Raw genomic sequence first — 52,005 nt, forward strand, 5'->3', positions numbered from 1 at the left:
TCTCCATAGTGGCTGTACCAATTTACATTCCCACCAACAGTGTAGGAGGGTTCCTTTTTCTCCACACCCTCTCCAGCATTTATTATTTGTAGACTTTTTTAAAAATTGAAATATAGTTGATTTACAATGTACTATTTTAACTTATGCAAGAAAGGTATACCTAGAAGTTGCATTTGAGTTAGTTGAATGCTCACATTATACGATTCAGTGACAGAAGAACACCATGAAATATACATTATTATCTCCAGTCTATAGATGGAGAGATGGGAGTTCAGTCAGGTTAAGAGACTTGCCCAAAGTGACCAGCTTGTAAGTGCTGGAACCAGGATTCAGACTTAGGTCTGTGTGCTTCTGAAACCTGTGATCTTTTCATTTTTATGACACTGCCACAGGCCAGTTCATCTTTTAGCATTCCCCTGAAGGGTAAAGTGCAGAAATGCTCCAGAAGGTCTTGGGCTACTGTTATTTCAAACATCCAGTTAAAACAATATACTATAAACTGGGTGAGATAAAAAATTAGATTAGAGGCATATCCTATCAGTAGAGTTGGGGACCAAAAATGGCTAACAAGGCTCCAGGCAAGGATAAGAGGTGGAGATAGAGTGTGCTAGGAATGACATATCCAACCTGAACCTTTATCACTGTAGGTTAAATATCTTTCATAGTTTCCTTCCTCATGCAGTTCCCTTTACATTTTCACTTTAAAATAGAAAGTCAGTTTTCCAGAGGGAACAGACTTGCCCAAATAGAGGACCAAATCTCAAAAAAGGCCTCCCTACTCACCTGGACTTCTGAAATACTCCCTACTCACCTGCAGCTAGGAGGGGGTCACAGGAGACAAGGAGTACCCCAGAAGTAGTCCGTCCCAATGACAGGTTAGGCATTACTAGGAGGCCAGAATGGTGCTAAACACTTTGCATACATTGTCTTATTTAATCCCTTCAAGCCCATGTAGTGGGTGCTACTAGTATCTCTATTCTACAAAGTGGGAAACTGAGTTTGGTGCTTTGCCCAAAGTCACTAGTTGCTCTCAGTACCAGGATAGAGTTGAGTGCTTACTATGTGCCAGGCGCTGTTCTAGGCATCTTATATGTAGCGACTCCTTAAATCCTCATAACAACCTTATGAAATAGGTGTCATAATTATGCCATTTTACAGATGTGAGTGTTAAATAACTTCTTAACTCACCAAGGAGTTAAATAACTCACTCAACACAAACAGGGAGTTAGTGGTGAGCCCAGGAAAGGAATTCAGGAAAATCTCTGGTCTCAACCCTTAGCCTTTCACCTTTCCGACTGCTGGCCCCCAGCCCTGGAGTTTCTGATTCCGTAGGTTTCGGGGCAGTACCTGTGAATTTCCATTTCTGCAAGTTACCAGGTGATGTTGCTAGTCTGGGAAGCATGCTTTGAGAACCACTGCTCTAGAGCTAGCTCTCTTAATCACTGCGCAACAAATCCCACTGGCCACCAAAGTCCCTGTGTGTGTGTGTGTGTGTGTAATTCCTCTTGAGAAGCATTTGCAAAAAATATATATATATTTAAAATAATTCCTAGAACTTCTCCCTATGGAGATTTCTTTTCCAATAAGCTTTGTGCTAGTAAATTCAAAAGAGCACACAAGTGTGTCCTTTAACCAAGAGCGTTCGGCGATGGAGCGCCTTCTAATGCTTGTGTCCTCCGCCGAATCCGAGCGCGGAGGCGACCACGTGCGCGGAGACACAGCGGCCAGGTCCCAGGTTCTCAGAAGCCCGTCTCGGTCCCAGGGCAAGGACAACAAAATGACCTGACCACGGGACAGCCCGACCCCAAACGGCCCAGCACCTCCTTGGTGGCCGCCGGCCGGCTCCTCCAGGCTTATTTACATTTTCTTGCTCTTCCTCTGTCCACTACGGAACAATCTCACACTTTACATCTACCCTCGGGAGCTGAGTCGAACTCGGCGAAGTTCTTCTCCAAGGGCAAGGGGAAGGGCAGCGAAGCGGGAGAGGTCTTTACGAGCGCAGGGTGGGGGGGCAGGAGCGGGGGGGGGAGGCGGAGGGCGCCCCCTCCCCGGGTCTCCGCGGCCCTCTGGGGCGCCGGGCGGGCGGGGCGGGGGGAGGCGGGGAGCGCCCCCAGGCACGGGGCCCGGCCGCAGCCATCTTGCCCGCGAGCCGCACCTCGCAGGTCGGGCGGGCGGGCAAGCGAGCGAGCGGGCGGGGCGGTTAGGGGCACCGCCCCGCGGCCCCGCCCCGCCCGGGACTCTCGGGAGCGCGGGCCGCGGGCGCACTGCACCGACGCACAAACAGCGGGGAGCGTAGCCGTCTTCTGCAGGAGCCGCGGGTGAGCCAGCCGCGCGGTCCGGGGTCGGCGGGCTGAGGGGCCGGGACGGGGGGTTCGCGCCGCGCGCTCCGCGGAGGGGACAGTGGCCGGAACTCGACGACAGGTGCGGCGGGGCGGCCGGCGCGCGAGCCCAGGACCGGTGGTCCCGACGGGAGCCGGGCTCGCTCCGCCGCCGGCTCCCGGGGTCTCGGGCCGGCGGAGTCCCGAGCACGCGGTTCTCCCTGAGGCCCAAACACACGGCAGGTGAAGCTGAACCTGGCCGCGTGGCCGCTCCGGCTGCTCCGCCACCTTCCTCTTTCTGCTCTGCCCCCTCGGGTCCCTCTCCCAAATGCCAGCGAAGCCCGGGCTGCGTGGGTGCGCCCCCTCCCTCCTCGCCCAGCCGGGCGGCCCTCGCCGCTCCCGGGCGGGGACAATTTTCAAAAAGTGTTTCTCAAAGGTTTGACGGTTGCGGTTTCAGCCCTGGGGCAAACGGTTGCTTCACAAAGTGAAACTTGCAGTCTTCTGGGCTCCAGGCTGGCTTCCCGGAAGCCCCGAGGAGTACCTCGGGGGACCGGCGCCCCGGCGCCCCCCGGCCCGGTCCCCTCCCGGTAGCCCAGGCCCAGCGGCCCCGTGCCTCCTCGCCGCCGGCTTCCCCGCCAGTCCCCGCCTGCCTGCGCGCCCTGAGCCGAGGTCCCCTCCCCGCCGCCCAGGCTCCGCGCTCCCCGCCCCGCCCACCCGGCCCCCTCCCCGCCGGGTGCCCGCCCCTCGCCCCGCGGTCCCCCGCAGCCCCTCCGCGCAGGGCCCGCCCGCCCGCCCGCCCGCCCGGCCCGCCCGCCTGCCCGGCCCGCCGTAATTGCAGGTTGGGCGGTGACTCATCCCGGCGCCCGCCCGGCCGGTTCTTAAGCAGCAGCGCGGGGTGGGCGCCGAGTCTCGGGGCGGCGGCGGGAGCAGGAGGAAGGCTGCTGGGCGCTCTAAAGGGGTTTCCTCTGCCTCTAGGTCGGGAAAACCGTTTCAGCTGCTGCTGGAGAGTGTGTTTCTAGGAGACTGAGAAAGACCCATCAGGAACCGAAAATGCCGAAACCAGTAAGTAACCCAGTTTCTGGGCGGAGTCGGATGCTTCGGGCATTATTTTCAAGTGGAGTTACCTGGGCGAGGTGTTGGGGCCGTTTTTTTTGTAGAATAGAGCTCTTTTGTAAACGGACGAGAGGGCAGGAGTAGGGAATTGTCTCCTCTTTGTTATTAGTTGGTCCTTTGTGGAACTCCTGGAGAAAACAAGATTATGGTGCTTTTCTCTCTACAGTCGTGTTTGCGAGCCACCCGCCCCGCCCCCAGTGGTTTGGGTCTTTTATAAAAATTAGAATCTCCTTTTACGTGGTTTCGGTCTGTTTAAAACCTGTATTCTAATGCAACTTGGAAGTTTCTTAAAAAGAAAAGTCGTCTAAATCAAAGGGCGAGTCAGGTGGCTTCCGACGGAGCACGCCAACTCCCTTCGAGGGTCTGGAGCCAGCTGCACCCCAGCTCTTCCTTTGGCGCTTTAAAGGGCATCCGGCAGAGAAGACGCTGTCCTTCTGGGGGCAGCTTCGTTCCAGTGCATTTTACGACAGGCCTGTGAAGCTGTGCTCTGTTAACCCGGGAATGTGCTGGTGGCAGCAGGATTCCTATCTGAAAGAGGTTTAGTAATGAATTTGAATTGCAGATGAAGGAAATAGCCCTGGAGTTTGATTCGGAGGCTCCTGGGCTCTAGTCCTGCACTGCCGGTGCACATCGTAAACGTCAGCTGACTGGAGCGCTGCTGTGCCCCCCACCTCTGTCCCCCTGCATCTGATTATGTTGCCATCTCGGGTAGATTGTGGCCAGGCTGGGCTTTTATAAGGCTTTCATTTAAGTTGTGGGAACGAGGCAGGTTCTTTGTGACCAGCATTTCTTAGAAAGTTGTATCTGTTCTGCCAGCTTTAACACAGGTGAACTGGTGGCTAGATATTGGGGAGAAGATTTTGGAGTTTTGAATCACGGTGGAGAGAATATCTGGATTCATGAAAAATTGCAATAAAAGATACATGTGGAATTTATTTCTTGTTTTTCAAACGAGTTGGTTCTGTAGTCAGTGCTTATGTGTTTTTTCTACCGTTAAATTTTAGATTCTCTAAAAGGAGTTCTTTATTAATAAAGTTTTACTTTACTGTTAGGTTAAATAAATTACTATGTTAATATGCTAAAAGATTCAGAAGCCAATTGAGCTTTTGCCTAGGTTACATCATCAAGATGATTCATTCGTGATGCAGAAAATTTTTTTCCTACACAGAATTCTTTTCATTTACAATTTGCAGTTGGCATGTGACGTTCAGGGTTTACAATCCCTGTGATATAAAACAGACCTAAGCACAGCGTCTTACTCAGGGCACAGTCCTGTGCTGTGTTACACAGAGCGGTGATCAGGAGAGATTACCTTTCCTGGTGTAGTTTTCTTTATTTCATTAAAAGAAAAGATGCAGAGTTCAGCTTTTAAAATATCACTTAGAAAAAAGTCAGTAAACCTGTTTCCTGTCACTATTTTTCTTTCTCATAAGGATTTGTAATTTCTTTTATTCTTTTTGTCCTTTTTTTTTTTTTTTGGTAGTAAAATTTACATTAACATACAGTTTACCATCTTAATTATTTTTAAGTTACGGTTCAGTGGCATTAAGTACATTCACATTGTTGTGCACCCATCGCCACCATCCATCTCCAGAACTTCTTCATCTTTCCAAACAAACTCTGTACACATTAAACACTAACTTCCCATTTCCCCCTCCCTCCAGCCCCTGGCAGCCACCCCTCTACTTTCTGTCTCTGTGAGTTTGACTCCTCTAGGTGCCTCATATAAGTGAGACTACACAGTATTTGTCTTCTTGTGGCTGGCTCATTTCACTTAGCATGATGTCCTCAAGATTCATCCATGTTGTGCTGTGTGTCAGAATGCTCTTCCTTTTTAAGGCTCTCTTTTTATTTCTTAGGGCAGGTGTGTTCTCATTTCATTTGGCTTTGAAGTTCCTTTATGATGGATCGGAAAGTTGGAAAATGTTCTTCCGACAAAGTGAAGATAGTTGTTGAACTGTTAAGGAAGGATAGTAGCCATCCTTAACTTGTAACGTCTTTGTATGTTAGGGTCCCAATAACCAGAGTAAGATTTTGAAAGACTGTATTTTGTATATTTACAGTTATTTCCAGGTGGTATTGTGAGGTCCCCTTTTATGTGAGCCACAGCTGTTTTCCATTGGAAATTTCTACCTGCCTCCTTTTTGGTGGGGGAGGGTCTTGGAGATTTTGCCTTGTAAAATGAATACACTTAAGTCTTTCTCCATGTGAATTCTATGAGGACCACTCCAGAGATCACTAAGAGCTTACTGGCTGATAGGCACTTCTAAGGATGTTATAGAGTATCCAGTTTTTGTTACTGTTGTTTTTTGCTCCCTCCTAGATGTTAAAGCTGAAGCATCCAATAACAAGCTCTATAGATGTGTCCTTTGAACAAATGGTTATTGATTCCTATTATTCAAGCCCAGATTAAGAATTTTGTTAGGTGGCTTCCCATGATGATTTTTAACAACAGGATTGAAGGCAAACCATAAAGATGGCTACGTCTGCATAGTCACGGTTTGAGTCTCCTCCAGACCTCTTGAATTCGTCAGGCAAAGTATTGTTGATTGGTATGTCTGAACAGAGTCAGTGGATGACTCTATTTGTAAAACAAGTATATAAATGAAGTAATATTTACTTGCTGTGTTTTCTCTTAATACTGCTTCTGCGATCACCACTTGTTAAAGACATTGCACATCCACACATTCAGTGAGCATCTGTTGCCCCGGCGCCAGGCACAGGGTATCGCACAGACGGTTGCAACGGATCTTGTCTTTGGGGAGCTTGCAGTCTGGGACCCAAGCCCAGACACAGGCAAACACTGGAATGGGAGCTGGAAAACCCGCTGGGAGCCATCCAGGAAGGAAAGAGGCTTAGGTAAAGTGTGACACAGCTGAGAGGAAAGCCACCGGTGCAGAGATGGGCAGGCAGACTGAGAAGTCTTGCTCGATCCCCCGGGGCGGGTCCCCCCGGCGCTCCAGGGCTGTGGTCCATTGCTTTTCCCAGCTGCTCTGGGCTCTACTCTTGTGTGACGGGTAGACTTTCAAGGAGGATGGTTTGAGGTCCAGAAGGCACCACGCTTTCTGCCCAGCTGGCCGGTTTGGCCTGGTGCGTCCCTGTCATCTGGGGAGGGGCATGGGCTTTGTGCCCAGGGCTCTGGCTCAGGAAGCAGCCATCGTGCCCACGGTTCAGCTGAGGGTGCCCAGCGGGCTCCTTCCCCCTTCCTTCTTCCTTTCCCCCATACTCGCTTTCTTCATTGTGACAGAGAGGAGGCATGGGGCGTCAGGAAAGAAAACCACTGCAGTCAAGCTTAGGGATGAAAAGGGTGTTGTGCTCAAGGCCAAGCTCTCTTAAAGCTGTTTTCTGAGAAGTTTATCCTGAACTGCCTTTAACTGGCACCCGTGGATGCCTTAGCTGTTCATTCCTAGAGTGTCGATATGGAAATTTCTAATGTAAAAGTAAATTTTCTCCCTTCAGTAGGAAAACTCTGAAAGTGTGTTCAAAATTCTGCCCTATGCCAAAATCTTAAGATAATTTCTGAGATGACCTTGTCTCTTGAGAATACGTATTCTCTTTCACTAAATATTTTAACACGGTCAGAATTCACTGAATATCCTAATGCTTCCCCCCGCCCCATTGAGGAGCACATATGGGATCTGTTTTCCCCGTGCCCCTCCTTCACCGCACGCAGATGGTGAGTTAGGCAGCTAAGGTTTTCCCATGTGGCGGTAAGGAGCGCTGGCTGGGGTTAGTCATTTGTCGTCACACTGGAAGGCACAGCGAGTGTGTCTGTACGTTCACGCGTTCATTCAGCAGACGTTTACTGCATTACTATGCTGGGTGTTGAGGCTGCCGAGGTGAGCAGACACAGAAACAGTCCCTGTCGTCATGGATTTACAGCCTGGTGAGAGGGACAGACTGTAGTCGTAGAATAACTTGAATATGCGATGGCGTGTGCGTAGGGGGAGTGCTCATCGGGGGTCAGGAACGCACCCCGACGCACGTAGTGACTGCTGAGCGATGTGAAGAGTGAAGAGGCGTCCTCCAGGTGAAGGGGGGAGACAGGGGACATACCTTGCAGCAAGACGGGAAATGGCTACATGGGGGCTTAACTCGGGGAAGCGCTGAAGGGTTTTGACTGGAAGGAGGTGACCTGATCAGTTCAGCCTTTTGGAAGGTCACTGCAGCTGCCGTACCCGCATCAGCAGGAGGTGCTGGGCTGTGGGAGGTGGTGGCAGCCTGGACCAGGGCGGGGCTGCGGGTGGAGAGAAGCACATGTGTCTGGGAGGTGAACTTGATAGGACTCGGTGATAGATTGGACGTGCAGGGGCAGAGCGCGAGGCTGCCTTCTGGTGCCTGGCTTGCATAAGTGTTTGGATGGTGGTGCCATTCACGAGATAAGGAACCTGGAAAAGGATGGGGTGTGGGAGGGGAGGTTGAGGGTTTGGTTTGTACATGTTGTTAATAAATTTGTGACTGTGATTGATGAAAGAACTCCTCACCTTCTTTCATTATTGTAACCGCTGCCGCCTGCCAGAATATATACAAATACCAGACTTATTAAACGATAGTATTTTTAAATCCACATAGACTAAAAGTGATCCAGCAGGTTTCTTATGTTCCTCCTGAGTGTATGTACACACTATAGACACACATAGTTCAAAGTTAGCATTACTTTACTACAGGGTTCCCACATTCGGGTTACGCGATTATCTGGAGACGTGAAGCTTCCTGGTCCCTCACAGGACTGCTGAATCCCCATCTCTAGGGCTGCGAGGACTGGATGTCTGTGCTTTAGGTCCCCAGACGGTTCTGATGCACCCCAGAGTTTGGGCACTGATGATTTCATAGGAAAAGGACAGTTTTTATATATTTCTCTCTCTCGATGGGGTTGATGCTGGTGGTCGTGCGTGGGCAGCGAAGCCCAGTGCGGTTCCGGAGCCTCCCTTCAGGCGAAGGCTCTCACGCTGTCACGAAGGCGGGTACGCGGTCCTAGCTCCTAGCGCCACGGGTGCCCTCATTGGTATTTGGAACGCGGCCGAGGCGGGAAAAAGGAGATGGGGCTCAGGCTCCAGAAAGACAGGACCAGCTACGATGCACGAGACAATCTCTCTGATTTGAACTTCTGTCTGCAGGGTGTCCAGTTGCAGAGCTTAATTTGGCAGTGACCAGCGAGCTTTCAAATTTTGGCTCTCTTTGTTTTTAAAGGGGAAAAAGAGGCCAACATTTCCTATTAAATGGCAGGGAACAAAGAGATCCCATTCCTTTGTCTTCTTTTCTTTCTTCTCTTATCCTTCCATGCCGGCCTCTCCTTTTAGTTACCATCCTAAATAATATTGTGATTTCTAACAACATTTTGAATAATTTTATTCGTACTTGCAGTTTGGGAAAGGAAAGCAACATCACTATTAGTGAATTATCGTAATTCTTTAATTTTTTTTTAACTTAAACTTTTGTGAATCTGACAATTTGGAGATTCTTTGGATGATTCAATATGCCTCTTTCTTACAGTATTTAGACATTTCAACTCTAATCTGAAGTAGTAGAATTCAGTCTTTTTTCAAAATCAGTGAATGCATTTTTTAAAAATTTTTTTAATTTATTTATTTATTTTTGGCTGTGTTGGGTCTTCGTTTCTGTGCGAGGGCTTTCTCTAGTTGCAGCAAGCGGGGGCCACTCTTCATCGCGGTATGCGGGCCTTTCACTGTCGCGGCCTCTCTTGTTGCGGGGCACAGGCTCCAGACGCGCAGGCTCAGTATTTGTGGCTCACGGGCTTAGTTGCTCCGCGGCATGTGGGATCTTCCCAGACCAGGACTCGAACCCGTGTCCCCTGCATTGGCAGGCAGATTCTCAACCACTGCGCCACCAGGGAAGCCCAGTGAATGCATTTTGAATTATCCTCTATATTTTATTTAATTTCAGTAGTAACTACACTTGGGATTCTTCAACTACTCCAATTAGTTTTTAATTTAAACACTACACAACACTGTAAAGCAATTATACTCCAATAAAGATGTTAAAAATATATATATATTTATATAATTTAAACACTGACTGGGTGTCTGCCACTATTAATTAAATATGGAATACTTACTGAAGAGACCAGAAGGTTGCATTATTTTCCTTCTAACACGCTTAGTATCTATGGCTTTTGATGTAAAGAATAAAGATCTTATTCCAGCCTTCTGTAAATAGTTTTTATTTTTTAAGAAAGAAAGAAAAATAAACGTTGTGCTGTGATGTGAGTTAGAGACTTCTGACTATAAAGTGAAATACTTAATATATAATTAATATACATAATTTTTCCAAGTAAAAATGCAAAGAGCTCTAAAAAGAATAGTTTCATAATTAATTTACTATTTACCTGTACTTTGGCAAGGCATTTAGTTTCTGTGAACCTCAATTTTGTCATTTGTAGAATGGAAGTAAAAAAAAAAGTTTTTAAGTGAAAAGAATGTGAGATAAACTGAGACAAAGCTTATACCTATGAAATCCAAACAATTTATCTTCAGATGCTGTAAGCTTTATTTATTTCCTGTGTGCTCTTTTCCCTTGAAACATATTTTACAAACTTTTCAGTGCAACCTATAGCTAAAGCTAAGGGCTTTAGTTCCTGAGTTGCTATAAACCAGGTAAAGTTTGTCAATAGATCTTCCAAGGGGAACAGCAACGTGAAACATTTGAGTTATTTAGTAAAAGGGAACACTTTATCTCCTTCTCATCCTCTATGTCTTCTGTGTCTTCTAGTTGTCAGTATTCCCTTGTAGGTCACATGGGTTCCTTCCTCATTTATTGAAGCCCTATTATACGCAGTAGGTGCCAGGTCTATAAAAATAAATAGGATAGGTTTTTGCCTTGAAGGGATTCTCAGTCTAATAGGGGAGTCAGATATGTAAACAAAGAATTGCAGTGCAATATAGTAAGTGTGGTAATAGAGATACAGAATATTGTGTACCCTAGAGAGCCAGGGAATGCCTCCCAGCTGGGTGAGATTCTTCAGGTGGGTGTTGAGGGGTGCATAGGAGTTACCCTTCTGCCTTTGGGCACTGGTGAATTCAGGCAGCAGCAGTGGTCAGTTCTGTTCTCCTTGGATTATGATTCACATTCCATTCTCCAAGCCCTTTTAAACACCTATAGATAAACAGTAATGCTGTTTCAAAGGAAATGGAAAAGTGCATTAACATAATAATTATCTTTTTAACCAAATATACTTGAGAAAACAAACCTTAAAAGCAAAATGAAAATTTTCTGACCTTGATCCGACTTTTATTGATAAAGGAAAGGATGAAACTGTAATAAACAGTGTGAGACTTTGCTTTCCATTCTGTTAAATTTCAAGTCACTTTCCACAACCTTATTTTCTTTTCTGTTTTTGCCTGAGAGATGATCAGTTTGAAACTGTCAATACCCAAAAAATTGTCGTATTAGATATTGTAAATAATTGTTTTTACTTCAGGATTGGGTAGGTGAAGGCCACATCTGGCCGTGGCCTGTTTTTGTGTGGGCTACCTAGCTAGGATTGGGTTTTTACAACTTAAAGGGATTTTTCAAAGCAACAAGAAAAAGAACATGCGGCAGGTGCCAAATATGGCCCCCAAAGCCTAAAATACTTCCTGTCTGGCCCATGACTGGAAAGATTTGCCTACCCCTGCTTTAGGATAAAAATAATTATTGTTAAGCCTTTGTTACAACCTTGTATATATTTAATGACTAAGCTAATAATATTTGGAAGCAGATCCACCCCATTGGTTCCAATTTTTAAAAATTGTTTGCTAAAGTACAAAGAACCTGTTTTGTTAGTCAGCGTCCAGTGCGTCACAGGCCTGAGCCTGGACGTGTACCGTGAGTGCTGTCACCCAGGAGCAGGCATGGCTGGGGCTGAGGTCATGTTTTAAACAAGGCTGCTGTTCCGCGGGTCTTGTTTCTATAGAGAAGGTGGTAGTGTCTTGTGTCACATTTGCTAAGCCATTGTATGATGACAGATTTCTGGCGTATGCTAAAAGAAAGCAATTTGTACCTGATATTTGAGTTGGAAAGAGAATGTTAGATGAATGAGTTGCGTTTTTATCACTGATCGTTTAAAGTTAACTGTTGTCTGTGTCTGAATGTTTGCGTGTAGATAGTTTTATAATTTGATCCCCAATTGAGACCATTTTCTCTAAAGCAGAGCCCCCTCACTGCCCACCCCTTACTGCTTTATTTACTTCCACTTATTTCTACCCATAACAGTGATAGATACTTGTTTCTTTGCTTTCTGTCTTTCCTGGCCACAAAGTGAGAAGCCAAGTGGTTTGGGGGGAAGAAAAGCATCATTATCTGCTTCTAGAACAGACTTAAAATGCTTGCTTTATTGGCAGATAAATAGAGGGAAGGAGGATGAGCGAGCAGGTAAACAGGCCTGCCTCTGAGTGGGTGACCTCGGGCGAGCATCCCAACCTCCCCGAGCCCTGCTTCCTCATCTGGGAAGCAGGATCCGAGGACCTGCCTGGCACAGAGGACAGAGTAAAGGTGGCCAACTCCACTTGTAACTACTGAATTCTAATCTGATTAAAAGCTTTCATACCTCATGATGGGCATTCTTTTTTTTTTTTTTTTTCTGACTTAGACTCGTAATGCAGTAGATTGGGCCTCCCCTTTCTCCTGCTCCCACAGTGAAGACCACCACATCCCTCCATAAAATTCATTTGTTCATTCAACAAGTAGAGTACCTACTGTGCGCCAGGTTTTTTAGGTCCTGGGGATACATTGGTGCACAAAAGGGGAGCAATACCTGCTTTCAAGATGCCCACACTGTAGTGGAGAAGACAAATACCTGCTGTCAGGGGGTGGTGGGAGCTGAGGTCAGTTCTCATCCCGGCTTTGCCAAGAGGTACAGGTAGTTTTGTTCTTTTCACTGACTCTTGTTGCGTGAAGAGTTAAAACCATTGGGCAGAGTGACTTAGGAATGGGCAGAGTGTGACATATTTTTGTTTGTTTTTTGGTAAATCACTGTTAACATTGCACCATGAGCCAAGGTGATATTTCTCCAAGGACCTGTTTTCACGTAGGTTTGGTGATAAGTACGTCGTCGTTTGCCATACCTGCTTGGATTCTTCCATCATTTCTCAAGCATGTGGTTTGGTGAAATTTATACTTTTTGAAAAATATTTTGCCTATTGCACCATTATAGCATCTGTAGGTTTTTTTATAAAATAAGTGTTAGAAGGATATCCAGTCTTATTCCTTACATTTTTAAAGAGAAAATTGAATCACAGATCACTTGGTAAAAGCTTAGGACAAATTTTAAATTGGAACCACCTCTTTATTTATGAAAATGTAATATGTATGTTAGCCTAGTATTCTTGTTGAGATGTTTCATTGCCTTGGTTACGTAATTATGGATGTTGTTTCTTGGGTGTTCAAGTATCTGCTTACATAATACATTGCTATTTGGGTGAGACACTTAAGTGGGACTTAGATGGGGAGATAAGGTGGGGAAAACTTGATGTTTATTAAGAAACTGGCCAAACAGGGCAGTTTGGAAATATAATAGGATGACAAAGCTCCAAAGGGCATTATATGATTTGAACAAATCAACTGTAAAAAGAGAGTTTTGAGGCAATGGGGAACAGTTGGATATTGACTAAACTTTAAATATTAAGGAATAGCTTTTAATTATGTTGGCTATGAGAGTGGCATGGTGGTTTTATATATGTGTATGCTTACATATATATGTGTGTATTCATATTTAAAGTCCATTAGGGCTACATACCAAAGTTTTTACAAGTGAAATGATACACAATGGTCTTAAAATGTGCCAGCAAAAAAAAAAAAAAATGTGTTTCAAGTGGTAGAAAGAGTAAGTGAGTCAAGAAGGCTAGAAGAGAAGTAGCCGTGTCGTACTGCGTCGTGGACGCAGAGCACACCTGCGGCTCATCGCACTGTTCTCTCTGCTTTTGCGAATGTTTCGAATTTTTCGAAATAAAAAGGTTGTTTTTTAAAAGCACCTTATAGGGGTGGAAGGGAAAGATGCTGTCACTTTTCAAATCACCAAATCCTTGAGTCACTAGAGAGAGAAAGCGGGAAGGGACGCTCCTTCCCCTGGGGTCTGGGTTCCCGGGGAGCCCGCCCTGCCTGCTGCTGGGTCCCAGGGAGCAGTTCTCCACGGATCCCCGGAGCAGAACCGCAGTTCTTAGACCTTTGCTGTTCTGATCAGATGAGGGACTGATTTAATCCCACCTGGGCCCTCTCGCCCTCCACACACCTTTTATTAAAGGAGAGCTCTAGTCAGAATTGCGGTCGACTTGGAAACACACAGAACTGTTTGTTCCCGGCTAGTTCCACTACGGCTCTGTATTCCCACGATTTTTTTTTTTGATGGGGGAGGGGGTGACCCAACTAGAAATAGGTCATCGTCTCAATAGCAGCATTCTCAAAGCTGAAAATTGGGAGCGAGCACGCTCAGGTGTGGATCATTACTTAGTGGAATTGTATGCAGTCTGTGCTGGGACTGGGGATGGGGTTAGGGTGTGAGGAGCTGAGACCGGCAGTAAGTGCAGCAGCCCAGGAGCCGCAGGGGCCAGGTGGGCGAGAGGATTACTCCCAGTCAAGGCATTAGGTACATAATTATAATCCCACTCCGGATGTAGCATACTTGATTGTGACAGAGTACAAATTGAAGAGGTCTTTTTTTTTTTTTTAAACTTCATATAATTTCAGAGAGTGGTTTAAAAGCATAAATTCAGTTGAAGTGGGCTTATTCGAGCAGATTTTGTTAGCTGGCTGATTTAGCTTGGACTTTTAAAAAATAAAACTATTGGGGTCTTACTCTCTATTTTTGATAGATAGCAAAAGTAAAGACTTCTTGGTCAAGTTCAAATACATCTTATCTAAGCTCCTTATAGGAGAAATGTTCTTTAATACTGCAAAATATTACGGCACATGTGATCTTAACTAGGGGCAAAGATTTATTTCAGAAATGGTGCAGGTTTAAGTATGGCTTATTTTATATGCCCTTCCCTAAAACAGCAGGTTAGCAAAGGAATTATGTTGTTTTGACACTTTCATTCTTTCATAGGCTTTCCTCCCACCAGATTAGAAAGCTCTTCACAGACTTCTAAATTTACAAAGAAAACAGTCCACTCCAGGTGGAATGAGGTTTAGTCTTTAGGCCTTTAATTTCCTATGTTTTACGAGCCTGGAATTAAAATCCATTGTACCATGTGATAGCCCTCTTGGCCCTGTCCCTTACTTCGAGTCTTTTTTGGGATCCTAAGTTTGTGGATATAATTAACCTCACTTTTCAGTGAACTAAATCGGTGCCGAAATATGTATGACACACCTAGTAAAACTGAAATGACATACTACAGAATCAAGACTGCACAAGCTTATTAGATAGAGTGACCTTGAACGATAATTTATTTTGCCTGCCTTGGGGCAGGGAGGAGGAGAGAGGGATAATGATTATTTGTGTTTCTGGAAAGGAACAGTTTCTTTTGCAGAATGTAACATTCTCTGATTATGTATTTACCCCTTCCTGTGGAAAGTGGTGTCCAAGTGTCCTAGTTTAAATTTACACACAGAGTGTATGTCATTCCCAGTGTAGAAGAAATCAGTTCCTACTTACAGACACTCCCAAAAAAAAAGATCTTAAAAATCGACAGCCAATAGGTATCAGGAATATTATTTTTACATGCCATTAGCAGGTAAGGAAATCCCCACCAGTGTTACCCTGCAGCACGGCTTTGGAACTTGGGTGAGAATGACAGTCCTTTCATTTGTCAGGTGCTTGGAAAGCAGTTTCTTACTGCCTTCAGTTTCCTCCTTCCAGAATTAGTGCCTTAGCCTGGTGAACAGTGGGGAGGGTTTAGCACAAGCTGTTTCCAAAACCCCGGTTTTACAGTAGAGGAGGGAACTGACCCTGTTTTTAGTGGGACTGTTCAGAAAGTCCCCTTCCAGCTCTAAGGTCATGATTTTTCTCTAGTTATATTGAACACAGGCAGGAGTGGTTTGTTCACTTTTTGTATTGTTAAGCAGGCTTGGCTGACAGGAAGTGGGTCTGGGGGCAGGAAGTGGCTTACTTTCAGAGGCAACAGGAGCTGTTTAGAAAGACTTGGGAGTTCATTTCATGTTCTCGAAATTATGTGATGGATATTAGTGGATTTGAGGCCTTCCTTCCGATCTGTATCTATCTGTATATATACTTCATATAATTTTCACCCCGGAATTTGGAAATACAAACTTTTCCATTCAAAAGTTTAAAGCCATTGACTTACATTGAAAGATACAACTTTAGGACTAACATTTAAGAGCTATACAAATATAAATATTTTTAGTAGGTAAGGAAATCGCATAAGCCTTTCTAGGCCGCAGTTTCTCAGCCTTTAAAAGAAGGTAGTCAGACTAGGATAACTTTTTACCTCTCACCAAGCAATACCCATTTAGAGTCACCCTACGAAATAGTTACCCCTCCTCCCTTTTTTAATTATTCTACCTAGAACATATACATGTATACAACATAGAAACAGGATATAAAATATAACAATGTAGATACCTGAAACAAAAGTTGTTGGGAAATTCCAAGGCCCAGCTTTCATGTTTCACTCTGCCCTGTTATTATCCACAGCATATTAAGGATTTAGCTTTTACACTGTAAGCTTAGCCTAATGGTGGTGGAGGAGAGCAGTTTGGAAAAGGAGATGAGGGGTATGTAGTGTTGGTTTTCATGGTTAACTTTAAGTTATCCTCAGTACTCCTTAAAGTGATATTGAATTCTCTGTAAAATGAGGTAAGCGCCTACCCTAGGACGTCGTGATTCTCAGAAGACGTGAGCTAAGAAACTGCTTACAGCTATGTGGTTTATAATAGAGTCAGGTTGGCTCGTTCGACATTGAACTCTGTGGTTATGACCTTACTTTTCATTAGTGATTAGCAGCTGGGCGGACACTAATCCATGGCGGCTTTTTTACACCTGCATGGAGAAGGAGTGGGAGGGGAGGGCAGGATTGTTGGAATCCCAAAGGTTGATGACCTCGCCCGAGGCACTCGAGTGTGGTAGGTTAATTCAGTTTCTTGATAGATATTACCTACGGGGAATTTGGAGTTATTCTCATTAACTGTGAGCACCAATCCACACGTAGCAGAGCTTGAATTTTCCTGCTGGGGGAGTGACCACTATCACAAGGGTTGGAGTACCTGGAGCTCTGAGATGGACAACCGGGAGACTGGGAGCAGCCAGCACAGGCCTCACGCGCTCCTCCTCAGTGGCTTTCCGAACTCCGCAGTCCCGGGAATAGCACCAGTCCGTGACTCCTAGGAAGTGAGGAGTAACAGGAACGACGGGCCAGCAGCCCTTGGACCTCCTTAGGAGCTGTCTCGAGTGGACTCTTGTCAGCCCTAACATTCGATGGTTTTATTATTCCTATTACTATTATTGCCTATTACCAGGCAATAAAAGGCTGGTATATTTATTATCCTGGTATCGTACAATTATATGAATACTTGATGAGAATATGAGTTTGTGTCTGTCCTGCCCATCTGTCTTGGTTGGCTGTGCTACAGACAAAATGATGGTGCACGGAATTCTTACTGCATCGCCTGGCAGTTTGTGTTCTGATTAATTCCGTAGACTTTTTGCAAGATTTGTGGAGCTAGATGGCCAGTTTTCTTTGGCATTTGAAAATTTTTCCTAAGTTTAACAAGCCAGTTTCTTCACCTTCACTCAGTTTCTTCTTTAACCTCAAAAAAGAAGACAATAGATAATGATGTGATTGTGTTTAATTTAAACTTAAGATACAGAAGAGCTTGAAAGAAAGGACTAATTTTAAAAAGTTATTATCCATTGGTGGTCAGGTTTGCCATAGCGTTATTTTATTAATAAGATACACTGTTATTCACACCTTCTCTAAAGGTCAGTAAACCTCAAGAAGTCTGGTGTTAAGCGCTCGAGCTTACACATGTACCCCTGAAATTTCTAACTTTGAGTCCAGCTTGCCTTCAGGCACATGGTGACGTGTGGCTACGCTGTTGGTGGCAGCATTTTAGAGAGAGACCGATGCCTCCCTTTTGACTGACAGCAGAGTTGATGTCTTTGCCAGTACAGTCAGTATCAGGTTACTATGGACTTGACTCCATTTAATGAAAAATTGTGTTTTAAGAACCACATTTCTGTTTTACTTGTCTTCTCTCTGTATAGTGTTTTAATATTTTGACATATCGGTTTTTTGTTGTTTTTTTTTTAATTTTATTTTTAGCTGTGTTGGGTCTTCGTTTCTGTGCGAGGGCTTTCTCTAGTTGCAGCAAGCGGGGGCCACTCTTCATCGCGGTGTGCAGGCCTCTCACTATCGTGGCCTCTCTTGTTGGGAGCACAGGCTCCAGACGCGCAGGCTCAGTAGTTGTGGCTCACGGGCCTAGTTGCTCCGCGGCATGTGGGATCTTCCCAGACTAGGGCTCGAACCCGTGTCCCCTGCATTGGCAGGCAGATTCTCAACCACTGTGCCACCAGGGAAGCCCCGACATATTGGTTTTTATTTTGACCTCTCCATGCTTAAAAGAATGGTGTACCACAGGGTGTTTTCTCAGCTGCCTTTCTTGAATAGAAGGGACACTTTAAAGTGGACACACTAAAGTGTCCACTTTAGAAGTTGGACACTTCTAAAGAACTGTATGCTTATTAGAAACTATAACGATGTAAACTATGGTCATTGGATTTTTAATGGCAACTACTTTTATAGAATTTTGTTGTTTATATAAACAGTGTTACTGGGAGCAGTGTTGCACATTTAACTAAGACAAACATTCATTTTATTTAATGGATAGAAACAAACTTATCTCTACTAGCCATTACCGTGACAGCCTGTAAAGGGTTAGTGATATGGACAGAGAAGAGCTAAAAAACAAAAAATCCACTTGCCTTTGGGGCTTTCCGACTTGCCTTCTAAATTGGCTAAATTCACAGGTCTGCATTTCTACACTAAGCTGATTAAGGTTTGCTGAGTTAATGGTAATGTTTTACAGAGGGTGGTAATTATTTGTAAATGACCACTGTGTGTCATAGCTTATGCTGTGATTTATTGAGTTGGAGTATTGTTCACGAGACTGATTTTTATCTTAAAGATAAGGAGCTCAGGATCCAAAGAGAGTACAAAAATAGGCATCCCTCTGTAGAGATACAGTTTCATTAAGAAAAACCTGTCTCTGTGAGTTTAGGTCTAGTACTGAAAGAAAGTCTAGTAAAGGTATTTTCACAGAATGGAGTATAAATAGCAGCGGTACATACATTAATCTTGCCAGAAGGAGTCGTGGCTGTTTGCTTGTTCAGGATCCTAGCCCAGCCTCGTTCCCTGAGAGCAGGGTCTGTGTGGGTGTGGCCTTGCTTATGAGCTGGGAGGAGCTGAAGATGGATGGGCCCATCCCAACCTCCTGAGTCAGAATCTCTGGGCCTGGGGCCCAGGAAACTGTTTCAACAAGCTCTCCAGGTAATTCTTTGGTGTGCTCAAGTTTGAGGAGCGCTGAGGGCCTGGGGAGAGTAGCGTATGAGATGTGGCTGGCCTGGCCGTGCTTCCTGTGCACTTGCTCACAGACACCAGCCTTCATGAAGCGTGTCTGGTATTGCCGCAGTGAGCAGGGCTCTGGCGGGGTTAATGTTAATCCAAGAAAGCAAAATACAAAGATAGTGTTCCGTTAAAAACATTTTTTTTTGGTACTTTAATTGGGTGCTGGGCGATGGCGAGCTCGGCACCAATTGGAGTTAAATGTGAAACAAGACTCAGTTTGCTGCTCAAAATTTACAAGAGCCTGGGCTCTCCCCTCTGCCCCGTGGGAGGGCTGCTCCCCGGAGCTGGCTCCTGGTTTGTAAGGGAAGGGGCTGACTGCAATTCCTGCGGCTGGAATTACTGCTGGCCTCAGGGGAGAGTGAGTGTGCCGGTGGAGACGGTGTCTCCTGCTGTGGTCACAGCAGTTTGTTTGGCTGCTGGCACCTTCTTCCTGAGAATGTAGCGTATTTTTACTCACAACTTAAATGAAACAGTGAACTTAAGTTGAATTTTAGTTTTAAAAAATTCATTTTCTTTCATCTTCGTTTGCCCCTAAAATTTTTTTCTTATCAATTTGAATACCAAATTGACCATAGTCTAGTTCAAATGACTTGTTTCCTAGCTGTTTCATATTTATAATCACTAAAGCAACACAGAAAATAATAAGATCCTCAACCCAAATGTCTATCAGCAATGAATGTACATATAGACAAAAGTGAGATATCCGGATAGTGGAATATTACTTGGCAGTAAAAAAGGAATGAAGTGCTGATACATGCTACAACCTGGATAAATCTTAAAAACCTGTTAAGTGACAGAAGCAAGTCACCAAAGACCACATAGTGTATGATTCTGTTTATACGAAATGTCCAAAATAGGGAAATCTATGGAGACACAAAGTAGATTCTTGGTTTCCAGGGCTGGGGGGAAGGAGTAATGGGAGTGACTGCCAGCGGGCATGGGGTTTCTTTTTGGGGTGATGAAATGTTCTAAAATTAGATAGTGGGATTGGTTGCATAACTCTGTGAAGTTGCTAAAGACCACTCAGTTGCACATTTTAAATGGGTGAATTTTATGGGATGTAAGTTATATTTCAACAAAGCTGTTGTAAAGAGTCATGACTTAATGATGAAAATCAAAATACAATATCGTCTCAATAATTATTCAATTAAGTGAACCAAAATAGCATCTGAAGAAGCTTTTATAATTCATTTCAGTTGTGAGAACTTTTCCTCATCATACTCCCCTGCGTTTCTTCCCCCATTTGTGGGAGAAAGTTTACCATACTACTTCCCTGTCAGAGCCTTTCGAAGTATTTGAAAGGTCTTACCCAAATATTTGAAAGCTGTAGAAGTTGCTGAAGTGGCACCTTCAGAAGAGGGCTGGAATGTTGGAAAACAGCATTGCCATTTTAAATGATTATGAAAGGTCAAGCTCTCAGTGTAATCTTGGTGGTGCTTAGATAGTTCTACTCAGACTAATTTTTGAGTAAATGCAGGTGTGATAATACAGGGATTAATCTGTTATCACTGAATCCACTGCCTGCAATTCAAACATTCAAATGTTACTTTTTGAATTTCCCTTTCATGGTTTTCCTGATTCTGCATACATAGGAAAATCACTGCAAACTTTTATTTCCCCTGCAGTGTTCTGGCTACTAAAATTACCTAAACCTGGTTAGTCTAAGAAGATGTAAAATGGCTGCTTGTCTGTAAAGTTTGTGGAAGAACTTGTCTTGAACTTTTCCCTCCTGTCTTGGTCTTTAGTATGGTGTGAATTTATTCTGTAAAAAGTGTGATGGGGGGGAGGTTTTCTTACACGAAGTTTAAAGTAGTTCAGGAGGAAGTAGACATTTCTCAAAGGAAAAATTGAAGAACTAGATTTATTTACCAAAATGAGGAAAATAATGAGTGAGATAATTTGACAGCCAAAAATTCAGCAATCATACATGGGTTAGAAGTAAAATACAGTATTTTATTGTCAACTCAGTATCTTTTCTACATCTCTCAGACATTTAGAAGGCATTTTAGATACCATTTTGATAAAATTAAACCGAGAAGACTCAAAAATCATGTTCTTCCAAAGTGTATTCTGAAAAATACTGGTCCTTTGGGATATTCCATGGAAAAAAACCTGTAGGCAGAAGAATCTGGGAGACCTAGACTAAGGCACCGTCCTGGAATTTCACAATTTGCATTAATACAGCCAAGACTCTCAAAGCCTTTCAGTTAAAGAAAGAACGAAAAAAAAAAGAAATAGAGAACCTTAACCTGTGTGACCTGAAAATACTGCCTTCCCACCCCCCATGCTTTGTCCCTCTCTCTTTAAATTCAGATAATTTTGCAGAAACTACACAGCCACTGATTTGGATGGTGTCAGAAGCCACTCCTATAATTAAGCTATAGAATGTTAGAAGATCCCTTACAGATAAAGTCATTTCTATTTTATAAAGGAGCAGGGAGTGCCTCCTTCAGACTGGGGCTAGGCCAGGAGGCGATCCTGCCCACCACCTGCTGTCAGACCTGTGTTCGTGATTGCCCAGCAAAGCGGGGGACGGTGGATTTATTTGATTTTAATAGGGTGAATTGTTATTGAATTTATATTTTTAAAAAACAGATTGGAGTTTAACACCTTTAATTCCCTTTTTTATTGGAAAAAGAGCGGTCAGTTGCATTGGAGCAATAAAACCTGTACTATCGTGTGTCTGGTTAGAGAGTTACATCCCCGTCCTTGGAAATGTGAAAACAGGTGTGAGCTTTTCCTTTGTCCATGAAAACAGCCTCCCAGCCGGCTCGTGATAGTGTCACGCAGTTACTGACTTTCTCATGAACCTTCCCGTTCCCTCTGCACGTGCACAGCTCTAGCTCGGATTGCATCTCACCTTTGGGCCTTTGGACTTTAGACCGAGCATTTCAGAGCTGGAAAGGACTCAGGTCATCTAACCCAGACCCTCTCTTTGCAGATCAGGGGGCTGAGGCCCCAGGGAGGAATGCCTCCGCAGGTCACCGTGCCATGGGGCCTCGGGGCTCCCATGCTCTCGCCCACTGTTCCAGGGATCGGTGAATCTGGCTGGTCCTCAAAATCATTTGAGTGGCTTTTAAAAAATTCAGGTTTCTTGGGTTGAGGCCCAGAAACTCAGGTGTTTGAGAAGCTGCTCTGGGGATTCTAATGGTTAGTCCCGAAGGACTGGGGTGTGTGGCACCTATTTGAGGGCCACCTATTTAAGGCGTAAGCAGCAGGCCGCCCCCGCCCCGGGAGGCACTGACTGGTGTTTGTGGAGGGCGTGAGCCCCGAAGGCATGCACGGTGCCCACCAGCTGGAGTGGGCTGGGAACAGTAGGTGAAAGCTATCATGGTTCATCAGCATGTTGATGGTAATTTTGAGCTGAGCTAACCCATAATGAGAATAGCAAATAGAATTTTTAAAAGAGTAGATTATTAAGCAGAAGGAGATTAGGGACTATTAACAATTAGGTGTTCATCGTCTTCGTTAACTAAGGCAAAGGTAGGTAGGTTTATGTGTTGAATCCTGATATTAAACAAGATACGCATTATATAGTTAAGTGGTCTGGTGCAAATACCTGTGAAACACCAGTCATTATATTCATGAAAAAAAAAGTGCCTGGTGTTTTGCTTAAATTTAAGAAGTTTTACAGGCTAGTTTCATTAGTTCTTGTTTTAGAAATAAAACGAAATTCATTGCTATTTTTGTTTTTAGGCATTTGTCTCTTGCATATACTGATATTTTAGTAATAGATCAGGAACTTACCTCTCCTATTGAAATGAAAACTCCTACTAAGCTAGGCTACTATCAGAGGCAAAAAAGAAGAAAGATGTTTCTGCTAAATATGGTCAGTGTGAAAAACACACAAATACTCATTAAAAACCTCATTTTCCTCAAGGGGTTCAGACATCTTCAATACATTATCTTACTCTAAAATTCTGACCTAGTATATAGCTGTTTAAAAAAAAAAACCTCGTTATTTTAAATCTGTAGAGTGCTAATGAAACTCTCATACTGAAACTTATGAATTTCCGTTATAGATAGTGCAGTATGATTATGTCTGGTTCCTTTTAGGTTCTAACATTTTGGAACTCTAACTACAGCTTTGTGCCATAGCTTCAAAAGGAGTAGCATTTGGAGGAGAGACATGAATTACTAAATTGTCATCTCCACCAACCACATGGTTCTCTGTGTGTACATAAGGGGTTGGGGGTACATGGGCAGAATTAAACTTTCATCACCACTGGCCCCACCAAACAGAGCAGAATGTTAGAAAGGGTTTCAGTATTTTGACCAGCCTGGCATAAACATTGCCCTTTCGGTGGGTAGATTTTAAATGACTGACTGCATGCTGTACACACCTGTACCGCACATTACTATGTGATTTTGCTGCCTTCAGAGAATATTGCCTTTGAGAAAAGTGTGTGATCTAGGGGGAAATACCAAGACAATAAAAATTGCAAACCATGTGCTTTTCTCCAGTCTTTGCACGTGGTTTGGGTTTGTGTGGTGATACGTTTTACCCTGGACCTCCAGCTTTTCGTGGGACCATTCTCACATTTATCATGCATAACCGTATCATCCCACTTTATTTCTGTGGCACCACTGCAAACATGAGTGCTAGCTTTTTCCAAGTACACATTGAGTTCACTAAAAACAATTAATTACCAAGGAAACCTAACAGGATAATAAAAAGGAGAGTTGCGGTTTAGGTATGTTTCCTTAATATGCCAAAGCCTGATTTCTTTTAAAGCCCCTGGATAAGTGGACCAAAACATGAATATAAATGGTCCTGTCATCTGAGTAAATGTTTCGTCTTAAACTTTGATGAAAGTTTATGCTGTATTTCAGTACGTTATTACAGATCTATAAAGTTTAAAACAATCTAAATAGTCTTTCTAAACATGGACCTGCTTAACACGCTACTGATTCAGGCAGTGCTGTGCTGTGGTCCTCAATCAGGGTAGGAGCATCCCCTTTATCCAGAGGGCATTTTGGGGTTTGTGTGTGTGTTGGGGGGTACTTTTAGAGGACTGGGGATACCTGTGTGTAGTGGGTGGGCTCAGGGTTGCTAAACATCCTGCAGTCCTTGAGATAGTCTTGCAGAAGGAACACTCGTGCCGGCCCAGAATAGCATTTTACCCCTGACCCCATGAGAGACACGAGTAGGGTAACGACTAGTCAGGGGACACGACCCAATCCTGCAGGGCAGCTTGGCTGGAGATCATTAACATGCTGTTCATTCGAGGGTTTAGCTTTCATAAGTTCTCCCGTCTCAACCTTGGTCTCAAGATTGTAGACCATGCACTGTAAATGAAATACACATATATTGATTAAAATTACCTTGATTTTGTAATTTTAGGGGGTGTCTGAAAATGAAAATTTTGGTGCCTCCCCAGATCAGAACTGGGCGTTGCTCCTTCCGACGGGGCTGGTGGGCACAGCGGAGGGAAAGGCTGTCTGCCTCCCGACACTGGTCCCAGCCGTGCCTGTGACTGCAGCCCGAAGAGCTTAGCCTGATCGCTGGCTTGCCGGCTTTGTTTGCGGCCATACACCGGGCTGCAGGATTGCCTGGGTGTTGCAGCTCAGGGAAGGAAGTCCCTGGAAAGACCAGAGCAAGTGAAGCTGGGCGGGATGTCTCACTGGACCTGCTGATGGTCATTTTTTTTTTTTTTTTTTTGCTTATTTTTGGCCGCGTTGGGTCTTCGTTGCTGCACGCAGGCTTTTCTCTAGTTGCAGCGAGCGGGGGCTACTCTTCGTTGCGGTGCGTGGCCTCCTCATTGCGGTGGCTTCTCTTATTGCGGAGCACAGGCTTCAATAGTTGCGGCACGGGGGCTCAGTAGTTGTGGCTCTCAGACTCTAGAGCGCAGGCTCAGTAGTTGTGGCGCACGGGCTTAGTTGCTCCGCGGCATGTGGGATCTTCCCGGACCAGGGCTCGAACCCGTGTCGCCTGCATTGGCAGGCGGATTCTTAACCACTGCACCACCAGGGAAGCCCTGGTGGTCATTTTAAGTGCCTGTGATGGGAGGTGCAGTTTTTGCAGGTTGCGCAGACCTTCCCAATACACTTAATTTTTAAGAAAGTTCACTTTCTACATACTACTGGCTTGTTACATCTAATCTCAGTAAAAGTATTCATTTTGCGGGTTCTTTGCTTTTTCAAAGAGTTGTGTGAACTTTGAGTCAAATATGAACCAGCTCAGAACCTTAAAATAGTTTTTTTCTAAATTCGTGTTAATGAGTTTGCAAAATGGTTAAAAATAGTGTGACGATCACTTTTTTATGTTAATTATTAGCATTGGTTTCCGGAGGTGACATTTTTTTCTTGGTCCTTAAATTTAGAGGTGATCGAGATGTAGGAGTTAGAGTCTGAAATCTCCTACGCATGAACCTCTGGTCTCTTATATGCATCTTAACCAGGGTAGTGGCATTCGGTACACATTGTTTGGTGGTTCAGTTTCTGAATCAGTAGGTTACGGAGAAAGAAAAGCAGATCTGAGGCCCGGCATTTGTCAGCCCCGCATCCCTCCACTTCAGTTTCGAATGGGACATTCATTGTGGGCTTATGAGTGTAATTTAATTTGGAGCTGCGTTTGTTACAGAATATTTGACTTTGGGGCTGCTCTTCACATCTCATATGTGCCCTTGGAACCATAATTGAGAGAGAGAGACTTGCTTTGTAACAGCCATTTTGTGATTTCTTTAAATTATTGCTGGCAGGAAAAGGAAGGAAACTTAGGTTTTTATATTTTAATAAACTTGAAGAATATAAAATGTGCCTAGTCTTGCTTCTCAGTAAACTTCAGTTCTTTAATTTGTAGACTTGTGATTGGAGAGGAAACGTTTATTAAAATCTGGAGAATTATGCCTCACTTCTCTATATGTTATATCAGTCAGAGAACCTTTAAGACAGACTGTATGTATGTAAAAGTATCTCTTAATCATCACAGTCTTTAGTGTTAGGGGAAAAATGATTTGTAGAGACTAATTTTTGTTCAAGTTAGACACAGTCTAAGTGTCCAGCCAAGGCATGACACACATTCGGAACTCACCACTTTTTAGTTCTTATATCAGGAAGCTAAATAATACTTTTAGGGGACTTCCCTGGTGGTCCAGTGGTTAAGAATCTGCCTTCCAATGTAGGGGACACGGGTTCAATCCCTGGTTGGGGAACTAAGATCCCACATGCTGCGGGGCAACTAAGCCCACGCGCCACAACTACTGAGCACACGAGCCACAATTAGAGAGAGAAACCTGCACGCTGCAACAAAAGATCCTGCATGCTGCAAGGAAGATCCTGCGTGCCGCAACTAAGACCCGACGCAGCCAAAAATTAATTAAATAAATAAATATTTTTTAAAAATACTAAATACAGTCAATCTGTATCCTCGTTACATTTCCGTCTGTGTTAGGAAGAATTTAGAATATATGTCTGTCCAGCAATTTATATATTTCACGTGAAAAATGGTGAGAAGCAAGCATTTCTTAATGTTAAGCATTATAGTTGCTGTGTTATTTTCCTTTGGGACCATGATATAAGGTAGCTAGATTTGCATGTTTTTCATATGCTGGTAAATTCTGGGGTTTTTCAAGCGATAAATTTGAAAATGACCTTGAAATAAATTTCTTTAAACCACCAACTATATGGCAATATTAGAGACATTTTTTCAGGCCTTGCCATCATTACCACCTTGTGACCTTACTATCCTAGTAATGCTTCCATGTTTCCACTGTCTTCATAATTACCTTTTCAAATTACTACGTAGTATTCTATCCTCTTCGATGTGTCTGTGATCATTTAGCCATTTCTCTCTTCACTGTCGAGGTGGTTTCTAAAGTTGCTGGCAGCATTCTGGTGTACAGACCCTCTCTCTCCTCTCCTTTCACTTACCGACTTGGTGTGGATGCCCAGAGGCGGCTTCACTTAGCTGTCGTAGGGTCAAAATGTGAGATGGTTTATGGAAAATATGTTGACAGTTATCAAAGTATTTTGCAGAAGAACAGCTTAGACCTAAGCGTGAACGTGCTTTATTAAAGCCATGAGGGCACACATTTGAATCCAGACTGCATGCGTAGGCACAGAGCTGGGGGGGGGGGGGGGGGCGTGTCGTGTGTGTTTTGGGGTTGGGAGTGTGTGGCGGCTGTGGCAGGTGTGTGTGTGTGTGTGTCTGTGTGTGGTGACAGGCATGAGAATGGGTGCGGAGGAGGGACATACCCTCACCACGTTGCTCAGGATCATTGAGTTTAGGTGGGAGACGTGGAGATGATTAAAAACACCCAGTTAAGTGTAATGTGTTCCATTCTGTTTTCTAGATCAATGTCCGAGTTACCACCATGGATGCGGAGCTGGAGTTCGCCATCCAGCCAAATACAACAGGAAAGCAGCTTTTCGATCAGGTTGGTTTCTGTGAACTTAGAGAGAGGGTTCCCAGGTAGAAAAAAGTGTTTGCAGCATCGGAATCACTTTGTTTGCCGAGCATATTTATTGCCTTGGTTGGCTGCTAGCTTCTCGCTGTGGAGTAGGCCATTTTCCTCCCTCCTGCCGGCGGGATTCAGCTGTCGTACACGCTGTCCCCGGGGCGGCCCCTGTTCGCAGGCCCGAGAAGAAGGGGCGCCGTGCACTCCTCATGAGCCAGAGCCTCACCGAGAGCTCTGGCTGCCACCTCTCCCGCTGGGGTCGCCACGGTCCCCCTGGCCGCTTCCTGCCGTCTGGTTCGCGGCCAGGGTGCAGTGCAGGACAGCGAGGGGCCCGGCGGCCTGTCCCCTGCACTCCCTGCAGCCGCGGCGCCCTGAGCCCCTCGGAGGTCAGCACACAGCCTTCCCTCCGGCCAGGTGACAGCCAGCCGCGCTCCTGCCCCTCTCTTCACGAAAGCGGAAGGTGAACGCAGAGTTTTAATAAGCACGGTGAACCACCTGAACCACCATGAGGGCCGTGGTAACTCTTCCGTGAAACGGTTCCGAGCTTTAGACAGAGCGAGACCTACCTTTCTGGGCTTTGTAAATTCTGCTCTGGGACTGAGGACCCAGTAGGGCGCCGGGGCAGGGTGTGCGTTCACAGCCACCTGCACCGTCGGCGGCCTTCCCGAGAGGCCCCGCCGGTGGGCCAAGCCATGCTCTGCAGCCCAGCACCAAACTGGAAAGTGGAGCGGAGTCCTGGCAAATGTAGAAACTATAGGTGACTCGCCCTGGGCCTGATGGGATCTCCCTTTCATCCCCGAAGTCAGCACCCAGCAGGTTCATTTCCCCAAGCCAGTGAGCAGGGCCTCGGTGCTCACACCTCCAGGGCAGGGTTCGAATGCAGCCTCCGCTCTCCCTGTGCTGTTATTTTGAGGCCATTCCCTGGCCGTGCCTCACCCGATAACGATAAAGATGTTTACTGCCTGGGGTGGGGCTGGACTTGGGGTGGAAATCTAAGGGTTTCTCCTGAAAGAAAATCCTGGGCACCGTATGGGGCAGTGGTCAGAGCACGGACGGGGAGGAAGCCGGGCGCTTGGGTCAGCTCTGCCTGCAGCTGGCGCGTCCCTCAGTCCCCAGAGTTAGTGTTTGGAGATTTTTCAGTATTGTGTATTCCTATTGTGAAATACTGTGTAATCTGAGGACTTGAGGCTGGAGCGGACCCATGGAACCGCTCGTGGGTCAGCGGAACATGACTCAGTCTGTGTTAGAACTGCGGACGCAGAGGCCTGGCAGGAAAGGCCGTCTCCACAGCCTTGACCCCAGTTGCACCTCGCTCTTTGAAGATCCGTTTGTTTATCCCTCCAAGGTGGTACGTGAGGCGGGGATGCTCAGGCCTCGTCAGCACAGGTGGGCCGGGCGCCCCCTCCTCCCCCCGCCACGCCGGACACGTTTCCTCCTGAGCGAACATCCAGGAGGGGCTGCGGGCGGCACGGGGCTCTGCTGCGCCATCTCATGCGCTTCTAGGTCTCCGAAGCTCATTTGTGGGCCCAACTGCCAGTCGCTACAACGTGGTCCTTAACTGGAAGCGGTTGAAGGAGACTTGGAAGGTAGTTAGTCTGTCCGCTTCTCTCCCACCCCCTCTGTCGCTTAAGTCTCCTCAGCAGTAACTGTCCCCCAGCCCCTGCCCGGTGCTGTTGCTGCGTCTGTGACTAGATTCTAGTCCAGGGCTCCGAGGTGACGGAGGCCCTCAGAGACCATCGCGGAAGCCGGGCAGGTTCCTGGCGGGGCCATGGCGCTTTCCCACTACTGCAGCTGCCGACGTGCTGAGAAAGGAGTTCCTGCCACGTGACTTTCTGCTCACTGTTTTCATCACCAGAAAGGATCAATAGTATTTTCCAGCTGTCGCTTGAGACTGAGTTAAGTAGAAACATCCCTGCCTTTTCCTTTCCCAAAACCTGCCATTTAAAACACCACAGAGGGACTTTCCTGGTGGTGCAGTGGTTAAAAATCCGCCTGCCAATGCAGGGGACACAAGTTCAAGCCCTGGTCAGGGAAGATCCCACATGCCGCGGAGCAGCTAAGCCTGTGCACCACAACTACTGAGCCTGCGCTCTAGAGCCGGCAAGCCACAACTACGGAGCCTGAGTGCCACAAGTACTGAAGTCCACGCGCCTAGAGCCCGTGCTCCACAACAAGAGAAGCCACCGCAGTGAGAAGCCCGCGCACCGCAACGAAGAGTAGCCCCCGCTCGCCTCAACTAGAGAAAGCCCGCGCGCAGCAACGAAGACCCAACGCAGCCAAAAATTAAAATAAATAAATAAAATAAAATAAAAAACACCACAGAGGCAGAGAGAAAGGAATGGACCCCACACCCGTTCAGATTTGGCTTGCGTGCTGTGTATCAGCTTTAGGTTAAGGTAGGGACATTGGAGAGAACAGTGATTGTGTTTTTCTAGGAATGCTGGGTTTCCCTCGCAGAGAGGACTGACAGGTCAGTTTTTAGAATGGACTGCAGAAAGGAAGGTTGTTTACTTCTGTTGTGTTGTTTTGGGGGAGCTGTAGGGAGAGAAGTAGGGCTCTGAAACACGCTGAGGACAGTTGTCCTGGAAGTAGACGGAAGAGTCATACGTAAAGGTGGGTGGCAGATCAGGGCACCCAGGGACAGGCTTCCACCGCACGGGTGAGGGACCCGGGTCAGGTCCATGGCTGCAGAGTCTGATCGGCTCCGTGAAGGGGGACTGGCCACGTCGGAGCACATGGAGAAGAGGAATCTGCAGGTCAGCGGGGGTCTGACAGGCACGGGGCGGGGAAGTCAGGTGGTCGGGAAGTGGTTTCACGCCGCTCAGACCCAGGCTCAGACTGCAGCTGGGCGGATGGGGTGGGAGGGCTAGACGGGAGAGGTCGAATGGCTTCTGTATGGGGGGCTTTCTTGTGCGGCTGTGGACGGCCCGCAGGGGAAGGCGAGGCAGGTTTCGTATCAGAATGTTGAGATGGAGGTTTAGGAGACTAGCAGGATTGGGTGTAGAAAACCTGGTCTTTCCATCAGCTTCCTCTATACTTGGCCACCACGAAAAGCAGACCTGGGGCTTCACCAGACTTGCGGGGAGAGCGCTGGTAAGAGTCAAAACCGCCCTCCTGTCGCTTCATGATGAGGAGTCTCGGGTCTAGTCCCTCCTCCCCTTTTTTGGGTGAGTGAAGGGAGTGGATGAGCAGGTCATTCCCTGGCGTGTAGTAAACGGAGACCCGGGAGCTCCCGCAAGCATCCGGCCCCCTAGCCGAGGCCGATGCGCCGAGGCCGATGCAGAAACAGGCTCAGGGCACACTTTGTTTGGTGTTTCAGATTTTATTGTCAGTAAGTGCTCCAGATACCTGATTTTCATTTCTAGTGTGTACAGCCCTCTTTCCCTTTAAGTATGATAGAAGCCATATATGTGAAGAATAGTAACCTTTTTTTAAAGGCTTAAACATTATATGTCATGGAATTTAAAACTGTGCGGCAAAGTTTTGACAATATTCAGCAAGTGTCCACGGCAAGTTGCTTTTTGACTTCAAGACACAAGAGTAACCATCGTGGGGCTGTCAATGTAACGGACCACAGGAGACTTTTTTCCTAGTACTGGAGAAAATTTTAAAAATGTGAAACTCACTATGACCTAGGGCTGAATTCTACCTTCCTGTGTCAGAGTTTCACGTTTCTGGAGGTTGAAAGAGTGCTCGTCACCCCTTGGCACGTGTGAAGCTGAGCACCCCCTCTTCCCTGGAAGCTTGTTGCCCGCTGCCTTCTGTACCTTTCCGGGACTGCTGTTTCCCTGATCCTGCTGAGCAGGGGCCTGGGCCGGCTGCCGAGGAGCAGAGACGGGCAGCCAGGGGAGGCTCTGCTTCACGTTGGTGTCTTTCAACCCCTTTTTCATGTGGGCTCCCCAACAGGTACAGTCACACCTGTGACACACATACACTTTTACCGGTGTACCTGGGTTATGGCCCATTCCCTGTGGCCCACCTAGCTGTCTTTACTCAGAAATGCATAATGGAGGACAGAGGAGTAGGGGTGACATTTTATAAGATTTAAAGTTAACCCTAAATCTGCTCAAATTTATATTAAAAGTAAATGGTTCAGGGACTTCCCTGGCGGTCCAGTGGTTAGGTCTTGGTGCTTTCACTGCAGGGGGCCCGGGTTCGATCCCTGGTCGGGGAACTAAGATCCCACAAGCCGCGCAGTGCGGCCAAGAAAAAAGTAAATGGTTCACGTCTGTTAGTAACAGACAGTGTAGCGGAGGCCTGCCCGGGGTGTCTAAGCTGGCGCCTCGCTCTCCTGGCAGCTCTGCTGCACCATGTGATGGTGGCGGCCCAGGGCCACTGCCATCCAGAGAGTTCCTCATGACTGTTTCGGCCCCCCCTGTCTCTTTCACACAGGTGGTTAAGACTATCGGCCTACGGGAAGTGTGGTACTTTGGCCTCCAGTATGTGGATAATAAAGGATTTCCTACCTGGTTGAAACTTGATAAAAAGGTAAGTCATGTTAACTATTTACAGGCTATTAATTGGGTTTGGTCTGCTCTGTTGACATTGAAACTCTGTCTTTTGTTTTGTGTTCCTTTCTATTTGTGTAAAAGTTTTTAAAGACAGAGAGGTTGCAGGTTTCCAGTAAATGGGGATAGTTGCTGGAAATTAGATCCTGGTATTTCTCCTTACTGCTCCCTTATTGGAGTGTGTGATGCTTAATTGCTTAGCTTTTAGTTGACCTTAGCTTTTGTTTTGTTTTTTTCCAATGAGATTGTTAATCTTATAAACCATGAATCATCCACTGTTTTGTAAGAATCTGTTATTGCTCCGTTTGAACCTGTGATAAGAGTTTCAACTCCAAAGACTGGATAATTCCATTAACAATTACAAAGAAAAGCAGTAAGCTAAATGTGTTTTCTCCAGACAGTTTCTCTCTTTTCTCCAACTCCTGCTTTCCTCCCATATCACTGGACCCGTCAGGAGGGTGATTGGAGGCGTGGAAGGGGGTGGGTGCAGCGTGAGGAATTACTGAGAGTGAGTTCATGGTCCAGGGCTGGCCCGGCCGTGTGGACAGAGGCCAGATTCGCGGGTCACTCAGGCAGTCCCCCGGAGTTGATAGCATCGCCCCCAGAAAACCAAGGCTGGGGCTGGCGGCCTGGCGGGTCACTGACGGGCTGGGCCTAGTGTGAGGGTGTAACCGGACTCTCACTGGCCTTCCGTCTTCCATGCTAAAATGGTGACTTTCAGAATAAACATTATCTTCTGAAAACGGGCCTGAAGGACCCTTCTGAGTCAGTGGTTAAAAAACCTGTGTTGGGAAGGCAGGTCTCTGTCTTTCGAACTTGCAGTGAGGGTTTGGCCTCTGCCGCCCAGGTGTCCGCCCAGGAGGTCAGAAAGGAGAACCCTCTGCAGTTCAAGTTCCGGGCCAAGTTCTATCCTGAAGACGTGTCGGAGGAGCTCATCCAGGACATCACACAGAAGCTTTTCTTCCTGCAAGTCAAGGAGGGGATTCTCAGCGATGAGATTTACTGCCCGCCCGAGACGGCGGTGCTCCTGGGCTCCTACGCTGTGCAGGCCAAGTTCGGGGACTTCAGCAAGGAGCTGCACAAGTCCGGGTACCTCAGCTCCGAGCGGCTGATCCCCCAACGGTGAGCCGGCGGGGGCCGGGCCCGCGTGCGAGCGTCGTGTCAGGAGGGTCGGGAGGCAGAAGGGCTTCGTGGAGGGCGAGTGTTCCTGGAGGCCGGGGACTGTGTCTGCAGTCACGGGCCGGCCTTCCGCAGGCCCTGCCACCCCCCGGTGGACCCCGGAGTGGCGTCTGCGACAGAGGCACTCAGCAGGGGAGGGGGCCCTCCTCACAGGAGCTGCAGATGCCAGAGCGGAACCTGCTTAGCTCTCCCTGGTGTATGGTAAACCGGCCCCCGTTCAATCTGTTTTTATTTACTAGCGGTCACATAAATTACCTCTTTTGGAAGGAGAGCCCACTTAAAATAAAACACCTTTTAAAAGTGTTTCTAGCAAGACTGGGTTTGTCTCATTCCAGGTTCTAAATCGTCCAGGCTGTTAACTGTCATAAATAGAAATGCGGCATCTTAGGAAGTAGATGGTTTTATTTGAAAGAAAAGTCAAGGTCTGTGTGCGTGCGCTCAGTGGCCAGTCGCTCGCCTCTCCCAGCCCTGTGGGGTGACGGCTCTGTGCCCTCTTCCCTTGCAATCCAGAGTCATGGACCAGCACAAGCTCACCAGGGACCAGTGGGAGGACCGGATCCAGGTGTGGCACGCCGAGCACCGCGGGATGCTCAAGTGAGTGCTGGGCTGGGAGCCGGTCTTCTTTGGAGGGGACTCGGGTCCTTCAGGTGCCCCGCTCGGAGCCGTGCCTAGAAGGGCAGGGAAGTTAAGGAGCTGCCGGTGAGTTTCTTCCTAAACGAAGTCAGGTGTTCCTCCCCACCGCCACCAGGGCCAGAAGCGGTTTAGTTTACACCTTCAGTCCCTCAAGCCTTCTCCCCTCCTTGTTTCAGAGGAAAGAAAAGCGTGTGTCTGAAACTCTTCATTTTAGTCAAGGGGGCCGGAGCATTGCTCACAGCCCACCAGGCATTTTCTTTTCCCTGTCACAGAGGTGCTGATTCATTCATCGTCCGTAAGGTGGTTGCCTTCGAAAGGTGGTAAATGTAAAAAAAAAAAAAAAAAAAGTTCCCAAGTGAGAAACACTTGCTAATAAGCACCAGCGAGGCGTGGAGAGGGTCGGAGTGGGACGCGTGGCTGGTGAGAGCGGAGCGACCAGATGCTCTGCCCTAGAACCCTCCCCGTGGGCACTGGCAGCAGTTCTCGGCATGATGTCCCAGCCTCAGAAGTTCATGTGCAGTTTGGGCCTCAGAGACTTTGTGTCCTTAGTTTCCTGCCTGACCCGAGCATCTTCTGTGGAGGGAAACAACTCAAAGCCCAAGCAGTGGCCCCAGGTGAGGCAGACGGTGGGCTCCCTGAAGCACCGTGTGGGAGAGAGACAGAGAGACAGAGAGACAGAGACAGAGAGAGACAGAGAGACAGAGACAGAGACAGACAGAGACAGAGAGACACAGAGAGAGAGAGAGAGAGGTCGTGCCCAGCGATAAAAGTTCCAAGGGACGTCCTGTGTGTCCAGAGGGGGCAGCACGAGCCGGGTCGGGTCCTTCCTGACGCGTGACGCACGCCCGTGGTCAGTGTCCAGGATGGCTGGGCGCCCACGTGGGGCACAGGCCGGCAGAGGGACAGCGACGGAGACACCTGGCTGTCAGCCCGTCCTCCGTGATGGCACTACGTTTCAGATCCTGGTGGCCGTGTAACTGTCGAGCGCGGGGCGCACGCTAACGGTGATGCGATGTTTCTTCTCCCCACCCAGAGACAATGCTATGCTGGAGTATCTGAAGATTGCCCAGGACCTGGAAATGTATGGGATCAACTATTTTGAGATAAAAAATAAGAAAGGAACAGACCTTTGGCTTGGAGTTGATGCCCTTGGACTAAATATTTATGAGAAAGATGATAAGTGAGTTGAACTTTATATTATCTTTAGTTGGTGGGGTATCAGGCCTGGAAACCATGGAGAAAATGGCAAACGTGCATATGGGTTCCTTTCAAAGTATTTATTTAGCAACTTACTGGCCCAGCGTCTGACGCTTAAGAGCTTTGCGACTGTGACGTAGCCATGTCGGAGGTTGGTTCAGAGGTGTGCGTTATTTCTCTCCTGTCATTTCTCTCTTAGCCTGTTTATTAGCACGTGTAGCACGTGCCGAGGGGCCCAGCAGGGGGACTACACCGGTCCATGACCTTATGGACTTTGGAGCTTGTGAAAGAAGGCAGAACAAGAGCTGCAGGAAGCCATCTCCTGCCCCTACCTCTGAGGCGGCCCCAGCTGCCTGTAGGTACCAGCACGCCCATAGCTACCAGCCAGGCAGTGCTGGGCAGCTTCAGGTTTGTGCTGATCCGACCCAGGATATTTATGGTGCTATCAGAGACCTTCAGATTCTGTAAACAATAGCCTTTACGTACGGACAATCTAGCTAAATCCTCTGAACCTGCAGGAGGTACCTGCTTGCCTCACAGTGTGTTACGTTTGTCGAGTGGGCTCTACTGCAGTTTATGCGGGCAAGCTGGCCTCCCTCGACTTCCTTTGCCCATCCCTGTGGTTACCAATTCTGCACAGATGCCTTTTTCCTGCCGAGGGGCTAGATACACACACACAAAAATCATTCTGATTCGGCGAGGACAAGTTTTCCGCGGCGGTTCCCTGTTCCTTGGGCTTGGGGTGGCAGCTCCCCCGTCTCACCTGCTCTCAGATGTCAGTGCTCTGTGCTGCCCCAGGCCCCAGGTTCCCAGCCCTACCCTGACATTCGTGAGGGGAGCAGCGCTGCTTCTGACACATGATAACCTATATAGAGTCCCCCATAATCCCGGCCACAGGCGCTCTGGCCAGGACCCACAGTCCAGATCCATTTCCCCTGGGGTGGGCACCTGTGCCTGGCGTTCCCAGCCCCTCCACCGCACGCCCAGAGTGGGTGGAGGAGAGTATCTCCGCCGGGAGGCGCGGTGCCAGTCGGACGAATCCAGTTACACTTGGGACATGGCGTGCTTAGCAGAGGATCGCAGGGACTCGCCTGAGGGACCCGAAGTGCGTTGCTGGGGACTCTTGGTTTGCTCCTTCCCTGGTGTGCTGGATCCAGTGCTGTGGACAAGCAGAAACCATCTGCATACGTCAGGGACTCGGGAAACCAGCCCTCCGTCCTTGTGGAGGCCCCTGAGCTGGAGGGCAGTAGCTGGTCAGCAGGGAGCACTGCGGCCTCGTGGGAATATACATGGGAAACTGCCTTCCTGAAGGAGCAGATCTTGTAACATAGCCAAGGCCAGGGCTATCCGAACAGGTTTTTCAAGCTGCCAGATAGAGCCAGAGGCAGGGACTTGCTGCTGTCAGCTGTGACTGCCCTCACCCACGCAAATGCCTGTTTCCTCCGAGTGAAAATCTGAGCAGCTTGGCTCTTTCAGTCCTGCCTCCGCTCTCCTCCCATCCCCCAGCTTAGCTGCGAAACGGGCAACCTCTCAAAGGGTCTTCTCCCCAAAGAAAAAAGTCTCTTGGGGTCCCTTTTTCATTGTATGTATAACAATCAAGTGGGAGCATGTAGGACAGGAAGCACTTGTCTTCCTTTCTGTAAACCCTTAGATCCGAAGAGGAGAGAACATTGAGGGAGGAATTAGGCAGCTTCCCTGCACGCTGGTGTCAGCGTGGGACAGAAGAAGTTGAGATTAGCTGTGTTATAACCCTACCTGGCATCCTCAGGCCAGAACAAAAACTAGAGGAGCCTGATCCTGCCCCGAATTCTTCAGTCCTTTGAAAGCACACTTCTCCCCCAGCTTCGTCCCTCCTAGGGCTCACTCCCCTAGTCCCTCTGTCTGTAGGAGTTTCTGAATGTGCCATGGGCCCAGGGCTCCAGCAGGGAGGATGCTGGAAAGGGCTGTAGACCAGGAGGGGACGAAATGAAGGCCAAGTGTCTTTTCCCTTACATTCCTTACCCAGGGTTGTAAATCACATATTCTGATTTACATTTCTATTTTATTGGCATTAGAAATGATGTTTCAACCATTTAAATACATTATTTTTTTCAAGTTTCTAAAATTATGCTCACAGGCAGAGTTCTTTTGCGGGCGCAGGGGGAGGTTACATCTTTATGCCTTGCTGTCAGTGGCTTACCTGTATCACAAAGGAGAGCAAAAAGCGATTCTCTTGATCTGTGTGTGCTTTGTTTTAACAAATATGTCGGGGTCACAGCTGTCAGACCATCCTCTCCTTTCTGTCTTTGGTACCCTAACCTGAACACGGAACAGACAGAATTTTTGAATAACTTAGTTTCTTACAGAAGTTTGCCGCTGCGAGGACTCCAGTTAGACCACCTCTAGGGGGAAGTTTAGAAGCCCAGCTCAGACTGGCCGAGAAGAGAGGCTGGACACGTGCGGGGAGGGCTTGAGGAAGAAGCCATGGTGGCTTCTAAGTGTGGCTGGGCGGGTGGCAGGAAGGGCGGCTGTGGGGAGAGTTTTCTGACAGCCCTGCCCTGAAGAGGGTGGGCCCCACCCGAGAGCGGGAGCGGAGGCCCAGGCCCCGGTTAAGCGCCTTTTCTTCCACGTGGAAGTGTGGGAAGAGCTTCAGCCGCTGTCGGTTATCTCCGTTATCGCCGCTGCCTCCGGCTGCCTCCGGGCGGGAGGGACGCCCGGCAGCCCTTCTCTGTTCTTTCCCCTCCATGAGGCGCACCCTGATCTGCAGCCCATTCCCCCACCCCAGACCTTTCTAAACTCAGTGAAAACTTTCAAAACACTGCAAAATGAAAAGCATTTCACAGTGAAGCCCACGTGCCCGCAGCCACGAGCCTCCCGTTAGCGTGTCGCCACGGGCCTTGTTACGCCCCTCCCCGTCCTCATTTCACGGCCCTCCACCCCGCTGCCGCCCCCCCCACCACGTTGCAGAGTAAATTGCAGGCATCGCTATACTTCCCCCAAAATGCATACTGTTTGCTAGAGCTCAGCATGTTTTGATTTTCTTTTGATGTGAAATTTATTTACAACAAAATGCACAATTCTGAGTGTTCCTTTGCTGACTTTAGACAGACACGGGCCTGTGAAATCCAGACGCCCAGCGGGGGGTGGAGCATTGTCCTCACTCTCTGCCGCACGTTTTGAATTTATTAACGATTCATTTTTTCGTTTTGAAACCATTTCAGACTTTAAAAAGGTTTCCAAAATAGTAGGAACAAAGAATTCCCATGTGCCCTTCAGCAGCTTCCCCAGATGTCAGCACCTTAGCACAAACACGGTCCAGGGAGCAGAGTCAGGACGGTCGCCTTGATATGTGATGCCGTTAACTGCCTGTGGACCGTGTTCCCATCGTATCAGCTGTCCACCAATGTCTCTTTCCTGCCCCAGGATCTGCCTGGAATCCCGCCTACATTAGGTGTCACACTCCCCAGTCTCCTCCCATCTGGGACAGTCCCAAAGTCTGTCTGTCTGTCTGGCACAGCCTTGACACTTGTGAAGAGCACTGATCATTGACTCTTTAGAAAATCCCTCACCTTGGATCTGCCTCATACCTTCCCATGATAAGATTTGAGGTTTGCGCTTTGGGCATGAATCCGACACAAGTGCTGTCGCACCCTTCCAGGCAGCGTGTGGTGTCGGAATATCCTGCTTCTGGTGTTGACTTTGATCTCAGGTCAAGGTGGCACTGGCCAGGCTTCTCTGCAGCTACTCTCCTCCCCTTCGTAATTGACAAGTGTATTTTAGGGAGAGTCTTTGAAACTATGTGAATATCCTGTTTCTTAAACTTTTATCTATTAATTCTACATCCATTGATGAGACTTGCATGAAACAGTTATTGTAGTATTTGAGAAATGGTGATTTTTTAAAAAAAAATCATTCTGTTTACACATATTAATGGAATTCTACTATAAGGAACCAATTTCTCTTCTCCATTTATTATTTAGTTACTTATGTTAATATGTGTTTTCTTCTATGGGCCATAATCTATACTGTTATTTTGTAGCTAAAATTGTTTGAGATTTGCTTTTCTGAGCCCCTTTGAGTTGGCTCCTGGGCCCTCCTGACCCCATTATTTTCAAGGCACTTCTTACATACTGGTACCTCCAGATGCTCCAGACCCTGTTCCAGCCCTGGAATCAGCTATTTCTCCAAAGAGCTCTGGTTCCCTATCATTCGAAGATTACACTTCAAAAAAAATTTGTGACTTATAAATCCTTTAGAAATCTTCTCTGTGGGTCCTTCTCTGTTTGTGTCCTCTAAGTGAACTCAAAAAAAAAAAAAGAGAAAGAAATCCTTGTAGACTTCAGTCTTCCAACTGTGGTCAAGAATAAAAGGAGGTTCTTTAACTTAGGGGTGAGTCATAATTTTCATGTTTAGTCCTCATCTTTTGATACTGCAGTCATGCTTATGGAGGCTATAAATTGTTATACGACGTTTCAGAGTCTTAAAAAGACAAACTTTGCAGGTACAGCAGAAAGCAGAAGCTGGAAGCTGTGGTGGCAGGATGCCCAACCCTTGAGAGAAAGATATCTGTCTAGCCTGAAGGTCCAAGTTTTCTGGGTTAGAAACTATTTTGAGAGACTCGTAAAAAACTAGGAGACAGAGAACAGAGCGTTGCGTTGGAAGTCTGGCCCCCAGTGCTGACTGTGTGGCTGAGAACTGGGCAGCACTGCTGGCTCCTGGCTCTTCTCTTCCCAGCACGCTGGCCTTGTGTTTTCAAGGAAAGTGTTCTGAAGCAACAAGTGCCTACCCGATGTGTCTCTTTTATGGCCTTTCCATGTAAGGACAGAGGTTACGTCCATGGCAGGACCAGGTGACATCCTGAGTTCCTTGCCAGTGCTCAGAGACCTATATACAAAATTACTTCTTTAAACGATATATATGTGTGTGTGTGTATATATATATATATCTCCCATATACAATGGGAGATAAAATAACTGAACAACCTCCCTGCATGCTTTTTTGAGTGCTGTGAAGCATGTTAACCAGATGTATTTCAACGGGCATTGGTGATCCTATAGGAGAAAACTAAAAAAAGGATGTATATCAAAAAGATTTGACACTTAAAACCACAGCCTGGCCAGTGCCCTGACTATTGGGTCCCAGAAGTCTGTCGGGCTTAGGTGCCCACTCCCGGCCTTCAGAGGCCACGCCCACTGCCTTGACCTGGCTTGTGTTGTCATAACAGGGCCTACATTGCCCATCAGTTTTTATTTAAACATGTTGGTAGGCAGTAGAGTCCTCCCCACTCCTGCTGTTTTCTAAATTGGAAGTTTTTACGGCTCATGGGCAAGGACTGTTTTTCATGGCAGCATCTTTGAAAGGTTCCTTGAGGATCTGTCCTTACTTCTGGAATGGTATCTATGGTAAATGTGTTGAAAGAATAGGGTGGAGGAGATGAAGAATAGGGTGGAAATTATGAGGTAAGTAGAGCAATGTGGTCTTGAAATCATACCATAAGCTTTCCCAGAAATGCTAATTAGAAATCCGGAGTTTCAGCCAGTAGTGGACTACTAGTGATTAAGTGACAGAAGTGGGGCTTTTGTTAGGGTGGGTGATCTGAGTGCCCTCTTGGAACTTGGAGGATGACATGGGAAGGTGTCTGACCAGCCAGGAGAGCATGCATCACTAAGATGAGAACTAGAGGGGCAGAATCCATATACCAAGCCCTCAGCTCATCAAGAAGATATAACAATTGTATATATACATGCACCCAACATTAGAGCACCTAATATATTAAGCAAATGCTAACAGTTTTCTGAAGGGAGAAACAATAATACAGTAAGGAAACCTTGGACTTGACCCATACCCAGCCCTTTCCTTTTCCATTAGTGAGTAGCTGCTCTGGGTATAGCATGTGTAGGAAACATGAGGTGTGATCTTTGCCATCAGACTGCTTACCTGCCTGCATTTCAAAGAGCTAAATAATAATGCAGTAATTTAAATAACACAAGAATAGTTTGTGTAGCATAAGGGACTGCACGTTGAGAAGGGAAGGGCTGCTGAAAGGGAGAGTGAGCTGGCCTGATGGTGCAGGTCTGGGAGTGGCGGGGGAGGGAGGAGGGAGGCCCTTCCATGCGAGGGGCGGCAGTGAACCCTGTGTTGCAAGGGTGGGCTGAACCAGGCAGCTGGGTCAGGTTAGAAGGCTCTTGGATGCGAAGTTAAGGACTATGGATTTCATCCTGTAGAAACTGGGGGCGGGGTATTGGGGGGGCAGTGTTGACATTTTTGAGGAGGGGAATGGATTGACCAAAAGGGACATTAATCAGACAAGCAGACTGGAAGTAGGGTTCTGGCAACAAGGAACTTGGTTGGTGAGGCTGCTGGCATGTGAGAGGTGGAATTAGGGTGGTGATGTGGGAATGAATTGCAAAAGATGGTCATGAGGGATACTTCAAACAAAGGATGAAAGGATGTGCCTGGTTTGGAATCAAAGTTGACCTCAAGATTACAAGCCGGGGTGACTGGACGTAGTAACTGAGAAAGATGAATGTCAATGGGAGCATATCAAGGCTTCCTAGAGCTTGACCCTCACTGACACCCACTTGTCAGCTAACCTAGCACAGGTAGCAACTATTCAGTTATGATGTACATTACATAATATGATTCTTAGGCTAGCTTTGTACTTTTTTAAATTAAACTAAAAGAAATTAAGAATAGATTTACAGACCTTTCTTAGCCAATCCAAGTACGCATCTAACTATCCCACCTTTTTTTTTTAACCTTAGGTTGACCCCAAAGATTGGCTTCCCATGGAGTGAAATCAGGAACATCTCTTTCAATGACAAAAAGTTTGTCATTAAGCCCATCGACAAGAAGGCTCCTGTAAGTTCATAACAGTTACAGGTTACTGTTTTTCATTTTGCAGCCAAATACGTTTCCAATATAAAGGTCAGATTTCTCTGTGTGACAAGGAGCTGGTGATACTCAGAATTACCTGTGGGGGGGGGGGTAGGGAAGAATTCCCAGTAGGTTACATGGAGGGTTAAGGTCCCCTTGGGCCGTGCCACTGGGCATTGCAGTAGGAGGTTATGGTGGAGCCCAGCGGTCCGTCAAAAGCCAGCGGACTCTTGTCATCTAAGTTTCCAAATGGTCTTCATTCCTTATGAAGAAAAGGGCAGTTCTGAGTCATCGACCTTTGCTAAATGATAAGCATTTCACAAAGTGTTGCATTTCTGGGCTTGTGAAATGTTCATATTGGTGTGGAAAACCGGCCTGCCTCCAGGCAGCGGGCCTGGGGTGGGGTACCCCCTGGAGCGCGCACTCTGATGGTTAAGCCTCGGGGCCGGGCTTTGACTTGGTGAGCTGTCCTTGCAACTTAGCCACGTTAGGATACGTCAGGCTTGCTGGCCCCCGCGTCCCCCCTCCTCCTGGTACAGACTGCGCCTTGTTTTTCTCTTAACTGCCCTGTGCCCCGCAGGTGGTCTTCACGCTGGCACCTTCACATCGGTGCTGATGTGGGAAACGGCCCCTCACAAAGAAGAGCCTGGTGGGCAGTCATCCTGGGAGGACTTAGCTAGAAAAGGGACGTCATATCCTAGAATTTGAAGAATACCGATTGTTAGCTAATAGCTGTAAAGACCGGTACATTGTGGAAATTATGTAAACTTTAAGCTGAGTTTGCTCAAAAGATTAAGACATACATACATACTGTAGAGTGGTAGAATGGGTGAGGAGTTTGTTTTCTTTTTTTTGAAAAGACATAGAGAAATTTTTTTTTTTAATTTATTTATTTTTGGCTGCGTCGGGTCTTCGTTGCTGCACACAGGCTTCCTCTAGTTGCGGCGAGCGGGGGCTACTCTTCATTGTGGTGCGCAGGCTTCTCACTGCGGTGGCTTCTCTTGTTGCAGAGCACGGGCTCTAGGTGCGCGGGCTCAGTAGTTGTGGCACGCGGGCTCAGTAGTTGTGGCTCACGGGCTCTAGAGCGCAGGCTCAGTAGCTGTGGCGCACGGGCTTAGCTGCTCCGCGGCATGTGGGATCTTCCCGGACCAGGGATTGAACCCGTGTCCCCTGCATTGGCAGGCGGATTCTTAACCACTGTGCCACCAAGGAAGCCCAGGAGTTTGTTTTCTAATCGGAAATCTGTTCTTTAAAAAACTGCCACTTGAAGAAATTCTCTTATCCTTCTTGGAGCCTGTTGTGAATTTTACCAGAATTATAGTTTGGAAAGAACTTGGTGTCTTATGTAGTTTGGTTCCTCAGTTACAGCGTTCGGCTCAGAGAGGCACGTCTGGGAGCCCTCCGGGGCTTGGGCACCGCGTGGTGACGTTAAGGCTCAGGGGACAGCGTGTGGCATTGCTGTCCAACTGCTCCTCCCACGGAGGGGTTAGTCCTGAGTAAGGGAAAACCAGAGGTCTGGACGCTGTGTGTAAAAGTATTGTCTTCATTGAAAGACACTTTCAGTATTCCTGCTGTTCGCAAACTCTTGACTCCTGCTCCATGGGTAGTTGCACAGCTATTTTAAATTAAACAAGCGTTTAATACAGACTCTCAAGCTCCATGGTAACAGGTCACATTAATATGCAGCACCATGAACCGAGGGTCATAGTGTTACCAGTGTTACATGGGCAGTGAGATGGGGCAGTTAGAGCGAGAAGATCCTGCGATCCTGTGTAGGCTACTATCTGTTCATGAGATGTTACTGATTGTTCAGAACATTTTTTAAGAAGTGACAGAAGCAGGAATTCTGGGTAGACTGTTTAAGAATTAAGTTGTATGGTTTTTTCAAATTTGGTTTAAGTTTAGCTTCCGAAAAGCTGAAGAATATTGTATAATCACAAGCTCCCAAGCAAAGGCAGTTGCGATACATCCGGTTGAATTAGCCGAGTATACTTTTGCTATAATCTGGTTTTATGTGAAGCCATCACTTGAAAGGGGAAGAAGGGAGAGAGAAACATTTGCTGGTCACGTGCTGCGTGTCAGGTGCGATACTAGGATGGTGTGCACGGCGGAACAGGACAGGTCCCGCCCCATGAGGTGTACACACCAGTGAAGAGATGGGTGAAGACAAACAAAACAAGTAACGTGCTTTCTGGCAGAGAATTTAACAGCGCAGCCGTAGTGAGTGACAGATCCGGGGACGCAGATGAGAGGTGGGGTGGGCGATGGCTTCAGGTGGGTGGGTCGGGGGGCTTCATGGAGGAGGAGGCGTCCTCTGCTTGGGTGCCTTATGGTGGGGGGCTGGCTGGGAGGACGGGTCCCTTGGGGCCCGCACACCTCCCAGGGCTGCTCTGCGCAGCCGCAGGCAGGCTTAGCACCTGGGGCTGTAGAACACCACATGTCCAAGTTCACACCTTTACGTAGAAGACAGAAAAGGAGACCCGGAAGGTTGCGTCACCACACCGGGGGAGGGATTCCTGAGCTTGCATGGAGGGCGGTCCCCTGGGCAAGCGCCCCACTGAGCCCCGGCCCGCTCCTCAGCCAGGCAGCTTCCACTCGGGTGCCGCGGCTCGGGGCCGTGATTTTGACTCTTGTGCTGTTCAGTGCTTGCCTGGGTGGCTCATGGGGCCGAGACAGCTGGCTCCCCTTTAGAATGGGCCTTTTGTTCCTGCCCCATGGGAGAGGCAGAAGGATGGAGACCTGCACGTGACAGCAGCGGGCCCTGCCCAGCCTGCGCAGAGGGCAGCCCCGAGGCTCCCGTGTTCACCCGACAGCTCGCCAGGGCTTCCCTCCTTCCTCCCCCGTGTCCTTGGGGACTTGGGTTCACTTTCCTTATGCCTGGTTTCAGGTTTTAGGACGTCGTTCTCTGCCGGTTAAGACGGCCTGCCCCAGGTCTCATCAGGAGGCCTGGGTTGGAGACGTGGATTTAGAAATCTCTAAACAAAAGTTTCTAGTTTCGGTTTTTAACTTGAAGTCAGGAACTGGCCTCGTTCAAAGGCGGCACGAGGGATTCCTCCACCTCCCGCGAAGCCATGGATGCTCTCACTGTCTCTGGTGTTCGCAGGCCCTGTCTTCAGGCAACCGGATGCTGTGGGGAGTGTCACCTGCAGTTCTGACCCTTGATATTTTTTTTTAATTAATTAATTAATTTATTTTTGGCTGTGTTGGGTCTTCGTTTCTGTGCGAGGGCTTTCTCTAGTTGCGGCAAGCAGGTACCACTCTTCGTCGCGGTGCGTGGGCCTCTCACTATCGCGGCCTCTCTTGTTGCGGGGCACAGGCTCCAGACGCGCAGGCTCAGTAGTTGTGGCTCACGGGCCCAGTTGCTCCACGGCATGTGGGATCTTCCCAGACCAGGGCTCGAACCCGTGTCCCCTGCATTGGCAGGCAGACTCTCAACCACTGCGCCACCAGGGAAGCCCTCCTTGATATTTTTTAAGTGACATTTTTCTGAAGAGGAGTTCGTGCTAATTAGAGTTTCTTTACAAATACTTAGGAACCACAGTCAAGACCCATTTGGGTAGCATGGCTGTGCAGCCGTAACAAGAGATTATTTTCTCTTTGTGTAATAAGAGACAGGTGGGTAATAAAAATACCCGTTTCTCTCAGCTCCGCAGACACCTCCCTGGGAAACCCGATGACTTAATAACAGGTGTGTGAAAACCCAAGGAGAGCCCCCCCCCCAGGAGGTCCATGGGCTCTCAGGCTTGACATTACTCTCTCCTGAGCATTTTTGGACAGGTGTACAGACTGAGGCACTAAGCAGGCCCTTCCTGGGCCTGTTGATCAGCTTGCCCGGCGTGTTCCTGTAGGTTTTGGAAGTCGCTGTGGGACATGCAGCACTGCTTCTTGGTCTCAGCCACCCTCTCCCTGTTGCAGTGGTCGGCATCTGGATGCTGAGGGCCCTGTGCCTCAGAAGAGAAAGGAAAGCAGGAAGAGGAAGCAGATGGGCCTTTTCCAATAGCTTTTAACAGGAGTTTCTAAACTATACTGCTCCTCTGTCGCCTCTGTTAATTCCACGGGTAATCAGGAGCTAGGAAACAAGACCCTGTGTCATCCATGTCCCAGACTCGTGCGGTCACAAGCCATGAAGCTCTTGGATGCTGTGATTTTGTTCTTGTTTTTAAGAAGGCTTTCCAGTAGCGGTTTTGTAAGGCAGCCCGAAGTCTGAGTGAGCGTATTGTGTCAGCCAGCTTTCATTGTGCCAGACGCCTTTCTAAGTCCTTGTGAACATTTTCTGATTTAATCCTCACGACAAGACCATTAGTTGTATAGCTGAAGATGCTGACGCTCCGAGTGATGGAGCAACTTGCCCAATATCATGGGGTCAGATGCGACAGTGCTGCATGAAGTGTCAATTGCCAGCAGATAGTTGTTCCCTGGGCACATTGGTTTGGTCCTGGGAACGTAGAGATGAATGAATGTGGCCCAGCTCTCCAGGGAGCTGATCGTCTAGTGGGGGAGAGAGAGAGCGGAACAAGCCAGCGGGGTAAGGCACCAACATCACCGTGGCTGACCTCTCCATCAGGTGCAGGGGGCACAGAAGTGACAGCCACGGAGGAGGAGAGATCTCGTGGAAGTGCTGTGGCCTCGGGTGTGTGGGATTGGACATGACATGCCCAGTAGGAGGGACTGTGTGAGGACGTGCTCACGGTGTGAAAGAGTGCAGTTTAGGTGAACGAGGGGTGGGTCAGGGCCGGAAGGCCTTCACTTGCGCCAGGCCAGGGCGTTTGCACCTGGTCCTGGAGCTGACGGGCTGGCATCGAAGTTCCGCCAGTGACCCTAGCGGTGCGCTGGTAGCAGCGTGGGAGGCGAAAGGTCGAGGCGGAGGAGACGGAAGCTCAGTGAAGTAGGAGAAGCTGTGCTGTGCGGGCAGGAATCGGGGACGGACGGGGCTGTGGGGCTGGAGAGGCCAGACGAGGCTGTTCGCCTGAAGGCCAGGTGGGACTGGGCCCGGAGCCGCGTTGTGGCCCAGCCGTGGGGCTCAGTGCGCTCACTCGCTCTGCTCGTCCTGCAGAACGTGCGCCCCGCGGCACCAGGAACAGCTCTTTGTCATTCGGGGTCAGCGGCTTTACCTTGAACCCCCTTTCTGGCCCCTACTCTCTGCTACGTTTGTCCTTTTCGAAGAGGTATCCAGACGTGGGTGAAGTCGGGTTTGGAAGAAGAAAGCCAAAGGAAGGCGTTCCCCTTGTCGCAGTCTGCCCTGTTCTCTTCTGCAGGACTTCGTGTTCTATGCCCCCCGCCTGCGAATTAACAAGCGGATCCTGCAGCTGTGCATGGGGAACCACGAGCTGTACATGCGCCGCAGGAAGCCCGACACCATCGAGGTGCAGCAGATGAAGGCGCAGGCCCGCGAGGAGAAGCACCAGAAGCAGCTGGAGCGGTGAGCAGGGCCGCGCGGGGCGGCGGGGCGGGCGGGGCAGGGCGGGGCGGCGGGGCGGGCGGGGCAGGGCGGGGCGGCGGGGCGGGCGGGGCAGGGCGGGCCGTGGGGACGGGACAGCCGTGTCTGCGCCGCTCCCCGCAGGAGGGCTGGTGCGTCACAGTCTGCGGGGCCGCGGCTCAGCCCTCGGAGCTGCCTCGCTGTGGGCAGGGCAGAGCCCGAGCCCGAGGTGGAGAGCCGTCAGGGCACCTGGGCTCCGTGCTGTCACCCGTGTCCTCTGCTGGACGGACGGGCCCGGGGCCTGGACGAGGCTCTGGGGACAGCCGGTAACCAAGATGCAGCTGCCCCTCGTGTGCCTGGGCTGGTGAGGGGCTGGCTCCAGGCAGGGCCGCCTGCTGGGACGACCAGGCTGCTGTGTGGAGTCTGAGCCTCCGGTGCCGCCTCTGCCCCTCCCGGGAACAGGCAGCAGCTGGAAACCGAGAAGAAAAGGAGAGAAACGGTGGAGAGAGAAAAAGAACAGATGATGCGTGAGAAGGAGGAGCTGATGCTCAGGCTTCAGGACTACGAGGAGAAAACCAGGAAAGCGGAGAAAGGTGGGCGGGGCCTCCCGGTGGACGCCGTGCCGGAACGGGTTGTGGTGGGAGGGCCGGACGGTCGGCGCACACGCCACCGGGAGCGAACCCTCTCCCAAGGATACACATCCCAGAAGAGACATGATAAAATGGTGGTTTGGATTAGAAAATAATTCTGTACTTTATTAACACCTGTGTGGGTTCTGTGCTGAATGCTTTATGTACAGTCATCCTTTTGAACTGCCCCCCAGTCCTGTGAGGTGAGGGCTGAATTATTCCCCGTTCCTGACGAGGATGTTCAGGTCCCGTGAGATAGAGTGCTCGGCCTGCCGTCACCGGAGCTGTGCTGCATCTCCCCCGCTATAAGCTGCAACCCCGGGCGCGTCTCTGGGGAGGGCAGCACCACGAGGGTGCGGCCGGGCCGGGCCGGGGGAGGGCGGTTTCACCACCGTGAGCGTTCCCTTCAGTGTCCCGGGGAGAAGAGGTCCCGGCACCGTGGAACTCGGTCTACCGCTTTGCAGCGTTGGTGTGTTCACGCTCGTGTCCCACCCGCTCCCCTCTGGGTGGGAATTCGGGGCAAGACTGCGGGGTCCCTGGCAGGAGCCTTGAGCAGCTCTGCTTCTGCGCTGTGTCCAGAGCTCTCGGACCAGATCCAGCGAGCACTAACGCTGGAGGAGGAGAGGAAGCGGGCGCAGGCGGAGTCCGAGCGCCTGGAGGCGGAGCGCCTGGCCGCGCTGCACGCCAAGGACGAGCTGGAGAGGCAGGCGGCCGACCAGATCAAGAGCCAGGAGCAGCTGGTAGGGGGCGCGGCCTCACGGTGCTCAGTTACAGAGAGGCTGCCTCGGGCACTGAAAAAGTGACACCTGCCTTATAATAATTGGTATCGGGGCTGTAAGGTGACCTGCCTGAGGGTGTAGGGTGGCCCGTGGGGAGGGGCCCTGCGGCGGTTGGCCCTCGGGCGGCGGGTGGACACCGCTGGACGGGGACGCGGCGCCATGTACCAAAATACGTGACCCTTCGTTCGCGAGTGGCCTGCCGCAAGCGTCCCGGAAATCACCTCGGCTCCTGCTTCTTTCCCAGGCCACGGAGCTCGCCGAGTACACCGCCAAGATCGCCCTCCTGGAGGAGGCGCGGCGGCGCAAGGAGGACGAGGTGGAGGCGTGGCAGCTCCGGGTGAGCGCTGGCGAGGACGCGGGTGGGTCAGCCGGGGAACCGAGAGCCACTTGCTTACCGTGCTCTGGCCGCACCTGTCAGGCGCTAGCTTTGTGTGGGGTTACGCGGCTGCCCCCAGCGGCGGCCACGGTCTCTGCGCGGAGCTCTCCTGCCGCTCCCAGCGCCGGTCCTCGCGCGTGGCGCACGCGTGGGGAGACCTGGATCCTGGGGGTCTCCAGGCTCTGCCGGGCCGGCGGCCTCGCCTCTGAGGCTCGGTTTCCTTGCAGATCGAGACGAGCAGTACCCGACTTTTAAGGACCCCCAGGGCTTTAGTCAGTTTTCGCTGTAATAGTGAGAACCGCGTTTGTTCCGGCGTCGGGGCGCCTGTCTCCTCCATCCGGGAGCCCCCTTGCGTACCGGGACTGCGCTGTGGGTCGGGTTCAGAGTGTAGACCACGGCCAGGCCGTGGGGCTCCTCTCCCCTCCCCAGCTCTTTCCACGCTTCCCCCTCCGCGGTGGTCCCTTCTGGGGACGGCCGGCACCTCCCCCTCATGGGTCTTCACCCCCGCCCCATCCCCCAACTCTAGCTGTGTGCAGAACACTTCAGTCCTTAGGTTTTCGGAGAAAGTGTTCCTTATAAAGTATTAAATGAGAGGAACTGGTTACAAAACGGGTACAAGCTAAGCATGTCTCGGGGTCAGGATGGTGACGAGGTGGGTGGGGTGAGTGTGCGGACCCCCAGGAGTTGCTGGAAGGACTACTGGGTGGCGGGTAAGAAGGGCTTGAGCTGGGGGCTGGCAGGCCGGGAGGGGCTTGATAGCAGCGGCTGCGCAGGGAAAGAACAAACCGAATACCAGCATGCTGGCGTGCTCTTCAGTGGCTGGAGGGTTTGCTTCTTTAACAATTTTTTTTTCCAAAAGTATATGCAGTGAACATATACAAGGACTACAAACGTAAAAAAGTTATAGTACTTAGAAAAATGTCAAGACCTGGCGTGACAGTTTCTCTTGGTGCCGTGGGCACAGTTGATACCTGGTCAGGGGATCCGGGTCCCCAGACCTGGAAGAGGCTGCACAGACCAGGGCCACCTGGTCAGCCACATTCCTGGCCCCTCAGCTCTCTGCTGCTTCAGGCCACGCACATCCAGCCCCCAGGAGAAGGGGGTGGGGGGAGGGAGGGAGCGGAATCCTTCTTCTCTTATTAGCACGGACTGTGGGCCTTCTTGTAGAGAAAAGGTGGCTCTTAAGAAAATGGTCCAAACACGAGGTTCCCCGTGAAAGGTTCTCAGCTGTCCATTAATCTCTTTCAAAGGCCAAAGAAGCCCAGGATGACTTGGTAAAGACCAAAGAGGAGCTACACCTGGTGATGACCACGCCCCCGCCGCCTCCGCCCCCAGCGTACGAGCCCGTTCACTACCATGTCCAGGAGAACCCGCAGGAGGAGGGCACGGAGTACACGGGCTACAGCGCCGAGCTGTCCAGTGAGGGCATCCTGGACGACCGCAACGAGGAGAAGCGCATCACCGAGGCCGAGAAGAACGAGCGCGTGCAGCGGCAGCTGAGGGTGAGCGCGATGCGGGCCGGGCCCCCTTCCCCCCGGAGGGGCGGGCTCCGTGTGGGGCGTCGAGCTGACCGAGGCTGCTTCGCGTTGCAGACTCTGACCAGCGAGCTGTCCCAGGCCAGAGACGAGAACAAGCGGACCCACAACGACATCATCCACAACGAGAACATGAGGCAAGGCCGGGACAAGTACAAGACGCTGCGTCAGATCCGCCAGGGCAACACCAAGCAGCGCATCGACGAGTTCGAGGCCATGTGAAGGGTGCCGCCGCCCGGGCTCGGCGGAGCGAGGGCCGCTGGCCGACTCTAACGCGTACTTGTATTGATCGTTCTCGAAACCTACAGCCCTCATCGTCCTCCAGGCCCTTTAAAAAGAGAGTAGTTATTTCAGTGGGAATGTTCTAGGGCTGGGAGTTTATTTTTCCCAACTGTATCATAGTGCCAAACAGGCCTGATTTTTATTTTTATTATTATTATTAAATCACTTCCTGTTTTATGCTTGGAGCAGGACTGAATCAATTAAGATGCCTGTAATGTTTGAATAACTAACTCCGTGCTGGCATGTGTGATACGAGATTCCATATAATTAAAACCACATCGTGGCTTCTATTCTGTGCCATACTTTTTTCTATTTGAAATTAGCTGAAATTGATTTCTTCTTGATTTCTGTGAAGGACGCATCTTTGTATATTTGGTTTTTGAAGGGTGAAATTTTTGAAAAGTCTGAAGCACTCTCACACACACACTTGCCCACATGATTTCCTTCCTCCAGGCCTTCAGTTCAGTTGATGAAATCCTGTGATCATTCCATCACTCAGGATAACTAATGCAGGAGACTGTATTCTTGAATAATTTTTTTTCTTTCTTTTTTGCTTAACAGTTAGTTAGAGGGCTACATTGTTGGACTTATACACCTAAATAATGATCAGCTGTAGAGTATAGTATTTATATGTAAGTGATAATGTGGGTTTGTAACATTAGTTTAAAAAAGGGAAAGTTTCATTCTGTATATTTTGTTACCTTTTACAGAATAATAAAAATTACATATTAAAAACCATGTAACCATAGCACTTAATCTGATGTGACCTGAGGGCAGTAATGAAGCTGATTAACTGCTATAATCTCATCTGGGAAAATGGCTTTTTACTTTTAGTGTTCCTTGTGCGTGTAATTGACTATGCGCAATTTGACTTTCCTATCAGAGCTGCTTGTTTGGAAAAGGACTCGCAGGCTGTTCTGCTAATTCAGACTCCAGCCGTGAGGGCCCTCCTGACCCGGTCAGCATCTCAGTCCTTCCCCGAGCAGAACCTGCTCCGACCCCCTTCCTCTCCCGGCCACGTCCTTGAAGAGGCGGCAGGTGTCCGCACGCACTCGGCGCCGCTTCTGCTCACTCGCGTCCTACCTTTCCACGCTCTGCTCGGTCCTTTTCCTTTCAGATGTCCTGTGAGGATGAACCCAAGGCCGGCAGGCTGCGGCGCCAGGTGTCTCCGGGCAGGTGCTGCTGGAGCAGCCCTTCTTGGACTCGGGGCCCACGCAGCCTGGCAGCCACGCTGTGTGGGGCTGGGCCGCCCTCGGGTGACCTTAGCGCTG

The 52,005-nt window shown here is 48.7% G+C and overlaps 1 protein-coding gene across 1 annotated transcript; it reads left to right on the plus strand.

Annotated features, from left to right (window-relative positions):
• The first annotated feature begins 1,640 nt into the window (after positions 1–1,640).
• EZR (ezrin) lies at positions 1,641–51,024 on the plus strand. Its single transcript, XM_061207432.1, is given in 17 exon segments — positions 1,641–2,004; positions 2,006–2,042; positions 2,044–2,251; positions 2,254–2,318; positions 3,294–3,380; positions 27,241–27,324; positions 31,738–31,833; positions 32,701–32,975; positions 33,543–33,626; positions 34,699–34,845; positions 41,606–41,702; positions 46,973–47,136; positions 47,596–47,726; positions 48,342–48,502; positions 48,786–48,878; positions 50,168–50,419; positions 50,510–51,024. Coding segments are annotated over 17 exon segments (2,502 nt in total). The 5' UTR covers positions 1,641–1,648; the 3' UTR covers positions 50,675–51,024.
• Positions 51,025–52,005: the final 981 nt, after the last annotated feature.

This window comes from Eubalaena glacialis, chromosome 12 (genome assembly GCF_028564815.1).
Source record: "Eubalaena glacialis isolate mEubGla1 chromosome 12, mEubGla1.1.hap2.+ XY, whole genome shotgun sequence".
NCBI lineage: Eukaryota > Metazoa > Chordata > Mammalia > Artiodactyla > Balaenidae > Eubalaena > Eubalaena glacialis.